This window comes from Impatiens glandulifera, chromosome 5 (assembly GCF_907164915.1).
Source record: "Impatiens glandulifera chromosome 5, dImpGla2.1, whole genome shotgun sequence".
In the NCBI taxonomy this organism is placed as follows: Eukaryota; Viridiplantae; Streptophyta; class Magnoliopsida; order Ericales; family Balsaminaceae; genus Impatiens; species Impatiens glandulifera.
The window spans coordinates 47,450,772-47,522,860 of NC_061866.1; the positions used below are offsets into that span (position 1 = coordinate 47,450,772).

General features: G+C 33.3%; 2 protein-coding genes and 1 non-coding gene across 5 annotated transcripts in view; 2 read left to right on the forward strand and 1 right to left on the reverse strand.

Moving 5' to 3' along the window:
• The first annotated feature begins 6,683 nt into the window (after positions 1-6,683).
• On the forward strand, positions 6,684-38,187 carry LOC124938756 (probable LRR receptor-like serine/threonine-protein kinase At1g56130). 3 transcript variants are annotated; one of them, XM_047479258.1, is made up of 24 exons: positions 6,684-6,983; positions 8,047-8,242; positions 8,556-8,627; positions 25,903-25,974; positions 26,076-26,147; positions 26,640-26,711; positions 27,514-27,585; positions 27,688-27,759; positions 27,924-27,995; positions 28,075-28,146; positions 28,218-28,289; positions 28,397-28,468; positions 28,551-28,616; positions 30,396-30,461; positions 30,575-30,619; positions 31,240-31,304; positions 31,805-32,181; positions 32,320-32,515; positions 32,584-32,748; positions 32,873-32,991; positions 33,152-33,362; positions 33,466-33,697; positions 33,773-33,923; positions 37,706-38,182. In XM_047479258.1, exons 1-24 carry the CDS (start codon positions 6,854-6,856, stop codon positions 38,090-38,092), a joined length of 3,126 nt encoding a protein of 1,041 aa, XP_047335214.1. In that variant the 5' UTR covers positions 6,684-6,853; the 3' UTR covers positions 38,093-38,182. The 3 variants fall into 3 exon arrangements, with proteins under 3 accessions (XP_047335214.1, XP_047335213.1, XP_047335215.1); XM_047479257.1 differs by lacking the exons at positions 25,903-25,974; positions 26,076-26,147; positions 26,640-26,711; ... (16 more) ...; positions 33,773-33,923; positions 37,706-38,182 and adding exons at positions 8,801-8,872; positions 8,974-9,045; positions 9,544-9,615; ... (16 more) ...; positions 16,100-16,250; positions 16,323-16,969 and having other exon boundaries at positions 6,689-6,983; XM_047479259.1 differs by lacking the exons at positions 6,684-6,983; positions 8,047-8,242; positions 8,556-8,627 and adding exons at positions 23,282-23,524; positions 25,215-25,410; positions 25,710-25,781 and having other exon boundaries at positions 37,706-38,187.
• Positions 13,923-13,996, reverse strand: TRNAR-UCG. The gene has a single exon. It is a non-coding gene; the product is annotated as a tRNA-Arg (tRNA).
• Positions 38,188-67,886: 29,699 nt separating the features above from the next.
• LOC124939539 (probable LRR receptor-like serine/threonine-protein kinase At1g56140) overlaps positions 67,887-72,089 on the forward strand; it is a 14,492-nt gene continuing 10,289 nt past the window's right edge. Inside the window, exons 1-2 of the mRNA XM_047480004.1 lie at positions 67,887-67,989; positions 72,076-72,089. The exon at positions 72,076-72,089 is cut by the window's right edge and continues 182 nt beyond it. Of these exons, the coding sequence (XP_047335960.1) occupies positions 67,887-67,989; positions 72,076-72,089 (117 nt within the window). The remainder of the gene's footprint in view (positions 67,990-72,075) is intronic.

The following is a 72,089-nucleotide window of genomic DNA, read 5'->3' on the forward strand; positions in this document are numbered from 1 at the left end:
TTGTAAAAGAATTGTGTGACAATTTCTTGATTAGAAAATCATTGATTTAAATCATATAAGTGTGTGATTTAAAAAATGGTACCAACACGAATGTGGGGGCAAATATTTTTATTGATTATAACACAAAAATAATTGTTTATATTATGATAAATAAAAAGATAATTTATTGTTATAGAAATATGTTCTCTATAAAAGATAAAGTTGCGCAACTTTACAAAAAGAAAGAAAATAACAAGAAAATGTCTTGTTTATATTTGCTGAGTTGGTGTTCAAATCGATATTTTAGATTTGAGGATTTTGAAATCAAGAAACGTGTCATATTTTGACATTATTTTCATAAAACTTTGAAGAATCAATGTCTTCAAAAGGATTTTATGAAATAAATGAAAAAGAAAGTTTATAAAGTCATGATATGACTTATAACAAATTTTATAATAATGATATGAAAATTTGATCATACTTTTATTAAAAAGTGGATGTGACAATTATATATATCATGAAGACAATGAAAATTATTTCATTACGTGTCTTTTGTACGATATTTTTATCGTTGAAAATTACGATAAAAATGATTAAATCCATTAAGGATTTGAATTGTACTACACGAAATATCATGTTGTTATCAAATGATATATTTATATTATTAAATGAAAGACTTTACGTCTTAAAGTGAATATGTTTACACTTAGAAGTGCAATCTACGTATGGAAATCTTCTAAGAAACTTATGATGGATAGATTAAACGTTATAATCTATATTTTTGACTTATGTCGAAAAATAAAATATTTTTATGTAAAATATATAATTGTTTACACGAAGGCAGAATAGTTCAAAGACATTTTGTCTACTAGTTAGCCAAGTAAATATTATTTTCATAAAAAAATTAAATGATAAGCATGTACGAATGACTATGCTTCTTATTAGAAGATGTTCCAAGGTTAGCTAAGAATGTACCAACATAAATTTCTAATTATTGTGATAGTAATTGAAAATTGGACAAGCTTAGAGTCAGTGACAAGTCTAGACATACACGTCTTAGACATAATATCATTAGACTATACTCTCTAATTGAGTTATCAAATTTGACTATGTAAGTCAAAGATAACATTGTGGATCCACTAATCATATTATTGAATAGAGAGATAGTTTGAAGTCTTTTGAGACATTAGCCTACTATAAGTTGGTATGAAGGAAAACCCAACTTATGCAGACTGGAGATCCCAAGAACTAGGTTCAATGGGACAACCTAATTGTACTGACTTGGAAAGTTATTGTTGAGGATTAATCCTATAATGAAACAATATATATTTTGACGAGGATAAGCATATCGCTTTTAATGATTCTTTGTGAACAAAGAGATCACCTATGTGGGGGAGAAGTGGGGCCGCTTTGAAAGAATTGCACGACTCAATTCTAGACCCTCTCACAGAACCAGGCGCGTGTTCCATGGCCAAAATGGACACATCCATGAGAGTTTGACATGTATCATGGAGAATTCTATGTGAAAGTGTGTAATCGTTTACACAAAAGGCAGAATAGTTCAAGGACATCAAGTCTACTAATCAACTAGTAAAGTTATATGCTTTCACAAGGGAAGGTTCAAAGGGTTACATCTACCTATCCTATGTAGAATTCAACTGTTGAACCTTCACCGGGTTAATCTTTCAATTTCCATTAATGTGGGGGATTGTTGGAATTTTTAAACTAGTTCTATAAATTTCATTAATGAATGGAAATTAGAATATGGATAATAAAATCAAATCAAATTCACATGAAATTCAAACGTGAATTAAAGGGTGAAATTTGATCCAAATGTATTATTTAAATCAATTAATTTAAATTAATTGATCTAAAATGCCTTGATGACCAATTAACAAAATGTTGTTAATTTGTAGTGTAACTTACATGAGTTTGTTATTATTATTATTATTATTTGTTATGATAATTTATATTATTATTAACAAATTGGAAAACCATGTAATGTTAGTATTGAATTGTAAATGGCTTAATTGTTTTGGCAAACAATTACTCTATAATGAAGAGAAAAACGTTAAGGTAATGAAGAGACAAACAATGTCAACCGTTAGATCAAATGATGATTTTATTTAGTGGTTTAACTTTCAACAATATGAGACCTCTCATTTCTAATCAAAAACTAACTTCATCATTTCATTTTTTCTCACTCTAGAATTCCAAAAGCCATCTTCTTAGTTTTTGAGTGTTCTTCGAGTTCTTCGCTCGATATTTTCCGTTGAAACCCGGTGATAGTTCAGGTACGCTGATCAAGTTCGACGAGTAGTGATTTCAGTGCAGAATCACTACTGGATTCGTTGTATCCTGGGAAACAGCCATCTACGATAAACTCCAGCACAAACGGGAGACGATGGAACTGTTTTAAGGAAAATGTGTCTAACACATGCCTCGAATCAACATTTTATCTGGTGATTTCGTTCTTGTAATATTGTATTTATTTAATTTATTTGTAACATCATTTTATATATATTTTCTGTTATTTCAAGACAAGAATAACTAACAAATTTATCTCTTTTTAAAGATGAAATAAAAACTTTTGATTATGTTCATTTTTCACATATTACCTTCTATATATATATAACATGACTTCTTTTAAAAGATAATTTAGTAACCTAGTTAAATAAATGCATACGATGAATTAAACAAGAGAAATCACATTAATAATTATTAACATGAGAAAAAATAGTAACAAATATAATAGTGACATTAGTTTCTTTCTGACGTAAAAAGAAATCTAAAAAAGTCGTTATATTCACAATCACGTACTAAGAAAAATAATTGCCATTTAATATTTTTTTGACTTTTAATCAGTTTGTCCCTATATTCACCTTCTGTCAATTTTATTTATAAATGTTTTTAATTTTTCTTTTTATATATGAAATTTAGATTTGATGTGATTTAAATTCACTTTTAAAATATGATTTCATAGAAATTTAATACAAAGGATGGTTTGTAATATTCTATTTCTTATCCTTTGTATAAATTTAGTATAATTATTAGTTTATCTTTAAGAGCATTATGATTATGCCCCCTTTTTTTTTATATTTAAGTCCAAATTGAGCCTGGACCACAATATTGAAGACCAACTTGTCATCCTTGATTTATTTAGTACGGAATACTTTTTAAGAATATATATATATATATATATATATATATATATATATATATATATATATATATATATATATATATATATTTGAATTTTGGGTTTAATTTGCGACTAAAATTCCAACCTTCCAACTTTTTAATTAGAATATTTTTAATAAAAATTGAATATAAAATATTTAGTTTATAAATTAAGACTTACCTCATATAGATTTAGTCATACATATTTAGATAGATCCTAATTGCAGTTTAATTAGAATTCACATAATATTTATTATATGGTTGTGATCATTAGGCTAGAGTAGTTAAGAAGCCATATTATATTAATATAGTATAAACTACAAACATGTTAAATTAATTATGTTATTCCAAAAATATAAAAAAAGATGTTTCATAAGAAATTATTATAAATTATAATACATCAACGAGTTTAAATAATGAAGCAAACTAATAATGTATTTAAAATAATTATATGTATATATATATTTAAATAATTAATTTAACTAAGATGATTTAAGGGACAAAAATGATTCCTAAGAAAATAAAATAAAATGTCTTAAATAATAAATAAATATTTTAAAATAAAATTAAAAAAACTGATATATATTATGTATATTTAGCTGGAAAATAAAGAAATAAAGGGTTTGATTCGGCGTTTATAGTCGCGTATGAGCTTATGCGTAACAAGCTACTATAGTGACTTTGCGTAATAAGTTTACACAAAAAATTATAATCAAACACACTTTTGCATAAACTGAATTTTCTCTATATCTCCCTTATCAGCGTTTAAGATTATAGTCTCAGCGTTTTTCATTCTCATCATTTTTATTTTTTATTCATTTTCTTTCCTTTATTTCATTCATTTCTAATTATTTTATTAATTATTTCTCATTTATTCCATATATTTATAATATTATTATATATTTATATAAATTTATTATAATAAAAAAAACATAAATTTAAATATATTTTTATTTACTATTTATAATATATGTATCTTAATATATAAAATAATTAAGTAAAAATATAAATATAGTGTGAATTTTTTATTATTTATAATTATAGTTTTAAAAATTAAACTAGTCTTAATTATTTAAAAACATCGATTACAATTAAAATGAATTATAATACAAATAAGGTGAGAGAATTTGAAAATAAATTGACAATTAAAAGATTGAGTCAGACTTCAGATGAAAAGTGTGGAAACGCTGGAAAATATATATATAATAATAATAATAAAAATAAATTACTTTCTTTATTCATATAATTTATTTTAAAATATATTATTTTTTAATTTAAGTCATTTATTAATATTTAAAATTATATATTAATAAAAAAATTTATAAAAATTAATATATTAATATAATTTATTTTGAAATATATACTATTTTTTAATTTAAATTATTTATTAGTATTTAAAATTAAATTAATAAATATATATAACATTATATATTATAATATTAATTATTAAATAATATTATAAATATAAAAAATAAATAAATTGGACGTATGAAATTAGATCATATCAAACGTATATAAAAATAACTTTAAATAACTTTAATAAACTGACATTAATAAACTAAGAATAAGTTGAATCAAACTAACCCAAAAATAATTAATGGTATTTGCAAAAAGGTAAAGTCAACATAAAAAAAATAATAAACTAACATGAAACAAGTTGTGACAATAATTCAAACTTTTTTGATTTATGTGGAATAAATATCATTAATGAGACACAAACTGATCAATAGGACCACATGAAATGACTATATATGGAGTTTTGTGAGAGATGTACAATTATTGTGACAATGTTTGATGAAAATGCATATGTTTGGAGCCAAATTTATTTTCCTCTCCAACCACACATACATCCCACTATAATTATCTGATTGACAACCATTTATCAATCTCATAATCTCAAATTGGTCTAGTTTGAAAATACCTTGGGTTATAAATTTTTTAATATCTCACTAAAATATTGATTTAAATTAAATAATATTTTGAAATTGATCTTAATTATAAATATTAACAATTTTAATAACATTATTTCATTCAAACTCAACTTAGTTCCAAATATTTCATTGTAAATCCAATTTTACAAAACCCAACCCAAGTCGTCCCCTCTTCTAGTCTAACGGCAACAAGAGGTGGATATCCTCCAAGTTTTGTGCTTTATTAAGTGTGTCAGCGGAACTCAGCGTTCTAAAAAAAAAAAAAGTCTCTTCAACTAAAAAATAGTCTTCAGATGGTCCACTCCTATACGAGTGTGTGACATTATATATAGGATAAAAAGATATGTCTGCAATTATGTTTTGGATTTTCTTGCAATAATACCGATGATGAATTGATTGTGAATGTGATAATATTAAAATGGATATTTATAATCATAAATATGGGGTTGGACGAATGGAGAAAATTGAGGATCCGTATTAATTACGGCAATAAATGCATTTTACAGCTGTTTATAACTCAATTTCAAATTATTTTAAAAAATTAATAATCTTTCGCATTTCAAATAAATCCAATTTTTTTTTTTTTAATTTGAAAAACTTATCATTCGCTTTTATGATTTATAATACTATTTTTTTGAAAATTAATTATCTGTGTACTGTTTTGATTTCAAATCATGTACCAATGAGTTATGAGACAAAATAATTAAAATATTGATTTTATTATATTAAATATATTTCTGAAATTAATTAATAAGATTGTCTTTTATTACTAATTTTAATATTTAAATAACACTGAAATAAATAAAATATCTTAATATTATTGTAGATTATGTGGATATTAATTTATTAAATTCATTTTCTAATTGAAATCAAGCTGAGTAGTGATAAGGGAGGAAATTTGGGAGATGAAATGAAGAAAAAATGATGTGTTACCGTAATAGAAAAATAATAAAGGATAAAGAAAGAAAAAATTTATTATTTTTTCATAAATAAGATTGATTACGTTATTTCCTCTCAAACTTGAAAAACTAAAAAAAATTATATGTTACTCTTTAAATTTTATTTTCGTTTTTTGTGTAACTATTTAAAATAATATAATTTGTAAATTTAAGTTGGTAATATAATTATTGCAGTTTATGTTCTACTTATATTTCAAATGAAATTATGCAATATAAAAAATCAAGTAAACCCTAAAACTAATTAAAAGGGCAAGAAGTGTAATCATATTTTGTGCACTCAAATGGATCTGGTCATGGTCATGATAAAGCCACCAAGACTTGGCCTTTGGTAAAAGTCTTCGTCCCTTTCCTCATTCACATATATATAGTTTTTCTATTTTAAAATTTACACTCATTAATTAATTAATTATTATTAAAATTAGACTATTAATATGATATTATAACAGTTTATTTAATAATATAATTTATTTCCATTCATTTATTCACTCATGGGCATAAAAAACTCAGGGTCCCACCACAAGGACTGCCACTTGAGACTTTTTATTTATTTTTATTCATTTCGTAAAATAAATTCCACTGTAGTCTTGTTCGGTAGGCTTCATATATATATATATATATATATATATATATATATATATAAAAAGGATGAAGAGCGGATCTTAAATTAGTCAATGAGCGAAAAGTCATCATTCCTCCTCTGAGCTGAAAAGGAAACAGAGCTTACGGCGGTGGCGGCCGATAAGAGGACGTCGGAGTAGCTGATCGATCGATCTAGACTTCTAGTAGTGTTAAAAGTAAGAATTGATGGCGAGATCTTCGATAATTCATGATCCGTTGCGGCTCCTGTTCTTCTTCTTCTTGTTCTTCGTTTTCGTCTTCGGAATTGCTCGAGCTCAGAGTCAAACGTCAAACGCTACTACAGATCCTGCTGAAGGTGATTATTTCTCTCTCTCTCTCTCTAAATAGTTTTGATTCTAATCTTCCAGTTCGATAATTTCGAAAGAGTATGATGGCGTAACCGTCAGATCGATTGCATACTTTTTTTAATTTATAGCTTATTTGTTTAAAATCAAAATAAATCATATTTATCTGGTATTTATTATTTTTATTTTATTAATAAAAAAATAAAATTTAATAGAGAATCCAATTGTAAAATTTGGGACTATTTGTTTTGGGAAATTTGATGGATGACCTTAATGATTGCCTCACCGGTGGGTTGTCAGGCTTTTGTGCAAATGGTCCTTTTCTATTTTACGGACGAAAATATCCTCGTAACCTCATAATCATGCGTTGTTGCGTTTTCTATTTTACGGACGAAAATATCCTCGTAACCTCGTAATGATGCGTTGTTGCGTCACGTGACAAAACCCTGTGTGACGACTGACGAGTATGTCGTCGCGTGAAACGGGATATTTTGTTTGGATAATAGCGAGGGGTCATTTGCACAATTTTTATTAGGCACTAGTCATCTACTTAATTAAGACAATTATTAGGTCATTTCATAAATTATTAGTTCATCATTGTGTTGATCATAACTAATTTCTAAATTATATAAAATTCTTAATAATTTTAAATACAGTTAACTTATTATTTACTTAATATTTATAAATAAATAAAAATTGTTTATTAATTTAAATCCATTCAATTCTCTAAATTATTTCTAATTTCAATTAAGAGTTTTGAGTTTTATTTATATGGTAGTTAATAATTGATTTCGAGAAAACTAAAAAAATTATTTACATCATGTTATTGGTTGAAAGAAAAAGTTAGACTACTGTCATTCTAACATTTTTCCCTATTTAAATTTATTCCCAATAGTTCTCAAAATAAAATTTGAACGACTAATTTGATTGAGCATATAAGCTCATTTTATTATTCGAGTTATTTACAAAATTAATAAAAAAAATTATATATAATAAAATAAAATTTTGATTGAAAAAAGTAAATTAGAAACTGATTAACTTACAAATTAAATTTGTGATTTTTTCTTTTTTCAGTTGCTGCCTTGAACACCATATTCCAACAATGGGGAGTATCATTTCCAGGCACTTCTGGTCCATGGAACGTAAGCGGAAACCCATGCACTGGAGCTGCCATCGATTCAGTCTCCCTCGACGGCAATGGGGCGTACAATCCAGGCATCAAATGCGACTGTTCCTTCAACAACAACTCTATTTGTCATATTACTCGAATGTTAGTTCCTCCTCCACTTTACTTCGCGCCATTTTGCTCTATCTTTTGATGATCGTATTGGCAATCGTTACTCTATTTCAGTTCAATTGTGATTCTACAGTTTAGTACTGGATCTGTAAGACTGCTAGCTAATTGGATGTTTGTCACTTTGTTTTCAAATAATCCTTTAATTTTGTTTTTCTTAAACTAGCTACACAATAAGCATCGGGAGGAGATTCTAATCCTTTTCAATTCCTATTTTTCATAATCTTAAGCACTTTTGTTCTTGTTATTTTATTTTTCTAAGAAGCTTTACTCTAATTGTCAATCACAGAAGAGTATATGCAGTAGATGCTGCAGGACCAATTCCAGATGCGTTATGGACTCTTACTTTCCTCACCAACTTGTAAGTCTTTTCATTGTTGAACTAATTTTTTAGTAGAGTTGAGTAGGTTGAGATACTCACAATTGATTTAAACTTGTAGACCAGCAGAATCCATTTTATTATTATTATTATTTTGGTTTGATTGGATTTGCAAAATGATCCATAATGCTGAAATACATTTTTATCTGTGGCAGGGACATTGGGCAGAATATACTCTCAGGTCCTATTTCCCCAGCTATTGGAAATCTGACTCGAATGCAGTACATGTAAGATGCATTTTTCGGTTTTATCTCCCTTACTTGATGAATAGTTTTTATCCTAATACACTTCTTTTCTGTGTTTGACGATTCCATAAATCTTTTCTCAGGTCCCTTGGTATTAATGCATTGTCTGGGGAGTTACCAGAGGAACTAGGATTGCTTACAGATTTAAGATCATTGTATGTTTTTTTTTCCGTCTATTTCCAGAGTGATATTAGACAATTTTTCTTCTCTTAAAGCAAGGGACCATAAAGAGATTATACTAATGTAGAACTACCGATACTGTAACCTATAAAAAGGGATGATAGAAATATTCCATTTTCTTAATCTGTTATAGAGTTGGCCGGATACAATGCATATGTTCTCTTAAAGAGATTATACCAAGGAACGTGATGATGGAAATATTCCATTTTCTTAATTACTGTTATACAGTTTGCCGGATACCATGCATATGGACTCTTATATAACACTTGGCTATCCATATATATCTCTGTTATCCAACTTATCTAGTGTGAATCATCAAATACTTAATTTCTTTCAATCACACAACAAATTAAGCCCTTTTGTATTCCACTGTCTTATTTCTTCGTTACTCTGTTTTTTACTTTTGAGAAAGTTCTAATCTAAGTATATATGATGCATTTAATAATTTACAGTTGTCTTCCCTGATCATTCAGGTCTTTTTCTTCAAATAACTTCTCTGGTCCATTGCCATCTACAATTGGTAACTTACGGAAATTAGAACAATTGTAAGTGTTACATATCAATGTTATTTTCTTTCTTTATTTGTTAGGGCAGTCATCTTTTATTGGAACACTTCTGATTCTAGTTGGAGGTAGATGTACTTGGTGAATTGTATAACACATGGTATCCTAGAACAAATGTGTTTTAAACTGGAAAATTTTCATGCCTATCACCTTATGTACATCTTTCATGCTGATGATATTATTACTCATGTCCTAACACATGATTGCACTAAGCAATATTGAGCACATATATCTCCTGTTAGAGACAGTTTTTATCTCTACCCTAACCAATTTAGTTACTTTTTTTGAAATAATGATTATTTCATAAATGTCGTTGAGGAAACGACAAATAGGAAAGACAACAAGAAAACATAACAGAAAAAGTAGGTAAAGGAAAAAGTTGAATGGGTGACAAAATCCACCCAAAGAAAAAGAAGCAGGAGACAAAAGATAAAGTGAAAAAAGAGATCTACTCATATCTATAGGATTTTAAGCTCGTCAAGAATATCCATAATATGTCTCCTGCATACAAAACCAAAGTTCCCTTGTTAACCTCAACCATAGTGCTGAAGATTGACAAACTAATGTCTAGGTCACTTAATTTGTATGTACTAATATCCCTTTAGAAAAAAAGGGAGAGCTACTTTGCATTCCAGTTGCTCTCTGGATATTTTCTACCTGTTGTCCATTTTGTTGTTGATCCTTCTTTGTAAAAAGTGGACTGTTTTCTTCATTATAAGAACACATGTCGTTGATGAACATCGCACACCTTGACAGGTATATGGATAGTTGTGGAGCTAGTGGTCCTATACCTGCAAGTTTTGCTGCTCTACAGAATCTGCATACTGTGTAAGAGCTCTCAAGACCATTTGTTTATTTATTTTTTCCTTTATGGGATTCTATAACACAAACCACCTGAAATTCTTACTGAGTAACATTTGGCCCTTGCAGGTGGGCATCAGATAATAACTTCACAGGCAACATACCTGATTTCATTGGGGGTTGGACTAAGTTAACAGAATTGTAAGCATACCAAGTTTTCTCTTCTATGCATTGAAATAATGGTGTTCTATCTCTTTATCTCATTCTTGAACTTCAACATCTACTGCTATCTTCTATAGTTCAGATGTGGCTGAACGTTTGCCATTATAAATGATGGTACTCAGTCAAAGATAATTATTTTGCAGGAGGTTTCAGGGGAATTCTTTCCAGGGTCCAATTCCATCAACATTTTCCAACTTAACCTTGATGGAGAGCTTGTAAGTTTTTACAGCTATGCGTGCCTTTCATTTTGTAATAAAGTATTTATCTTCTAAAGAATATCTTTACTATTTGCAGACGAATAAGTGACTTATCCACGGGGAGCTCACAACTAACTTTTATCCAGAACATGACTTCTCTGAAAACCTTGTAAGGAACTGTAGCTTATTAAATTGTCGAAGTTTCATTTCCTTCTCTAATATAGAGGTGTATCTTTGCAGAATTCTGAGAAACAACAATATTTCAGGATCTATACCAAGCTTTATGGGAGGATTTTTAAGTTTGTCAACTCTGTAAGATGTCTTCTTATCTTTTAAATACTGTTAAGACCATTCTTTTTCTCATTATTTTCTAGCACATATTCCCATCTCTAACATGGATACTTGTCTCAATTTTGCAGCGATCTGAGTTTCAATAACTTAACCGGAGGGATTCCAGCGGCAGTGTTCAATTTGAGCTCTCTCTCCTTCTTGTAATAATCCTCACTTTGATCGTTTTTATTTTAGTCCAACTTTGCTTTCAATGCGATGAAGCCTCTAACAACTTTTTGGTTAGGTATCTTGGGAATAACAAACTGATTGGTTCTGTCCCTTCACAAAAAAGCCAATCTCTCCTCAATGTGTAAGTACATCTTCAATGATCTTGTACTTGGATCATGTAATTTTTTTTTCAATCAGTTAAGTTCTATCAGTTCAAAAATTCTTTTGCCACCACTCTTAAGACGTTTTATTTTATTTCAAAGATGGCAGTAACTTGTTGATATTTTGCATCATATATACAAATTTATGCTAGTAATTTGTCAGTGCCACTTTTTTTTTTGAGTTTAACATGTAGTCACTACTACTTGAAATGAGCCACTGGTAATTTCCTCAGAATTGTAAAAATTGTGTTAGTCTTGTGCGTCATACTTCTTGTTTCTTTTAGAAACAAATCCACTTCCAAAATCATAAAGTTATGATGTCTAATAGGATTAGGCTTGATTTTTGTTATATTAGGCATATAGCGTGATCACTTGTTACCAACAATACAATCATTTTGTATTAATATGTTGTTGTCTTTCAAATAATTTCCATGATATATCATAACTGAATGAGAATAAAATTCCTTGTTAATATTCTCATAATAGGTCACACCTATATATACAATTATAAAATTTGTTTTTCAATTTTTCTCAATCAAGATTAATTAGGATTTGTTAAATCTCTCATTGTTCATTCTAATATATATAGGAATTAAAATCAGGTATACAAATTAAGTCTAGGTTCTCCAAACCAAGGGCCGAGCTTAGCTTGGTTAAGGCACACCAAAATAGTGCCTTGTTTAGAATACGAGGTGCTTGTTGCCTTGATGGAACATAGTTGAGCATGATGGATTTGTTTTCAATTTTCTCACTCTTAAGATGTCTATCAATCTGAACATGTATAGTTTGATTGTGGTGAACATGATTTTTGGGCAATTGTGATTGCCCACTGATTGTCACTTACAATCTGGGTAGGATCTATGGCTCCAAACTTTAGTTTGTGTAGCACCCTTTTTAAATAATTTTTTTTCATAAATATCTAAAATCAACTGCTGAACTACTTTGTGGTAGCAAATATTTGCCTTTTTCCATGTCATAAAATTTCCCCATGGAAGTCGATCTTCTGACACAAGGAAAACCTGTCCTATCAACATTTGTTTCCCAATCTTTACCTCTTCCTACACTTTCATGTTTACCTTAAAAAATAGTGATAAATATGGAGTGAAAGTATTGGACTTTAATTAAAGGTATTCAGAATGCATTGAAGAAAGTGCTAGTTACATGTTAAGATATATTTTTCTGTTTTTATTGGCTTTGGAAAGATTTCTCACATTTCTATTGCATGCAGAGATCTGTCTTACAATGAACTATCAGGGTCATTTCCTACTTGGATAAGTGACAACAATCTGCAGATGTATGTATAGTTAAATAAGTACTTTCTTTTAATTTTATCTAACAAGTCTGATGTTCCATTATCTTGTGCATATTTCCCAGTAATTTAGTTGCCAATAACTTCACTATTGGAAGCTCGGACAACAGGTAATTCTCTATGCCTCACGCTCTATATATTTGTGTTCACACAGTGTGTTACTATCTTCCTTTTTCACTTTTTGAATGAAGAGCCTGTTCCTTGATAATTTTGCATACACTTGATTTGACTCATTTGCAGTAAAGTTGAATGACAGCTTAATTGAATATATTGGAAGAGAAAGGAGATTTCCATAAATTGGTTTGATTAACTGTTACAAAGGAACCTACAAATTATAGGCAATAGAGGAAGAACTAAATGAATGATAAAATACCTTCCTAGAAGTATTAATAAACCTTTCTTTTAGGGAAGACACAACTCCATCCACTTGGAGTTAATGTCTCTTGGAAAGGCAAAGGTGTTATTTGGAATGAGACTAATTTGATATTTACACATGATGGTCACACCTTTTCTTTCAGATGCTTTCTCATTAAATATTCTTTCCATAAATTTATGTTTGATCATCCTTTGACTTATTGCATTTATACAATTCTACACTGGTTGATTTTGGAAAATATAGATTCTATCGGAATATGATCTTGGATGTTCAAACATTTGATGCTGCATGCTTTCTTAAACAATATGGAATGAACAGTTGTTTGTTTCAGTGGTTTGCCTTCAGGTCTAAATTGTCTTCAGAAGAACTTTCCTTGTGGTCGCAATTCACCTACATGTAAGTTCAATGTACGATCTATGTGTTAATCTATACATGAGAATTCAACATCTTTGCATGTTGAAGTTGGAAGTGATTGGATTAGAAAAGTCTATATATGATTCTACCATGATTTGATGAACTTATCCTTTCATATAATTTGTTGAAGGCTCGATTATCTCAACGGTAGAGCGCAAGGTCACGGGTTTCAGCCTTGCTTACCATTAAAAAAAATGTTTTATATAATTTGTTGTGGATCCTGATTTGGTTTGCTGTCACAAAAGACATGTATAGAGAAAGACAGACATCTAGTTAAAATATTTTTTTGTTTTGAAAATGGTCAAAAATAACGACCACAGTGGGAGTCGAACCCACGACCTTCTGATCCGAAGTCAGACGCGCTAATCCACTGCGCTATGCGGTCTTGTTTGTTCCAATTTATCTATTAAAACAAGCAATACTTGGTTCTGAGAGAGAGCAATTATGAGTTGAGTATCATAGTCTTCTTTCTTGCTCATGAACAGATTCCAGCTTTGCAATCAAGTGTGGTGGTCCTCCAATTACCTCTTCTACTGGTATTCAATTTGAGAGGGAAAATGAGACTCTTGGACCAGCCACATATTTTACTACCAGCACAAGCCGGTGGGCTGTGAGTAATGCCGGGCGCTTTGCAGAGAACAATAACCCACTATTTACAGCAGGCTCTACGTCTCAGTTCAATAGTTTAGACTCAGAGTTGTTCCAAACAGCCAGAAAATCTCCTGGATCTCTCAGATACTACGGATTAGGTCTCGAGAATGGAAACTATACTGTCAGCCTCCAGTTTGCAGAAATAGAAATATCTAATGAGCAGTCTAGGTGGCAAAGTCTTGGAAGGCGTGTTTTTGATATATATATCCAGGTAACTTATTAAATGATTTTAGGCCTTATGTGTGAATATTTCATGCTTTGATTTTGTTTTTCAAATAATGCAATTGTGGATACAAGAGGTATCATGGCAATGCAACTCATTTATATAGCCTTAGAGGGACTGCTTTCAAGAATTCCCTAATGTAGTGTTCACGTAATTTTTTCAGGGACAACTAGAACTTAAGGATTTTGATATAGTGAAAGCGGCAGGTGGGGCAACTCGAGCCCATGAAAGAAAATTTACTGCTAATGTGTTTGAAAACTATCTTGAGATCCATCTGTTTTGGGCTGGTAAAGGGACCTGTTGTATACCCGCACAAGGTACATACGGTCCCTTGATCTCAGCAATCAGTGCCACCCCAGGTATTCTTTTGATACAGATCTTTTAAATTATCGAGATGCAATACATGACTTCTTAAACATTTCTACAGACTTTGTTCCCACTGTAAGTAACAAGCCTCCAAGCTCTAAGAAGAACAATACAGGCTTGATTGCGGGAGTTGTTGTTTCTGTTGGAGTTGTAATCTTGGCATCTTTGTTTGCTATATATTTCTATATTCAAAGGAAAAAAAGATTACAGAACATTGATGATGAAGGTACAGTGTTGTTAACCTGATTACCTAACTTGCCTCTGTTCTTTTAGCTTCTTTCTGGTCAGTGAGGAGAAAAAATGAAATCTTCAAGAAGTTTTACTCACTTGTTCTTTGTGTATATTTGCAGAGTTCTTGGGAATGGAGACGAAACCGTTCATGTTCAGTTACAGTGAGCTGAGAGCTGCAACAGGTGATTTTTCTTCTACGAACAAGCTTGGGGAGGGTGGCTTTGGACCGGTTTTCAAGGTAATCTACCATGTAATTGAAGAAACACAAAATAAAACTAAAATGAACCATAAAAATAAAACATACCCTATTACCCTTACCTTTTATGCGATAATGACCAAGATGCATAAAACAATTAATGCAATTCTTTTGTTTATTAATTTGTTCTTTCGTCTCAACAGGGATCACTCAGTGATGGACGGGTAGTTGCTGTTAAGCAATTGTCTGTTGCATCCCACCAAGGAAAAAGTCAGTTTGTAGCAGAGATAGCTACAATATCTGCAGTGCAGCACCGTAATCTTGTCAAACTGTATGGTTGCTGTCTTGAAGGAGAAAAAAGACTGCTTGTTTATGAGTTTCTAGAAAACAAGAGTCTCGACCAAGCACTATTTGGTACACATAAGTTAACTTAAGAGTTCTTCCTGCTTTAGAATCGCAAATTTAAATAATACAGGGAATGTGAACATGAATGTGCTTGGCCATGCCCGTGCAGGTGAAAAGGCTGGTTTCATTCTTGATTGGCCCACTCGTTTTGATATATGCTTGGGCGTAGCTAGGGGATTAACTTACCTTCATGAGGAATCTCGGCTACGAATTGTGCATAGAGATGTGAAGGCCAGTAATATTTTGCTCGACTCCAATCTTATTCCCAAGATATCTGACTTTGGTTTGGCTAAACTGTACGATGATAAGAAGACCCATATAAGCACCCGTGTTGCAGGGACTATGTAAGACCTCTTTCAGTTAAGCTGCTCCCTGAAGTCTAAAATTAAACACTTAATCTTTTCCTGGTTTTGCAGTGGGTATCTCGCACCAGAGTATGCTATGCGTGGGCACCTTACAGAGAAAGCTGATGTGTTTGGTTTTGGTGTGGTGGCCTTGGAGATTGTCGCTGGAAGACCAAACTCTGACACAAGTTTGGATACAGACAAGATGTACCTTCTAGAATGGGTATGTCTCATCATTTTCAAATTTTGAATTATCTCCAACATATTTGAATTTCTTTTTGTTCTATAAATGCAGGCTTGGAATCTGCATGAAAACAATGCGGAAGTTGAGCTGGTAGATGAAAAGATGTCAGATTTCAACGAAGAAGAAGTAAAGCGATTAATTGGGGTGGCTCTACTCTGCACTCAGACTTCTCCAACAATGAGACCACCCATGTCTCGTGTAGTGGCAATGCTTTCTGGAGACATAGAAGTTGGTTCAGCAAGCTCACGGCCTGGCTATCTGACTGACTGGAAGTTCAGTGACACTACCACTTTCATGAGCAATGATTCCGACTTGAAAACTGGCAATAATAGTCACTACACCGCCACCTCATCAAGCGCAGACTTCGGAACTTCTATAGAAAGGTCCCCAATTGGCCATCAATCTTCCCTTGACAGCATCATTGGCGAGGGAAGATAGATATTACGCTAATTTTAAAATTATCATGTTTATGTATGTTTGTGTTGCCTTATTATTATTGTGTTTGTGTTGCCTTATTATTATTGTGTTTCTTCTAGTTAGAATTTGTGTTAAAGCTTTGTTGTGATAATAATCTATATGTGGAATGAGGATATTTCAAGTACAGACACAATGAAAAATAGTATTGCTTACATTTTTGTTTAAAGTGAACTTATTATTGAGACAATGTTTGATAGACATGACAATATTGAATTTTATGTACGGAATTAATTAAGTTTCAATGTTAAAAAACTGAATAAATCTATTTTTTTTTCAAATTAATTGGATTATAATTTGAAGTTGGACTTTTCAAATTTGAAAATGGTAGCTTCATTGCTAAAATATTAGTTTAGTTTTAAGTAGTTATTTAATTCAAAGAATTCATTTATTCAAAGTTTGTTTTCTTTCAAACAATTGAATTATTTAAAAGAAAACAACTTAAATCAAATAAACTATTTAAGAACTGACTTTTCTTAATTTTCATTTGCCTTAATATTGTTTGCTTGTTAAGGAATTTAAATGAAGGGCCATGATGAATTTTGCAGGAGGATAAGACTTTATTTAAATGAAGGGCCCTGATGTATGTAGAAAATGATAGGACTGGATTTTCATTGACTTTTCTTAATTAATAAAATTAATATATGACCTAATTGCCTTACTTTTTAAACAATAACAACCCACGTCAATTACAATATTACATTTTTTTAAATACATATTAATATTTTTACACCATATAAGCAAATAGGTTAGGACTTGTTTTTGATGTTTTTCAAAACAATATTATTTATCTCCTCATTAATAAAATATTAAACTACATTTTATTAATTTTTATAAAATTTAATACAAATAATTTTAAATTATTAATTTTTAATCATTAAATAATTCAAATCAAACAAACTCCAAAACTTTGTTCATAACTAATTTTAAATAAATCAAACTTTCTTATTCGGGTTAAGTTACACAAATTAATCAAATATCTATTTTAAATAAATTAAACTTTTTTTTTCAGATCTAATCTCCGACATCGTCATGATAATGACATTACATTATGAATAATCATTAACGACTTACTTTCGATGTTAAAAATTTTCCGATTTTTTTTCCAACCAGATAATCCACCAGAAAATTATAATGATAGAGACCCATCTTCTAAGTCTCGCATTTTTAGTCGCCTCAATCAATGTCTCTCAATAGTCACTAACAGTTTTCGGCATAACCCATTGTATTTCAGTCAAATTCCACAAAAGACTCCATATACTTGCAATAACGTGACAATGTAAAAGTAAATGTGAAGTTGTCTCAACCTCTTTGTAGCATATACAACAATTACTCACAATAATTATGCATACATCTATCGTCAGTGGGATTCCACCGTGAATAAAACTAAAAAAAAAAAGATATTGGTAGGCATCTTAGGCAGTTAGACTCCCATAAATTTTTCCAACAAAGATCAATCTGACTAACTTTATTGAACAAAATGTAACAATGTCCCACATAAAAGTTATTCAAATCACGCCACTGCATATAATCCCGAAAAAATGGGTTTAACCCCTCATTTCTAACCATGAACAAAAGTCTATCATTGAACATGTTTTTCTCACTATTCAATCTTCTTCTATATCTGATACAGTTAGCAAAAGCACTAGACTGAATGTCAAACATATCTTTGACCGATGAATCTCGACAAATAAAAATATAAGCAAGCTCGGGGAAAACCTTTGTCAAACATTTACCACCACACCAATTGTCGTCCCAAAAACTAATTGAACTTCCATCACCCACAATAAAAATCGAATGTTCCTAATAAACCTTCCACATGACATAAATACCACACCAAATGTTGCAACCCACGGGTCTATAAGAATTTTTGGTGAACCAACCAAACTTATCATGACCATATTTACATTTAATCAATTTAGCCAAAATAATATCTTGCTCAAATGCAAATCTACTACACCATTTGGATAATAAGACTTTATTAAAAGAAACAAGATCGCAAATTCTCAAACCTCCTACTCTTTTATTAATTTAACCTTATCTCAACTCACTAAATGAGAAAATAAGGAATTAGACGATCCCTTAAAATTTACACATAATTCTCTCCATCTTCACGACCACAGATTTTGGAAGACAAATAAAGACATAATATAAGTTGATATTGAAAAATGAACGCTCTTGATAAGAACTAAACGACCTCCCTTAAAAATCATCTTACTTTTCCATATGAGAAACTTCATCTCCATCTTACTAATGATCGGGTCCAAAAAAGCTTTGGAGCTAGGTTTAGCCCATAGAGGGAACCTGAGATACGTAAACGGAAAAGTTCCAATTTTAAATCATAGAATACATGTCAATCTAATCTTTCTCCTAGACGAAACTGAATTACAGAAGAAGATACTAGACTTACCGAAATTAACACGTAGTCTCGGACACACTTCAAATAACCAAAAAATATCACGAAGGTGCTTGATATTTCTCTTATTAGCCTGAATCATTCAAAGAGTGTTATATACAAATAATAAATGAGACATAGAGAACATAAATCGTCTCGCACTGTACTCCACCTCACAAAACAAACCTAAATTCTCAGCAAACGATATCATTCTAGAGAGGTCTTCCATGACAATAACAAATAAGAAAGGGGAAAGAGGGTCCCTTTGTCTTAAACCCCTTGAACTTTCAAAGAAACCATGAGAACTCCCATTTACGAAAACAGATAATTTCGCAGTTAATACGCAAAATATAATCCATCCAATCCATTTATCCTCATGCCCATAATATAAAAAATGACTCCTAATTAAAATGATCATTTGCTTTCTCGATATTGAGTTTGACAAAAAACACATTTATCGCCTCTAGAGTTAGCCAAATCAATACACTCATTGACGATTAGTGCCGTATCAAAAATTTGACGGCTTTTGATAAAAGCCATCTGTTTGTCATAGATAATTGTACCTAAAATTCTACGCATTTTGTTTGCCAAACATTTCGAGATAATTTTATAAAATGATGTAACCAAACTGATGGGTCATAAATTATTCACGTCGATAGTACTGACTGCCTTACGAATTAGGACAATGTATAATTCCAACTTTTTCAAAAGATGAATATATGTAAAAGTGATTCATAACTGTCATAACATCAGCCTTAAGGAACTCCCAAGCCTTTAAAAAAAATATCACCGTCGCTTCCACAATTCATTATTGCCGCCTCCATCTTCTCGATAAAGCAAGGAGCTTCCAACATACACTTCTCATTTGCATTTATAGATGCACAACTGATGTTATTTAGCTTTGATCTAACCCTAAATAGTTTTGAAACAAATATTTGTAAAATTGAAAAAATACTATAAGATATAGTTGGTCAATGGATATCGAGTTAATAACGTTATTTCTCGCTTGTATTTTAGAAATGCCATGAAAACACTTGGTGTTCTTATCACATTCCCGCAACCAAATCTCTCTACTACGTTGTCTCACCCAAATTTCCTCCTCTTTACATAGTTCAATCAACTCGCTCACTAGATGAATTAGTGTAGAAATTTGCGTAATGGAGATCACGAACTTTCTACGCACCATCAATTAATAAAATTTCACGACTTAGAACCTCAATCTTGGAGCAAAATAATGCACGATCTCCCACAAACCAACTTTTTAGCATCTTTCATAGATTTTTAAACTTAATAAATAGTCTAGAGGATGGGGTGCTAAACATGACCTCCCTCACCCACCCTTCCACATTCGAGATAAAACCATCTCTAGTCAACCACTTATTCTTGAATTTGAAAGGTCGACTAGTTGAAACCACCTTTCAGTTGCTTCTCCATTTTTCTTCATTCGTGAAATTCATTCATCACGTGTGAGCAATATGTGCTCCTCCTCTTGGTCTCTATAGCCATGAAGTCTCTCCTCTTGGACTTTGAGACGACCGACGATCTCCTCGATGGTCATATTCTTGAGGTCACCGCCAAATTGCTTGATTGCGGTAACGATCTGCATGTATGTTTATGGTACGACTCTAAGGAATTTCTTGACGACGGAGATCTCTTCCACCTCCTCTCCCAACGAGCGGATACTAGTCACGATGGATGTCAATTTAATGGAGAAATCATCCACTGATTTCCCATTCTTCATGAGAATCGCCTCAAAGTGTGTCTTCAAGGTTTGCACTTTTGCCTCATTAACTCTCCACTCCAACCTGCATTATTTTTAGCGTCTCCCACGCTATATTGACAGAATCCTTCTTGGCCACCATGAGAAGGACATCCTTAGGGAGCGCATGATAGATGGCGACAAGAGTCATTCTATCATTCTGTCCGTCGACCTCGTCGAGCATCACGACTTCCCACACTCCTTGTGCTTGTAAGTTTATCCAGCATCTTCAATGCCCACACCGAGTAATTACTCTTCGTGATTAATAGACATGAGAGCGTCACATTCCCTTCTCTCCCAATCTTTATTGCCGCCGCATCTCTGGTTGATCTTGTCGACGACATGTTCTTCAGATAGGATATGCATTAGATGCTAGAGGAGTAATCCCAAATGAGTTATGGATTCTTATCTTCCTCAACAAGTAAATTTAGTTGAGTTGAGCAATGTCCTTAAGTTGAGATACCCACAGTAGATTTAAACTCGTAGACTAGTATAATCTTTTTTTTATTATTATTTTTGTTTGGATTTGCAAAATGATGCATAATGCTGACAAAAATTACTCTAAGTCCTCTTTCCCCATCTATTGGCATTTGACAATCTGACTCGTTTTGCGCAGTACTGGTAAGGTACATTTTTGTGTTTTTATTTTCCTTACATTATGAATAGTTTATCATAGTATACTTCTTTTCTTTTTTAAGGTTCCATAAATCTCTTCTCAGGTCTCTTGGTGTGAATGCATTGTCTAGGGAGATACCAAATGAACTAGGAAATCTCAATGATTTAAGATCCCTGTATGTTTTTCGCATCTCCTTTTTCCAGAGTGATATTAGACCCTAAAACCTTTCTTAAGAGAATATATTAATGTAGAACTACATATACTCGCACCTATAAAAAAACTGAGTCAGATAATGGAAACATTCCAGTTTCTTAATTACTGTTGTATAGTATATTTGACTGGATATCATGCATATGGTCTCTAACCTGTTTATAAAGCTGAATAGATGAGAATCTAAATGAGTCAAGTTTTAATAGTGAAGTGACTTGTTCTGTTTTTCCTTCCCTTCCCTTCCCTTCGTGTAATTTTTTTTTTGGAAAACAGCTTAGTGTTATTTTATTACAAAACCAAAAAGTGGGAGAATAATTCGAGAGTTAAAATCAAACCTAAACAAGCTAGTTTTGACAAAGAAATAAACAACAAACCGAAATTACAAATAACAAAGAAATTTAGAACAAACAAAAATGCCTATTTTGAATCTGATTTTGCTAGTGACTATTTCATAAGAGATATTTCATCTTTGGTTTAAGCTCTAATTTTCTTTATTTGTCTAAATTCCTCTACAAATATGAATTAGTGCATTCCCGTCTGTAATTAAATATTTTTAGACTTTCTCTAGTCATTTGCGCATTATACTATAAATTCTTGTATTTCCTTCTCTCCATATATTGTAGATCAGTGCTTCATAAAAGCATTTCAACAAAATTTGTGTAGAAGTTGTCTCTCTTCCCTTTTATTATTATCATTTTTTTTTTTATCTCATTCCATGTTCTTAGAAGTTAGAGATATTTATATTTTTTGCAATATTAGACCAAAATATAGATACAAATGAGCATTTCTCAAATAAATGATTTATATTTTTCTCATTTCCAATACAGATTAAACAATTATCATAAGGTATATTCATATATTTTCGAATTCTATCACGTGTCGTCAGTCTCTTTCTATAAATCAGCAAAATAATGAATTGGTGTCGAAGAATTATCTTTAAGATCATACCACTTTATGCAGAGACTCCCCAACGACCCCCATCTGGTAATTGATCGTGTACAAAATTATGCCCACCTGATAATTGATCGTCAGATCGTGTACAAAATTATAGAGAAATATATAAATGTAAAAGGTTAAAGAAAGAAAATTAAAAAAATTAATTTGAGAAAAAAAATTATACATATAAAGTTATAAAGAAAACATGTTCACCATACACAATTTGTTTTGAGACATTTCTTTTTTAACTAAATTCATATGATTCATATGGTAAAATTCCAATTTAGTCTTTTTTTGGTTAGGCCTCCTATATATATTTATATATTTTGTATCATTAATATTAATTTTTTTTTTTTTTTTTTTAAGATGGAAAGCTAGTGTAAAAAGAGAAATTACTTATTTTATTAATTAAAAAACTAAAATAGGTATATTTTCATATTATTATATTTTTATTTTATTATACATTAATACATTTGTAACTCTTTTTAAAAAAAAAAAAAATAGAATTTTCGCTCACTTAAAATCACAACTATTCATTGTCTTTTAAATAAGACCACATATATATATATATATATATAAAAAGATGAAAAGCAGCAAATATTAAATTAGTCAATGAGGAAAAGTCACAATTCCTCCTCTGAGCTGAAAAGGAGCATCGAGCTCACGACGGCGGCCAATAAAGGACGTCGGAGTAGCTAATACATACATTTGATCTATCTAGTAGTGTTAAAAGTAAGAATTGATGGCGAGATCTCCAATAATTCATAATCCATTTCGCCTCTTGCTCTTCTTCTTCTTATTATTCTTCGGAATTGCTCGAGCTCAGAATCGAACTTCAAAAGCTACTACAGATCCTTCTGAAGGTAATTATTTCTCTCTCTCTCTAAATAGTTTTGATTCTAATCATCCAGTTCAATTATCTCGAAAAAGTATGACGGTGGAATCGTCAGATTTATTGCATAATTTTCTAATTCACGTTTAGGAGTTTATTAAAAAGTATTCGGATACATAAGAATAAATTGATATTTAAGTCGGATCGTGGATTGACTCGCTCATAAATATTTTTACCGTAATATTTTTTTCACAGTTTTATATATTATTACTCATGTATTTGCAAAGACATAGAGTAGTTTGTTTAAAATCAAAATAAATCATATTTATAAAATATTTTATTTTTATTTTAACAATAAAAAATTAAAATTTAATAGTGGATCCAATTGTCATGGAGTATTTGGGGGATATAACTAATTTTCATTAAATTATACCAATTAGCATTTAGCCACGATTAATAATATAAAAAATCGTGAAAAAAAATTACGGATAACATTTTTAATTTTATTTTTAATCGTTTTAAGTTTATGGGTGGGTCAACCCACAATCCGACCCAAGTATCCATTTACTCAACATCATTATATATATATATATATATATATTAGTTAGTTAAAAAATTGAATTTATATTAATGTTAAAACGTTCAGCGTTCATCAAATTTAGTGTAGAATTTAAAAATATAAAGTCTTTGTAGCCTAGTTGGTAAAATGTTGTACTTGTTTTTGTTAGGTTGCAAGTTCGAAACATACCTCTTAACATTTTTTTATTTTATTTTTAACCGTTTTAAATTTAAAGGCGGGTCAACCTACAATCCGACCCAAGTATCCAAATAACCACAGCTCTCGACTCGACAATCCGGACACTTTAAAATCAAGAATCATTTTATATATATATATATATATATATATATATATATATATATATATATATATATATATATATATATATAGATTAGTTAGTTAAAAAGTTGAACTTATATTAATATTAAAACGTCCCGCGTTTATCAAATTTGGTGTTGAATTTAAAATATAAAGTCTTTGTAACCTAGTTGGTTAAAGAGTTGTATTTGTTTTGTTAGGTTGCAAGTTCGAAACATACATCTAGCATTTTTAATTTTATTTTTAATCGTTTTAAATTTAAAGACGGGTCAACCCACAATCCGACCCAAGTATCCAAATTAACCACAACTCTCGACCCGACAATCCAGACACTTTAAAAATTAAGTATCATTATATATATATATATATTAGATTTTGTTTTAGAGATGGTAATGCAGTTAATTTATTATTTATAAATAATTAATTTATCATTCAATTTTCTAAATAATTCTTAGTTTCAATTAAAGTTTTGATCTATTTGGTAATTAATAATTAATTTAATTATATTATTTTTTTTATTTATTTATTAATGTTACATCAGAGAAAGAATCACTTTGACAATATATTATTAATTAAAAAAAAATTTATAAAGAGTAAAGAGAAATTTTTATTCGTATCAAAGTAGTAAGTCATTTCCAACTTATTCCTTTTTCAAAATTTCTGACCGAGTCATTCTTCAAAATAAAATTTGTAAAATTATATTGGTCGAGCAAATAAACTAATGTATTACTTGAGTTTTCAATGTGATTATTTAAAAAATAATATATAAATAGAAAAAAAAAAGAAAAGTAAATTAGAAATTGATTAATTTACAAATTTTAAATTTAGGATTTTCTTTTTTCAGTTGCTGTCTTGAACACCATATTCCAACAATGGGGAATATCATTTCCGTCGACGGGCGGTCAATGGAACGTAATCGGAGACCCATGCACTGGAGTTGCCACCGATTCAAGCTCCCTCTTCAATAATCCATCGTACAATCCAGGCATCAAATGCGACTGTACCTTCAACAACAACGCTACTTGTCATATTACTCAATTGTTAGTTCCCCCTCCACTTTTCTTCGCGCCATTTTGCTCTATCTTTTGATGATCGTATTGGCAATCGTTACTCTATTTCAGTTCAATTGTGATTCTCTAAGACTTCTAGCTAGCTAATTGTATGTTTGTCACTTTGTCTTCAAATAATCCTTTAATTTTGTTTTACTTAAACTAGTTACACAATAAGCATCTGCAGAAGATTCTAATCCTTTTTCAATTCTTATTTTTCATAATCTTAAGCACTTTTGTTGTTGTTATTTTATTTTTCTAAGAATCTTTATTCTAAATGTCAATCACAGAAGAGTAAATGCAGTAAATGCTGCAGGAACAATCCCAGATGCGTTATGGACTCTTACTTTCCTCACTTTCTTGTAAGTCTTTTCATTGTTGAACTAATTTTTTTTAGCAGAATCCATTTTATTATTATTATTTTGGTTTGATTGGATTTGCAAAATGATCCATAATGCTGAAATACATTTTTATCTGTGGCAGGGACATTGCGCAGAATATACTCTCAGGTCCTATTTCCCCAGCTATTGGAAATCTGACTCGAATGCAGTACATGTAAGATGCATTTTTCGGTTTTATCTCCCTTACATGATGAATAGTTTTTATCCTAATACACTTCTTTTCTGTGTTTGACGGTTCCATAAATCTTTTCTCAGGTCACTTGGTATTAATGCATTTACTGGGGAGATACCAAAGGAACTAGGATTGCTTACAGATTTAAGATTATTGTATGTTTTTTTTCCGTCTATTTCCAAAGTGATATTGGACAGATTTTCTTCTCTTAAAGTATTATACTAATGTAGAACTACCGATACTGTAACCTATAAAAAGGCCAAGGAGCGATATGATAGAAATATTCCATTTTCTTAATCTGTTATAGAGTTGGCCGGATACCATGCATATGTTCTCTTAAAGAGATTATACCAAGGAACGTGATGATGGAAATATTCCATTTTCTTAATTACTGTTATACAGTTTGCCGGATACCATGCATATGGTCTCATATAGAGCACATGGCTATCCATATATATCTCTGTTATCCAACTTATCTAGTGTGGATCATCAAATACTTTAATTTCTTTCAATCACACAACAAATTAAGCAGTTTGTATTCCACTGTCTTATTTCTTCTTTACTCTGTTTTTTACTTTTGAGGAAGTTCTAATCTAAGTATATATGATGCATTTAATAATTTACAATTGTCTTCCCTGATCATTCAGGTATTTTTCTTCAAATAAATTCTCTGGTCCATTGCCATCTACAATTGGTAACTTACAGAAATTAGAACAATTGTAAGTGTTACATATCAATGTTATTTTCTTTCTTTATTTGTTAGGGTAGTCATATTTTATTGGAACACTTCTGATTCTAGTTGGAGGTAGATGTACTTGGTGAATTGTATAACACATGGTATCCTAGAACAAATGTGTTTTAAACTGGAAAATTTTCATGCCTATCACCTTATGTACATCTTTCATGCTGATGATATTATTACTCATGTCCTAACACATGATTGCACTAAGCAATATTGAGCACATATATCTCCTGTTAGAGACAGTTTTTATCTCTACCCTAACCAATTTAGTTACTTTTTTTGAAATAATGATTATTTCATAAATGTCATTCCGGAAACGACAAATAGGAAAGACAACAAGAAAACATAACAGAAAAAGTAGGTAAAGGAAAAAGTTGAATGGGTGACAAAATCCACCCAAAGAAAAAGAAGCAGGAGACAAAAGATAAGGTGAAAAAAGAGATCTACTCATATCTATAGGATTTTAAGCTCATCAAGAATATCCATAATATGTCTCCTGCATACAAAACTAAAGTTCCCTTGTTAACCTCAACCATAGTGCTGAAGATTGAACTTTTCAGTTTTTTCTGGGAAGATTGACAAACTAATGTCTAGGTCACTTAATTTGTATGTACTAATATCCCTTTAGAAAAAAAGGGAGAGCTACTTTGCATTCCAGTTGCTCTCTGGATATTTTCTACCTGTTGTCCATTTTGTTGTTGATCCTTCTTTGTAAAAAGTGCACTGTTTTCTTCATTATAAGAACACATGTCGTTGATGAACATCGCACACCTTGACAGGTATATGGATAGTTGTGGAGCTAGTGGTCCTATACCTGCAAGTTTTGCTGCTCTACAGAATCTGCATACTGTGTAAGAGCTCTCAAGACCATTTGTTTATTTATTTTTTCCTTTATGGGATTCTATAACACAAACCACCTGAAATTCTTACTGAGTAACATTTGGCCCTTGCAGGTGGGCATCAGATAATAACTTCACAGGCAACATACCTGATTTCATTGGGGGTTGGACTAAGTTAACAGAATTGTAAGCATACCAAGTTTTCTCTTCTATGCATTGAAATAATGGTGTTCTATCTCTTTATCTCATTCTTGAACTTCAACATCTACTGCTATCTTCTATAGTTCAGATGTGGCTGAACGTTTGCCATTATAAATGATGGTACTCAGTCAAAGATAATTATTTTGCAGGAGGTTTCAGGGGAATTCTTTCCAGGGTCCAATTCCATCAACATTTTCCAAATTAACCTTGATGGAGAGCTTGTGAGTTTTTACAGCTATGTGTGCCTTTCATTTTGTAATAAAGTATTTATCTTCTAAAGAATATCTTTACTATTTGCAGACGAATAAGTGACTTATCCACGGGGAGCTCACAACTAACTTTTATCCAGAACATGACTTCTCTGAAAACCTTGTAAGGAACTGTAGCTTATTAAATTGTCGAAGTTTCATTTCCTTCTCTAATATAGAGGTGTATCTTTGCAGAATTCTGAGAAACAACAATATTTCAGGATCTATACCAAGCTTTATGGGAGGGTTTTTAAGTTTGTCAACTCTGTAAGATGTCTTCTTATCTTTTAAATACTGTTAAGACCATTCTTTTTCTCATAATTTTCTAGCACATATTCCCATCTCTAACATGGATACCTGTCTCAATTTTGCAGCGATCTGAGTTTCAATAACTTAACCGGAGGGATTCCAGAAGCAGTGTTCAACTTGAGCTCTCTCTCCTTCTTGTAATAATCCTCACTTGATCGTTTTTATTTTAGTCCAACGTTGCTTTCAATGCGATGAAGCCTCTAACAACTTTTTGGTTAGGTATCTTGGGAATAACAAACTGATTGGTTCTGTCCCTTCACAAAAAAGCCAATCTCTCCTCAATGTGTAAGTACATCTTCAATGAACTTGTACTTGGATCATGTAATATTTTTTTCCATCAGTTAAAGTTCTATCAGTTCAAAAATTCTTTTGCCACCACTCTTAATATGTTTTATTTTATTTCAAAGATGGCAGTAACTTGTTGATATTTTGGCATCATATATACAAATTTATGCTAGTAATTTGTCAGTGCCACTTTTTCTTTTGAGTTTAACATTTAGTCACTACTACTTGAAATGAGCCAATGGTAATTTCCTCAGAATTGTAAAAATAGTGTTAGTCTTGTGTGTCATACTTCTTGTTTCTTTTAGAAACAAACCCACTTCTAAAATCATAAAGTTATGATGTCTAATAGGATTAGGCTTGATTTTTGTTATATAGGCATATAGGGTGATCACTTGTTACCAACAATACAATCATTTTGTATTAATATGTTGTTGTCTTTCAAATAATTTCCATGATATATGTCACACCTATATATACAATTGTTGTTAGGATTTATATCTCTCAATTCGACTAGCTTGAAATAATCTGTAAAAATGCAAGTAAGAACACAAGAAGACACAGATTTATAGTGGTTCACTCAAATTGAACTACGTCCACTTCAGCCACCACCAGATTTCATTATTAAGAAGAAAAAAGAATACAGAGTTTTTGCCTCACACTTTATCTCTCTAGAATTCTGTATTTTCACTTGTAAACCCTTAATAATCACATATTTATAGGGTAAACATTCAGGTAATAAACCTAACTAACTCTTGGTCAGGCCAAAACCAAATACAAACCCAATAAACTCTAATTAACAATGTATAGTTTATTATAAGTGTAGGCTTCATAACTCAACAATCTCCCACTTGGAGACTAACTTCATCATCTCTCCTTCGGTAGTGGTTTTTCATCCGGTGTCTTAACGAAGAAGACCAACTGAAGTTGCACACAAATTAAGTTTCTCATTTGTCACAGTTTTCGTCAACATATCAGCTGGATTCTCATTTCTGAGAATCTTATCAAAATCTAATACTACATCTTCTAAAGCTGACTGGATGAAATGATAACGAACATGTATATGCTTCGTTCTTCCATGATAAACATGATTATTTGTCAAATGAATGGCACTCTGACTGTCGCATCGCAAAACAGTTCCTCGTAGTCTTGACCCAATTCTAGCAAAAAGGATTGTAACTACGTCATCTACTTAGCAGCCTCTGTCACAGCAACATACTCTGCTTCACAACTAGAAAGAGCAACAATCTTCTGCAATTTTTAGGAATAAAATCAGGTATACAAATTAAGCCTATATTCTCCAAACCAAGGGCCGAGCTTAGCTTGGTTAAGGCACACCAAAATAGTGTCTTGTTTAGAATACGAGGTGCTTGTTGCCTTGATGGAACGTAGTTGAGCATGATGAATTTGTTTTCAATTTTCTCACTCATAAGATGTTTATCAATCTGAACATGTATAGTTTGATTGTGGTGAACATGATTTTGGGGCAATTGTGATTGCCCACTGATTGTCACTTACAATCTGGGTAGGATCTAGGCTCCAAACTTTAGTTTGTTTAGCACCCTTTTTAAAACCTGTCCGATCAACATTTGTTTCCCAATCTTTACTTCTTCCTACACTTTCATGTTTACCTTAAAAAATAGTGATAAATATGGAGTGAAAGTATTGGACTTTAATTAAAGGTATTCAGAATGCATTGAAGAAATGTTAGTTACGTGTTAATATACATTTTTCTGGGTTTATTGGCTATGGAAAGATTTCTCACATTTCTATTGCATGCAGAGATCTGTCTTACAATGAACTATCAGGGTCATTTCCTACTTGGATAAGTGACAACAATCTGCAGATGTATGTATAATTAAATATTGTCACTACTTTCTTGTAATTTTATCTAACAAGTCTGATATTTGATATAAGTACTTTCTAATCTGATGTTGCATTATCTTGTGTACATTTACCAGTAATTTAGTTGCCAATAACTTCACTATTGGAAGCTCGGACAACATGTAATTCTCTATGCCTCATGCTCTAGATATTTGTGTTCACACAGTGTGTTACTATCTTCCTTTTTCACTTTTTGAATGAAGAGCCTGTTCCTTGATAATTTTGCATACACTTGATTTGACTCATTTGCAGTAAAGTTGAATGACAGCTTAATTGAATATATTGGAAGAGAAAGGGGATTTCTTCATAAATTGGTTTGATTAACTGTTCCAAAGAAGCTACAAATTATAGGCAATAGAGGAAGAACTAAATGAATGATAAAATACCTTTCTAGAAGTATTAATAAACCTTTCTTTTAGGGAAGACACAACTCCATCCACGTGGAGTTAATGTCTCTTGGAAAGGCAAAGGTGTTATTTGGAATGAGACTAATTTGATATTTACACATGATGGTCACACCTTTTCTTTCAGATGCTTTCTCATTAAATATTCTTTCCATAAATTTAATGTTTGATCATCCTTTGACTTATTGCAATTATACAATTCTACACTGTGGTTGATTTTGGAAAATATAGATGAAGTTCTATCGGAATAAGATCTTGGATGTTCAAACATTTGATGCTGCATGCTTTCTTAAACAATATGGAATGTTGTAATTGACATGAACAGTTGTTTGTTTCAGTGGTTTGCCTTCAGGTCTAAATTGTCTTCAGAAGAACTTTCCTTGTGGTCGCAATTCACCTACATGTAAGTTCAATGTACGATCTATGTGTTAATCTATACATGAGAATTCAACATCTTTGCATGTTGAAGTTGGAAGTGATTGGATTAGAAAAGCCTATATATGATTCTACCATGATTTGATGAACTTATCCTTTCATATAATTTGTTGAAGGCTCGATTATCTCAACGGTAGAGTGCAAGGTCAAGGGTTTCAGCCTTGCTTACCATTTACAAAAATGTTTTATATAATTTGTTGTGGATCCTGATTTGGTTTGCTGTCACAAAAGACATGTATAGAGAAAGAGAGACATCTAGTTAAAATTTTATTTTTGAAAATGGTAAAAAATATAGACCAGAGTGGGAGTCAAACCCACGACCTCTGATCCGAAGCCAGACGCACTAATCCACTGCGCTATGCGGTGTTGTTTGTTCCAATTTATCTATTAAAACAAGCAATACTTGGTTCTGAGAGAGAGAGCAATTATGAGTTGAGTATCATAGTCTTCTTTCTTGCTCATGAACAGATTCCAGCTTTGCAATTAAGTGTGGTGGTCCTCCAATTACCTCTTCTACTGGTATTCAATTTGAGAGGGAAAATGAGAATCTTGGACCAGCCACATATTTTACTACCAGCACAAGCCGGTGGGCTGTGAGTAATGCCGGGCGCTTTGCAGAGAACAATAACCCACTAGTTACAGCAGGCTCTACGTCTCAGTTCAATAGTTTAGACTCCGAGTTGTTCCAAACAGCCAGAAAATCTCCTGGATCTCTCAGATACTACGGATTAGGTCTCGAGAATGGAAACTATACTGTCAGCCTCCAGTTTGCAGAAATAGAAATATCTAATGAGCAGTCTAGGTGGCAAAGTCTTGGAAGGCGTGTTTTTGATATATATATCCAGGTAACTTATTAAATGATTTTAGGCATTATGTGTGAATATTTCATGCTTTGATTTTGTTTTTCAAATAATGCAATTGTGGATCCAAGAGGTATCATGGCCAATGGATTCCCTAATGTAGTGTTCACATAACTTTTTCAGGGGCAGCTAGAACTTAAGGATTTTGATATAGTGAAAGCGGCAGGTGGAGCAACTCGAGCCCATGAACGAAAATTTACTGCTAATGTGTTTGAAAACTATCTTGAGATCCATTTTTTTTGGGCTGGTAAAGGGACCTGTTGTATACCCGCACAAGGTACATACGGTCCCTTGATCTCAGCAATCAGTGCCACCCCAGGTATTCTTTTGATACAGATCTTTTAAATTATCGAGATGCCATACATGACTTCTTAAACATTTCTACAGACTTTGTTCCCACTGTAAGTAACAAGCCTAAAAGCTCTAAGAAGAACAATACAGGCTTGATTGCGGGAGTTGTTGTTTCTGTTGGAGTTGTAATCTTGGCATCTTTGTTTGCTTTATATTTCTATATTCAAAGGAAAAAAAGATTACAGAACATTGATGATGAAGGTACAGTGTTGTTAACCTGATTACCTAACTTGCCTGTGTTCTTTTAGCTTTTTTCTAGTCAGTGAGGAGAAAAAATGAAATCTTCAAGAAGTTTTACTCACTTGTACTTTGTGCATATTTGCAGAGTTCCTGGGAATGGAGACGAAACCGTTCATGTTCAGTTACAGTGAGCTGAGAGTTGCAACAGGTGATTTTTCTTCCACGAACAAGCTTGGGGAGGGTGGCTTTGGACCGGTTTTCAAGGTAATCAATCGTGTAATTGAAGAAACACAAAATAAAACTAAAATGAACCATACAAATCAGCATACCCTATTACCCTTACCTTTTATGCTATAATAACCAAGATGCATAAAACAATTAATGCAATTCTTTTGTTTATTAATTTGTTCTTTTGTCTCAACAGGGATCACTCAGTGATGGACGGGTAGTTGCTGTTAAGCAATTGTCCGTTGCATCCCACCAAGGAAAAAGTCAGTTTGTAGCAGAGATAGTTACAATATCTGCAGTGCAGCACCGCAATCTTGTCAAACTGTATGGTTGCTGTCTTGAAGGAGAAAAAAGACTGCTTGTTTATGAGTTTCTAGAAAACAAGAGTCTCGACCAAGCACTATTTGGTACACATAAGTTAACTTAAGTGTTCTTCCTGCTTTAGAATTGCAAATTTAAATAATACAGGGAATGTGAACATGAATGTGCTTGGCCATGCCCATGCAGGAGGAAAGGCTGGTTTCATTCTTGATTGGCCCACTCGTTTTGATATATGCTTGGGCGTAGCTAGGGGATTAACTTACCTTCATGAGGAATCTCGGCTACGAATTGTGCATAGAGATGTGAAGGCCAGTAATATTTTGCTCGACTCCAATCTTAGTCCCAAGATATCTGATTTTGGTTTGGCTAAACTGTACGATGATATGAAGACCCATATAAGCACCCGTGTTGCAGGGACTATGTAAGACCTCTTCAGTTAAGCTGCTCCCTGAAGTCATCTTAAATTAAACACTTTTATCTTTTCCTGGTTTTGCAGTGGGTATCTCGCACCAGAGTATGCTATGCGTGGGCACCTTACAGAGAAAGCTGATGTGTTTGGTTTTGGTGTGGTGGCCTTGGAGATTGTCGCTGGAAGACCAAACTCTGACACAAGTTTGGATACAGATAAGATGTACCTTCTAGAATGGGTATGTCTCATCATTTTCAAATTTTGAATTATATCAAACTGTAGAAAATTTAGAGAGAGGAAATTGTAGAGTATTTTATTACTGTTGTCATTACATAGGAGGTCTAGTGTTTAAATAATAAACATTACATTTACAAGAAAGGAAATCAATTAAACAATAAAATCATTTAGTTGATTTGAGAATCAACGGCCAATTAACAAATCAATTAATCTAATTGATTGATTTGCTATTGACTTTCTCAACCTTCCATTCTCGGTCAATTAGCAACTCAATTAGTCTATTGATTGATTTGCTATTAATTCTACACTCCCCCTCAAGTTGGGTAGTAGATATTGAACGTGCCCAACTTGCCACACAGTTCCTCAAAATTCGGTTTGGGAAGAGCTTTGGTGAGTATGTCAGCCACCTGATTGCGAGATGTAACGTAGAGAGGTGCAATATAGCCTTTATTTACATTTTCTGAAATAAAGTGCCGATCAATTTCAATGTGTTTGGTCCTATCATGATGAACCGGATTCTTTGCAATACTGATTGCAGCTTGATTGTCACACATCATTTGAATAGGTCCATCTGGAGGCAATCCTAACTCTTCAAGGATGCGGCGTATCCAAATTCCTTCACAAATTCCGAGTGCAAGAGAACGATACTCAGCTTCGGCACTACTCCGAGCGACAACAGATTGTTTCTTACTTCTCCATGTGACGAGGTTGCCCCAAACAAATGAACAATATCCAGAGGTGGATTTTCTGTCGTTAATGTCCCCGGCCCAATCGGCATCGGTGAACACACGAATTGACTTGTCGTCGTTACGTGTGAATAGAAGTCCTTTTCCTGGAGAACCTTTTAAGTACCTTAGAATTCTAACAATTGCGTTCATATGATCTTCGGAAGGGCGATTCATGAATTGGCTAACAACGCTCACTGCGAAGCAAATGTCGGGACGAGTGTGAGATAAGTACAGGAGTCGCCCCACGAGTCTCTGGTATCTACCTTTATCGGTTGGAGTATCGTCGTTGTTATTTCCAAGTTTGTGGACCGAGTCCATAGGGGTGTCGGCAGGCTTACATCCAAGCATACCGGTTTCCATTAAAAGGTCTATGGTGTATTTCCTTTGTGTTAAGGAGATCCCCTTCTTTGATCGGGCAAGTTCCATTCCTAGGAAAAATTTGAGGGGTCCGAGATCTTTGGTGTCAAATCGGCTACCTATGAACTCTTTCAAATTTTGAATCTCTTTTTCATCGTCCCCGGTTATTATTATGTCATCAACGTAAACAATGAGGATTGTGATCTTTTTATTCGGAGCAATCTTGACAAACATAGTGTGGTCGGCTTGACATTGAGAGAAGCCATTCTCGATGATGGAGATTGAGAATTTTTCGAACCATGCTCTTGGTGATTGTTTGAGACCATATAGAGATTTATGGAGGCGACACACTTCGTTAGGTGAAGCACTAATACCAGGAGGCACTTTCATGTAAACTTCTTCTTCAAGGTCTCCATTTAGGAATGCGTTTTTTACGTCGAGTTGGTGTAGTTCCCAATCTTTGTTAGCCGCTAAGGATAGAAGTATTCGAATGGTGTTGAGTTTTGCAACCGGCGCAAAAGTTTCGAAATAATCTATCCCATATGATTGGGAAAATCCTTTGGCAACTAGACGAGCTTTGTACCTTTCAATCGATCCGTCTGAGTTATGTTTTGTCTTGAAAATCCATTTACATCCGATGGATTTCTTTCCCTTTGGAAGCTCACAGAGGGACCATGTATGATTTTTTATAAGTGCATCAATTTCTTCATTAACGGCACGTTTCCATTCTGGTTGTTCGAAGGCTTCATGAATGGATGTAGGTATTTTCACGTTGTCGTAGTCGGCAATGCTGGCCCGATATGGCTCCGATAGACATTTGTATGAAACAAATTTTGAGATCGGGTGATTTGTGCATGATCTAACACCTTTCCTGAGAGCAATGGGTAAGTCAATAGTAAAATTATCATGATTAACTGTCGTACCTGAAATTTCTGTTGGACTCAGACCCGAGGAGGATTCATGGACTGGTGCAAGTTGTGTTTTTCGTCGAACGTAGACTTTTAGCTCTTTTTCCGAAGGAGGTGGATGTGAGGTTGGTGAAGAAGTGGTTGTGGGTTCGGGTGCAACTTCAAGAGGTGGATGGGAGGTTGGTGAAGAAGTGGTTGTGGGTTCGGGTGCAACTTCGAGAGATGGATGTGAGGTTGGCGAAGAAGTGGTTGAGGGTTCGGATGTGACTTCAATTGGAGATGATATTTCAGGTATTGTTTCGGGTGCAGGTATAAATGTATTAGTGATAGTGTCTTCGAAAGGACCATCATGTTGAGGATTATTGAGATTCTCCCCCTCAACATGGTGGTAGAAGGGTTGATCTTCAAAAAATGAGACATCCATAGAGTAGAAAGTCTTTTTGGAGCGAGGACAATAGCATTTGTACCCTTTCTGATTTGGTGAGTATCCTAAAAAAATGCATTTCGTGGATCGAGGGTCGAGTTTGTCGCGATTGTGGTTATGAATGTGGACAAAGGAGGTGCATCCAAAAATCTTTGCGGGAGTGTATTTGGATGCGATTTTGGAATCGGGAAAGATTTTTAAGAGAGTTTCAATTGGACTTTGGAATTGGAGAATGCGTGATGGCATACGGTTGATAAGGTAGGCAGCGGTGGATATGGCATCGCCCCAATATATTTTAGGAGCATTTGAGTCGACTAGAAGGGATCGAGTTACCTCGAGCAAATGACGATTTTTTCTCGACTCCATTTTGTTGGGGAGTGTCAACACAAGAGCTTAAATGGATGATGCCTTTTGATTTTAAGAAGTCGCCGAGATTGGAAGAGAAGAATTCGCGTCCGTTATCGGTTTTGAAAGCTTGGATTGTGGCTTTGAATTGATTATGGATTAAGACGAAGAAGTCTTTGAAGATTTGACAAACTTCAGATTTTTCCTTCATGAGAAAAAGCCAAGTGAGACGAGTGTGGTCATCGATAAAAGTTACAAACCATCGTTTACCATTTAAAGAGTTAGTGCGAGAGGGTCCCCACACATCGCTGTGAATTAATGAAAATGGTTTAGAAGGTTTGTATGCAATGTTTGGATAAGAAGATCGAGTGTGTTTTGCAAATTGACAACTTTCACAACGAAAAGAACTAGCGACTTCATTAGTAAATAATTTCGGAAAAAGTTTTGCCAAATATAAAAAACTAGGATGTCCTAGTCTACGATGCCACAACATTATCTCGGCACGTTTATTTGAAAGGGAAGTTGAATAACATGAAACATTTTTCGTAGATAGACTAGGTTGCAGAATGTAGAGCCCTAAACACAACTTAGCATTGCCAATCGTCCTCCCCGATTCCGTATCCTGAAATTCACAGCCATTCGGATAGAATTTAGTAAGACATTTTAAATCATGACAAATTTTTCTAATTGACAATAGATTGCATTCAAGATTTGGAACATATAGAACATTTTTTAAACAAATGGAGAGTATTTTATTACTGTTGTCATTACATAGGAGGTCTAGTGTTTAAATAATAAACATTACATTTACAAGAAAGGAAATCAATTAAACAATAAAATCATTTAGTTGATTTGAGAATCAACGGCCTATTAACAAATCAATTAATCTAATTGATTGATTTGCTATTGACTTTCTCAACCTTCCATTCTCGGTCAATTAGCAACTCAATTAGTCTATTGATTGATTTGCTATTAATTCTACACAAACATATTTGAATTTCTTTTTGTTCTATAAATGCAGGCTTGGAATCTGCATGAAAACAATGCGGAAGTTGAGCTGGTAGATGAAAAGATGTCAGATTTCAACGAAGAAGAAGTAAAGCGATTAATTGGGGTGGCTCTACTCTGCACTCAGACTTCTCCAACAATGAGACCATCCATGTCTCGTGTAGTGGCAATGCTCTCTGGAGACATAGAAGTCGGTTCAGCAAGCTCACGGCCTGGCTATCTGACTGACTGGAAGTTCAGTGACACTACCACTTTCATGAGCAATGATTCCGACTTGAAAACTGGCAATAATAGCCACCGCACTGCCACCTCATCAAGCACAGACTTCGGAACTTCTATAGAAAGGTCCCCTATTGGCCATCAATCTTCCCATGACAGCATCACTGGCGAGGGAAGATAGATATAACGCCAATTTTAAAATTATCATGTTTATGTATGTTTGTGTTGCCTTATTACTATTGTGTTTGTGTTGGCTTATTATTATTATTATTATTATTATTATTATTATTATTATGTTTCTTCTGGCCAGAATTTGGGTTTTAGCTTTATTGTGATAATAATCTATATGTGGAGTGAGGGTAGTATTAAGTAGAGTTGTAATCGAAGCGAATATTACTGTATTCGATTCGTATTCGTGAAACTATTCGAATATTCGTATTCGTATTCGAAATTTTTTCGAATAATTAATGTGATTCGTATTTGATTTGAAATTGATATTCGTATTATTCGATCCGATTCGAGTATTTGATTCGATTTTTTTAAAAACATATTTTATACAATTTATTCGAAAATTTGAAAATTAATATTTTTACATAATATATAACAATATTCAATAAAATTACCTTTCAATATTCAACTCCCAATATTATGCAAACCATTAATTAAAACTTCCACGTAACATAACATAAACAATAGTTATTAAAACAACATTTCATTAAAGTGGTTTGTAAATCAATATTTGAATCCTTCATGGCTTGCAAATCAAGTGATTTGCAACATGACATCGATCGGTTGTTCTTGCTCCTAAATAAAAATAAAAATCAATTAAAAAATTATTTATTTATGAAAACATGAATATAACTCAAATAAATTATAAAATAAATAGAGAACTCACATATGTCATAAGGGGTTTTTTGATCCCATGAATCTAACAGTTGGTCAAGAAATACATGGCCGGAGAAGAAAAGGACTCACCGGAGAAATCATTGGAGTAGTGTCGAGTGGAGAAGACGACGAGCGGAGATGAGAACTACATGGAGGCGGCGACGGCGACCGAAGTAACGTCGACTTGAGAAAAGAAGAGATGAGATGAGATGGAGGCGGTGGTAGGTTTTGAGTGATTAGCAACATAATGACTAAATGTGGGTTTTAAGTTTTCAATATGTACTAGGGTTTTAGAATAAATAATATTTATAAAATTAAAATTAATAAAACGGTATATATATATATAATCGAATATTTAATCGAATATTAGCGAATACCGAATCGAATATCTTGATTTTGTATTCGTATTCGTTTATTAGTCGAATCGAATCGAATATTTTTATTCGAATTCGAATCACAAAATTACGAATACGAATATCAAAATTCGAATACGAATACCGAATCGAATCAAAAGTATTTGATTCATTTACGACCCTAGTATCAAGTACAGACACAATGAAAAATATTATTGTTTACATTTTTCTTTAGAGTGAACTTATTATTGAGACAATATTGAATTTTATGTAAGGAAATAATTTAGTTTCAATGTTAAAAAAACTAAATAAATCATTTTTTTAAAATTAATTGGATTATATTTTGAAGTTGGATTTTTCAAATTTGAAAATGGTACGCTCATACCAAGACGATTGAAGGACGTCCAACATTGAAGGTGGTTCTCAGTATTGTATTGAAGAATTTAAAGTCTATATTGTCAGTACAAAGTCTATATTGTATCGAAGAATTTAAAGTCTATATTGCCAGCATATAGCTTCAACTATTTACAAATTTTTTTATCAAACTCTTTCATCAACTCTTTCAACAGTTTCGGATCAAATTTCACCATAGGATCGACAATGATTGAATTTTTGACCAAATTCGTGAATTATACATACCATATTCTTTTGCTTGTCCTCATTTACCACATCCTCATCCACCAAATCCTAAAAAAAAGACAAAATGCTTGAATTATACATACATCATTCTTCTGTTTGTCCTCATCCACCAAATTCTAAAAAAAGACCAAATGCTTGAATTAGACCAAAATTTTGAATTATACATATCTCATTCTTCTGCTTGTCCTCATCCACCATCACATCCTCATTCACCAAATCCTAAAAAAGACCAATTCCTTGAATTAGAACAAATGCTTAAATTATACAAAATGCTTGAATTATACGTACATCATTCTTCTACTTGTCCTCATCCACCACATCCTCATTCTTCTACTCCACAAGCCCTTCCTAAAAAAAAAGACCAAATGCTTGAATTATACATACCTCAATATTCTCATTCACCAGATCCTCAATCAACACATTCACCTTCTCCAAATCTTCCTCATTCATCTCCTCTTAATCTTCCTCATACTTGTCTTCCTCATTCACATTCTTTTTCTCCACAACACATCCACATACTCCTCATTCAATCTTCTCCTGCTATGTTCCTCCTCTAATGTGGCTGATAATATGTCAAAATGTTCTTGTAGTTTGTTTAACATCTCTTTATGAGATTTATTTCAGTTCTCATTTCAGTTTTTAGTTCATTTAGCTCATTCGTCAGTTGATCCAATCAACATTCATCCTAGGGATCGAGTTGTTGTTATTGGAGTCATTTGAGGGTCATCATTATCATGAGGATCTATTGATGATGGAGTCATTTGAGAGGTATCATCATCTTTTTTACTCGTGGCGCTCTCGACAGAATAAGAGTTGTTGTGGGTAGGGATGTGGGTTCTTCTACTCGTTGAAGGTTTGGCATGAACATAATGAGAGGTGTTGGGGTGAGTAATTTGTCTATTCTTCCTCATGTTAGGTTTGGGAGGAACTACATCTTGAATATTTCCAAATTTCCTCCTCCTGTAATCAAGTTCAAATAAGTAATTATAAAAATCACCTCTCTATATCTTCAAAGTCCTCCCCAGCATATAAAATTTTCTCCTCTTCAGACAATTCCATCTTCTTGACAATATTGCCTTGCAGGGCAGTGTGAAGATCATAAACGATGCTCTTCTTACTGGATTTGTACTGTATTATCCTTTGGCATGGGCAGACAGACTCATGCGCTTGAAACATCGTATTCCTTACAAGTTTGAGGACAAACGTTTTGATAACCTCATAGGTCCACACTTGTAAGGCTAGTGCAAACCCGTATACGGTATAAGAAATATCGACATTCTTGTCTTTGTTCTTCTTCCTCGTGGCTTTCTTCAGATGTAGCGACTTGTAGTGTTCCAAGTCCCTGTTCAAACCCTTCAGGGTTGCTCTAAAGGACAACTATCCCCATGGAAATTGGAGGAAAGTGTCGATGTCTTCGACCGTGCTGAGGAGTTTGATATTTATTATCCTCTTTGGATCAAGGGCGAAGAGATAATGACAATTCAAGTATACCAACCCCAATTTCCATGCATCTTCCTTATCAAAGCAGGACACAAATTTTAAGTGAAGGTATGTCGTTCTAAAAATCATATTACCTTTAAAATATTTGACAATCAAAAGTGGATATTCTTCAACTTCATTGAAATTTTTTTCCACCACAGGGAATCTCCTAAAATTGAGGCCCGTGACCATGGCAAACTCCTTCATCCCAAAACATAGCTCCTCTCCATTCACGAGGAACGTCATCTCCATAGAATTTGAGTTGCTCTTCCTGAGGAGAATCTAATGTATTATCGTTCCTAAGAACCGCAGTGATGGGGCTCCTTTGAATAAAAACCGGAATTGGGTTTGCTCTACCATTTCCATTAGATCCATTACAGCAAACTTGGTGACAATGTTTGAAATATTGATTTTCTATGAGACCTTACCAGCAAACTCAAGAATTATGGTGGACTCCATCTAAAAAAAGTAACAACATTGGAGTAAGCAACTACATAACATTATAATTCTCGTGAATAGCAATTCACAATTATTATAAACCCTAAAACATGCATGCATGCAGAAGAAGAACAATACGCTGATATAATATTCGTGAGTGAAGAACATTAGATAAGCAACATCATATATACACATAAACCCTAAAAGCTAAAGATTATACATCAATATTCATCAATATAAACGGCAAAATAATAAGAACATTACAGATTAAACATAAACCTTAAACTCACCGGAATATATGATCGAAGAGACGGACAACGATGTTGAGAGTTGATCGATGATAATGTTGAACGAAGTTGGAATGGAAAGTCGAGAGTTGTAAATACGAAGTTGGAAGTTGGAGAGTCGTGAATGGAAAGAATTTTTTTAAATGAGGGGCAAAATATGAATATATACGATGAAAGACACGATTTACAACTATCGCATTTTATTGTAAAACGCGTTTATTAACTCACGCGTTTTACAATAAAACACGATAGTTGTAAATCGCATAAATTCATAAACGTGAAATACCACTCACGCCTTTCATCTAAAACGCGTGAGTTCATAAACGCGTTTTAAATGAAAACACGAGAGTGATATTTCGCGTTAATGAGTGGTAAAGTGGGTGCGCAAGGGGCAATACGGACATTTTGCAAGACGAAAATACCCTTTTTGCAAAATTTATCCGACGGGGTCCTTTTTTGGATTTAGACCCTTCATCCAGCCATTTCATCAAATTTTCCGGGAGAGAGGGTAATAAGAGTTATTTTAAAATATAAATGGACTGTTTTAAAAAAAATATTATTGTTAATTAAAAAAAGAAATAAAAAGGGTAGATTATTTGAATTTTTAATTGATTAAATTAATATAATTTTTTTATTTAAAATTTATTAAAATAAAATAAATATATATTAATATTTTAATTGATAAATTGAATAATTAAATGATTAATAAAGCTATATAATATAAGAAAAAAATAAGTTTAGTAATAATAATTTTTTTATTAAGAAAATAATATAATATTTATATGAAATTAATAATAGTTAAAAAAAATCTTATAATCTGAATCACTAAATCATGATCAATAATCTTATTACTTATACTAAACATTGTTTTAATAAGATCAATATTTTGATAAAATATTAGTTTAGTTTTAAGTAATTATTTAATTCAAATAATTCATTTATTCAAAGTTTGTTTTCTTTCAAACAATTGAATTATTTTAAAAAAAAACTTACATCAAACAAGCTATTTAAGAACTCAGGACTTTCCTTTCCGTTTGCCTTAATATTAAGTATTTGTTAAGGAATTTAAATGGAGGGCCCTGATGTATTGTAGAAAATGATAGGACTGGATTTTTATTGACTTTTCTTAATTAATAAAATTAATATATGACCTAATTGGCTTAATTTTAAACAACAACCCACATCAATTACAATATTACATTTTATTTTTTAAAAATATATATTAATATTTTTACACCATATAAACAAATAGGTTAGGACTTGTTTTTGATATTTTTCAAAACAATATTATTTATCTCATCATTAATAAAATATGAAATTAATTTTTATTTATTTTTATAAAATTTAAATATTTTAATAATTTAATCCAAATAGTTTTAAATAATCCAAATCAAACAAACTCTTAGACTTTGTTCCTAATTATTTTTAAATAAATCAAACTTAAGAGTTGTTCGAATTGAGTTACACAAATTAATCAAACTGACATTTATCCGTGCATTTGCATGAGTAATAATATAAAAAATTGTGAAAAAATTTTTATAGTAAAAATACCTATAGCATTTTTTATTTTATTTTTAACCGTTTTAAGTTTATGAGCGGGTCAACCCACAATCCGACCTAAATATCCATTTACTCTCACATATATATCCAAATTAACCACAGCTCTCGACTTGGTAATCCGAACACTTTAAAAATTAAGTATCCTTATATATATATAGATAACTTTTTCACTCCATTACTTAATTTATTAATATAAATATTAAAATATTTTAAATGAAAAAAATCATTCTCTAAAAATCATGATTTTTTTTAAAATAATTTGATGAACTATTTATGAGAAATTTGATGAAATGACCATAAAGATCAGCTTTGTCTTTTTGGACCACGCATAAAATGAATGTGTTGGTGACACTTTTTTTTGGACGAAAATGTTCCCGTTGCGAGACGCAACCGGCTGTCGTGTGATTATTTTTTTTGAAAAAAAAAATCATCTCCCGATTACTGGTTACATCTCGCGATTGAAGACGTCTCGTGACAAGGACAAAATCGTCCCAAAAAAAGAAAAAAGAAAAATTATTCACCAACTCTAGTTAATTTTTATTAAAATGAAAAAGTCAAATAACTTAATCATTAAGATCATTTCATCAAATTTCCCATTTAAATAACCCAATCACCAAAATTTAGAATTAAATAGCCGTACTTACCATGAATTATTCAATTCAATAGCTATACAAAAAGGAAAACCAAATTTTCCTAAGAGGCAATTGATTCAAATTCTTTGTTGGTCTTCGTTTGCAGCTTCTTCTAATTAATCTCTTCAATTTTATACTTAAAACTGATATGCTTACTATCCTCGATGATTATTGAAGATAAAAAGTAGGAATTAATGGCGAGAACTTCGATAATTGACGATAGTATCTGGCATTTGTTATTCTTTATCATATTCAGTGCCTTTGAAATAACTCAGACCGCAGAATTTTTTACGATAAACGCTACTACTGATCTTTGATATATTAAGGCCTTTCGCCCGCGAGGAGGAGTATTTTCGTCTGAAATGGTCATTTTTGTAAAGTTTATCAGGTACAGTAATTTCCTTAAAATATATATATATATATATATATATATATATATAAATATTATGTTAATTTTGTCAAAATTCTCGTAGAATGAGAGTGGTCTTTTTAGAAGATTGAGTGGAGAGTCATTCACGGAGGGAGTGGAGATAAATAAAGAATTAAATTTGGAGAGAGGAAAAACTCCAAAGAAAAAAAGTAAAAATATAAATTATGTAAAAAAGAAAGAATGATGTGTCATATAAATATTAAGATCAGATCTTCTGCTACCGATTGCCGTGTTCCCCTGTGGCGCACCAATCAGATTGCAGCATTATTAATTTAATAATAAATCAATCTGGGCAGGAGACGGAGGGAGGGAGAATCCGGAATCCGGGTTTAGGCCCGGGTTCACACAAGACGCCGTTAACGGAAGCGCCCGTTAACGCCAGGAAATAATATAATATTCAGATAATACCCAGATAAGATATCTTCGCTCTGATCTACACGCCCATTGAAATGACCCTCATGTAAACCCCCCATACCCACCCATGAGAAGACCGTCTGCCGTTCATGAAAATACACTTACACGTCCATGTAAAGACCGAATTCACAGTCATATTATATTTACGTTTATTAAATATTAATTTAATTTATTAAATAACACAGGCAGCGATATAATATTCGCTTCAAGTAATTCAATCTTTTATTTTCTTGGATTTTTTATTTACTTTTTTTATTTAATTTTTTTTTGCCTCGAGACTCGCTGGAGCGAAGATATATTTGCTTCAATTAATTTTAATAAAAACCCCATGTAAATCCCCCCTACCCACACATGTAAAGACCGTTTGACTACCATGTAAAGACACTTACCCGTTTATGTGAAGACGAAAATAACATGGATTTTATATTTCCGTTTATTAAATATTAATTCAATTAATTGAGGATGACATCCAGCGACCGAACAAATCTTCGCCTCAATTACGGGCTCGTTATATTTTCCTATTTTTTGCCTCGAGACTCTCTGGAGCGAAGATATATTTGCTTCAATTAATTTTAATTGAAACCTCATGTAAAACTCCCCTACCCACACATGTAAACCCCGCTTGACTACCATGTAAAGACACTTACACGTTTATGTGAAGACGAAAATTACATGGATTTTATATTTCCGTTTATTAAATATAAATACAATTAATTGAAGATGACATGCTGCAACCGAACAAATCTTCGCCTCAATTACCGGCTAGTTTTTTTTTCCTATTTTTATTTTATTTCATTTTTTTGGCCTCGAGACTCTCTGGAGCGAAGATCTCTTTGCTTCAATTAATTTTAATAAACACCCCATGTAAATCCCCCCTACCCACACATGTAAAGACCGCTTGAATACCATGTAAAGACACTTACCCGTTTATGTGAAGACCAAAATTACCTGGATTTTATATTTCCGTTTTTTAAATATTAATTCAATTAATTGAAGATGACATGCAGCAACCGAACAAATCTTCGCCTCAATTACCGGCTAATTTTTTTTTCCTAATTTTTTTTTATTTCATTTTTTTTGCCTCGAGACTCTCTGGAGCGAAGATATATTTGCTTCAATTAATTCATTACTTTTTTTCTTTATTTCAATTTTTTCGCTGGAAAAGAACATTTGTTCGCCTAGACCATGTTCCATGTAAAATGGATTGAATAGTCGCTTCTCGAGAGAACACTTATTCGCCCCTGGTCCCTGTGTCATGTTACATGGAATGAATAGTCGCTTTTCGAAAGAAGACATGTTCGCCCAGGTTACATGAATATATATACCCCCTAATATGATTATTTTATTATCATTTCCGCCCGATTCATCTCTCTCTCTTCCTGCCTCCTTTTCACGGCGATTCGTAACCGGCTCCCCGTCGACCGAACCTGAATCCACATCTTCACGACTCCTCAATGGTACGTATTCCTGACTAGTAGCTTTTAATATTTAGGATTATGGAACTACTACACTAGATTCTGTTATGTGATGTTGTTGTCTCTTTAATCTTTTGGAAACCCTACTCTCAAAATGTTACCTTGACTGTAAATCAATGTTATTTTCATGCACGTGCAGGCTGCCTCAGCATCCGTCCAAAACTTTGGCAAAGATTGGATTTTATGCCCAAATCAATTAAGAAGTGAAGAGATAGTACTCTTCGTTACATTTCTCCCTTATTTTTCCATATTGTTTAAGTTTTCATCCTGTTTAACTGAAATATTTATGATTGTTCTTAAACAGCACTTGATGCAACAATATGCTAACACATGTGGTGCCACGGTGTCAATGAGGTGGCGAGACGATGTTACCCACGTCATAGCATCCACCGATTCTAATGGTGGATGCGGTCGCACTATCAAAGTATTGAAGGGCATATTGAACGGGAGTTGGGTCCTTACCATTGATTGTGAGACTCTGTTATTCTTAACCCTTTACTGTTAACTCAATATTCATTTTCACATATATGAAACTAAAAACACCTATTGCTTTTATACAGGGATAAAATCATCAATCAGATTCAACTGTTACGTGGACGAGGAACCATACGAGGTGCAGCGAGATAATCATGGGACTGTGGGCGGTCCAAGAGCTGGCAGAATGCGTTATTTGAACAATGTAAGTTTTGTCTTATTCCCTCCTCCATATGATATTCAATTGTCCATCATTACTAATAATGTATTGTATTTTCTTTCAGCTGCCCAAACTCTTCGACAGTTACACCTTCATATTTGCAGGGGAATTCATCCCGGCTTACAAACTTGATCTTATGGGGTTTGTAATTGCTGGAGGAGGTACAACTAAAGAAATGGAGAATCCATTTGTCGAGCCCGAGGACGACAAAACTATAGTTGTATACGACAAGTCTAGGCACGATGTTAATGAACTTGTTTGGGTATTTGAGGCAGAGAATCCTCTGAAGACATATTTGGATGTGTTTGGTGTTCCTCACACAAGCTTGCTAGAATCCATTGCTGCTTGTGATTTGCAGCCTTTGTTTTTGTAATAGACATGTGTTGGTTTAATTTGTTACTTAATATTTGAATATTTTGCATTCTTGAAAATTCAATGTCATATTTGATTTCAGAATTATGTTTTTTGTTCTTCGAATTCTTTTTTTTTTAAACATCAGCCTTATATTTAACTAAATCTTGAAACATTAACAAATACTGTATAAATTGTATAAATTGAAGTATAAATTTGATAAATAATTAATATTTTTTAAAACTACTGTCAAAATAATATTTGTAAAACAATTGTCAAAACAATAATGTGAAGAAATCTTCGCTTACTGATTGATTGATTGATTTATTAATTTACTTTCATAATAATTTTTGTCATTTAATTATTGAAATGAAATAATTTTTTTAACAAGTCACCTCACCGCCACCTAACACCTGCCACCTTTTCATTAAATGCTGCATGCAGCAAGCCATGCTGCTAAGCTAGACAACTTTGTACTCTTCTCTCTCTCTACTGTACGACCATTTCTTCGCCGGAGTTATACTACATTGTCTACCATCGACCTCTCCTTCGCCGGAGACTTCATTATAATATCAATCCGTCTTCCTAAATTATAAAATGGTTTGTTTTTGAATGTCATCTATACCTCCTTTACTTTTCTTCCCAACCTTTTCTATGTTTTTTGAATCATCGACATGAAAAGGTCATGTTCTTTTTGATTATCAGGAAGGAATACGTATCAGCGAGAATGATATGGACGAGAATGATATTATTGATTTAAGGTAACATTTTTTAACTTCTCCAATTTTTGTAGTGCACATGTAAGCGAAGATCTCTTCACTACTACATTATTAGATAATATCTTATGAAGCGAAACTATGTTCGCCTAATATTACATTCTTCATACTGTTGAAGTGAAGCATTCTTCGCTTATATTGTTTTCATTTTCCAATAATCTACAAACCTTTATTTTCCACTTGTTCAAACTGAACAGCGAATCTGCTACTTGTCGTCGTCAATTGAATTTCGATGGAAACGGCCAACCTTTGGAGGACATCGAATCCAACTTAATTCCACTTTTAGGTAGAGAATTTGAGAGTGAAGAAGAAGGCTACGTATTCTACTTAGCATACGCTAAACTAATAGGATTTGGTATAAGGCGCAGTTCAAAACATGTAGACAAGGAGGGTAAAATACTGGATAGAGTTTTTTGTTGTAGTGCACAGGGTGAACGGGGAAAGGACAAACGTGATGTCTATGTGAAACGTAGACGTTCTGTGACTCGGTTCTGTTGTGAAGCGAAATTGAGGATAAAGCGTGCAGACAATGGAAAGTTCCAAGTGGTAAATTTTATTAGTGATCATAGTCATCCTCTTGCAAGTCCAAAGAAAACTCACCTGTATAGATGCCATAGGAATATTTCTGCAGTTGCAGGCTTACATATCGAGATGGCCACTAACGTGGGAATTCCTCCTAAGTCATCACATGCTCTAATGTCTAAACAAATCGGTGGAAGGGAGAATCTAGGTTTTCTTCCTGAGGATTACAAAAATTACCTGCGCACGAAAAGAACCAGAGAGTGTAATTTTGGGGAAACAGGGGGTGTATTAGAGTATTTGCAGAACAAACAATCCAATGATCCTGGTTTTTATAATGCTTTTCAACTTGATGCGGACGATTTGATAACGAATATTTTTTGGTGTGATTCCAACATGCGGTCCGATTATTCATACTTCGGAGACGTGGTCAGTTTTGACACCACATACAAGAAGAATAATGAAGGTCGTCCAGTTGCGCTTTTTGTAGGTGTCAATCATCACAAACAATCAATTCTTTTTGGAGCAGCTCTATTATACGATGAAACTGCGATGACTTTTGATTGGTTGTTTGAGACTTTCACCAAAGCTATGCATGGGAAAAAACCAAAAAACCATTCTTACAGATCAAGACGCGGCCATGGCTAAGGCCTTGGCGTCTCAATGGCCCGAAACAAATCATCGTCTCTGTATTTGGCACATATTTCAAAATGCAGCCATACATCTTAGCTCGGTGTTCCATAATTTCAGAGATTTTTCTAAGGATTTTTCTTCGTGTATATATGATTTTGAAGAAGAGATAGAGTTTGTTGAAGCTTGGAATCAAATGTTGACAAACTACGGGCTTGAAAACAACGATTGGTTGAAACGCATGTTTATCATCAGGCGAAAGTGGGCATTAGTGTATGGACGACAAATGTTTTGTGCTGATATGACGACAACACAGAGAAGTGAGAGTATGAACAGTATGTTGAAAAGGTACTGCTCCTACAAACACAAGTTTTTAGAATTTTTCAAACACTTTGAAAGACTACTTGATGAAAGAAGATATGATGTGTTGAAGGCTGATTTCAAATCAATTACCAGCCAACCAAGTCTTAACTATCCAGTTTTGATCTTAAAGGATGCCTGCAAAGTTTACACCCCAGAGGTCTTTAAGTGCTTTGAACAACAATGGTTTATGTCGCATGATTGTGGTGTTGAAATGTTAGAGGATGTTGACACACACAGAAAATACAAGGTAACACCCCACACTAGGAGATGCTCTCATACAGTTACAGTTCATAAGAATGACGATAAGAATATCGAGTGTAGCTGCTGTAAATTTGAATTTGGAGGGATTTTGTGTGCTCACATCCTAAAGATTTTCACAACGATTGACGTGTTGAAGATTCCTCCGGCGTTGATATTGAAGAGGTGGACAAGAACAGCCAAAGATGGAATATTTGGAACTGATCCAACCGTGGACAGTACTAATGTTGATCCGAGTGAGCTTCATAACATAAGATACAGAGATTTGTGTGGGTTGTCCATGCATTTATTTAACAAGGCAGCCGAAAGAGATGACACTTACAATCATGTCAAAGAAATCATGCTGAGCCAGTGCACGTTTGTGGATAAAAAATTGCAGGAGAGTTTAAATATGCAAACTCCACCAACCGGTTTATCACGTTCGGCCGAGGGTGCCCCTGTGCAAGCAAAAGGAATGAAAACTAAGAAGCCAACAAAGTCGGGTAAGAGAAGGAAAGGTGGACTGGAGAAGAACTCAAGAAAACGAAAATCAACAAGAATAACTAGTGAATCACATATTCCGGTATGAAATTGCTGACTTACCCTTCTTTACTAATAATTGTGTTATTAATATTCATATAATAACATACTTTTAAATAAATTTGATCTTCCTTTCCAGCCATCAAGTGCAATGCCAACGACAACTCCTCAGTTCTCAACTCCTCAACAATGGGACGAAAGTTTCAGCATGGACGCCAATACTCCGTTCACTGTTCTTTTGTCATCTCAACTATCGAATTCCAGTTTCATGTGAAATCTGATATGTATATAGTATTGTATGTACGTTGGATTTGAAACAAAGAATAAGGTCGAATGTATGCATGCGAAGTTTTATGAAATACCAAATGAATGACCACACTAATTCATTTCTAAAAAATTACAAACACCTATATGAATCGAATATTTATTCGCCCCAAGTCAACTAATATTAAGTATCCTTTTAGTTGCAAATTGAGAAAATGAAACATAATACTGAGGCGAAGATGTTTTCGCTTGAACCTAACCATCTTTGTCTGATGAAATTGATCTTTATGTTGAAACTGGTATTTACATGTCGTGGTAAGTGCAGTGACATGACAAGTCATCCCGCTTCTCATGGATGAGATGGTGGCTTTACATTATCAGTAACGTGAGGCGAATATGTATTCGCTTCATCGAAAATATGTATTAGAGGCGAATATTTATTCTCTTCATATTTCTTTCATGAAATTAGAGGCTTCACATACATATTTTATGAAGAGAAGGTGTTTGAAGCGAATATTTATGCGGCTCATGTTTATTTCACTTAATTTATTCATTTAACACATAATTGAACAAGTATTTGAAAATCAAATTTCATAAAAAAAACACTTCATGTAAACACGTTCCTAAGTGTGAGGATGTGAAGTAACAATTTTTTAGAATTGAAATTACACAACATATTCTTTATTGTAACAATAAATCATTACAATTATAGGAATAGTTTAATTACCCCATCTGTCTATGATTACATTATTGTACTCATGTGAACTAAAACTATTTGTAAAATTTAATTACACAATTTGTATACAGTTCCTAAATCATTGACTTATCCATTTACGGCAGGAATTGTAGACCTCGCTCCTGGCCTTGTTGAGCTCCGAGCCAATGACACGCCAACAGTATTCCATCCTCAATGTCCTTATTTGGTTCCTTACATTTCTTTTAACTCCAAAGCCAGTTTTCCACCCCTTCACCTCACCTTCATACGTCTCCATGTGTCTCATGCAATAAATGCCGCAGTCAGTGTAATTCTTTGAATCCTGCCATGGCAATTTCAGACATGTCTTTTCCAAACCGCCATACTTTTTAGCAAGAACGGGGTCTACGTCGTTCATATATTGTTGAATGTAGTCATCCTGATACATCATTACAAACAACATTATGTAATGTATTTTAGTGCTACTAGAATTCCAAAATTGAACTGTTTTAAATTTTAATTGTAGTGTCATACCAAGATTTGTGCATTCTTATATCTTCTTTCAAAGGGCGATTGCATAGGTGACTCGCGGTTATCAATTACTTGAAATTGCCTTTGTATGAAGTTATAGCAAACAAGGTAGAAATGTCTGTCATCAATGATTGGGAAAAACAACTGTGGATAGAATTAGAAAACATTAGATTTGAACTGAGTGGTAAATGATATTATAAGGTATGACAGCCAAAGATGTACTTACGAGGTCCACTTCCCAGAGGTCCATTTTTGAAATTTGGAAAGCACGACCTTCTAGACAGAACCTGTCATTGAATTTTTCTCGCGTAGTTATCCCACCTTCACGAAAAATCTGTTTACAGCAGTCTTTAGTCTCACAAGAATAACATAATTGATAAATAACAGTGCTAGTACAACTTACGGTGAGCACGGTTGTGTAGAAAATCTTCTTGTAACGAGATTTGACATTTTTCCTACAAAGGTTGTGCAAAATGTATGACCAAACATCAATAATCATACTGTCTACCCAGGTTTCATTAGCCATTGTGAGCATGTCCCCGCGCGTCAAGTGTAGACATAGGTGTTCCGCAATAAATAACATTTCACTGCATGGAAACAGCAAAACATTTTTCAAGATGGTGTGCAATTCCTATTTTTTATGAATAATTAAGCATTTGCAGCAAACATTACCTTGGATCAAGTCCTCCAGCAAATACGAAACCCACAAAAATCTTCTGAAAGTTTGTTAGTTTCTTGTCATCCCTAAACATTTTATTGAATTGTGGTGTTTTCAAAGCTGTAGGCAATTCCAATGCTTTAACCCATTCTGTCGTTCGCATGTTTGGACGAGAAGGGCCAGTTTGAAGTGGCGGTAGTACACTGGAGATGCCTTCTTCCGGTTCATTCTTTACTATCTCCAAAGAATAGGCGGTGTGAATTGGCGTTAGTAGACTGGAGATGCCTTCTTCAGGTTCATTCTTCACTGTCTCCAATGACGCGGCGGTTTGAAGTGGCTGTGGTAGACTGGAGATGCATTCTTCAGGTTCCTTTTTAACTAGCGCCAAAGAAGGGGAGTTTTTGTTGGTTTCGGTTTTGATGACATCGGTTAACCAATCAGTTTTCAAATTTCGTGGGGCTTTTCTTTGGACATTTAAGGCCTTTGAAGGTCCTGCTTCCTCATTTTTTTGGATAATTAGGGTAGGAGTCAAGGCTGGGGTGGTTGTAGTGCTGGGGTTCGTGTTGGTTTCTGTTTTGGGAGTAATTGGGTTGGCTTTGGTTTTGGCTTCTGCCATTGGAGGGGTTGTGGTTTTGAGTGGAGGAATGGGGTTGGCTTTGGGCTTGTCTTGTGCCATTAGAGGGGGTGTGGTTTTGAGTGGAGGAATGGGGTTTGCTTTAGGCTTGTCTTGTGCCAATGGAGGGGGTGTGGTTTTGAGTGGAGGAATGGGGTTGGTTTTGGTCTTGGCTTGTGCCATTGGAGGGGGTGTGGTTATGATTGGAGGAATGGGGTTGGCTTTGGCTTGTGCCATTGGAGGGGGTGTGGTTTTGAGTGGAGGAATGGGGTTTGTTTTGGGCTTGGCTTGTGCCATTGGAGGGGGTGTGGTTTTGAGTGGTGGAATGGGGTTTGTTTTGGGCTTGGCTTGTGCCATTGGAGGGGGTGTGGTTTTGAGTGGTGGAATGGGGTTGGCTTTGGCTTGTGCCACTGGAGTGGGTGTGGTTATGATTGGAGGAAGGGGGTTGGCGTTGGCTTGTGCCATTGGAGGGGGTGGGGCTGGGGTTTGGGTAACTGTTTTGAGTGGAAGGGGGTTCTTGTGGGATTGGGGTGTTGGTGTGAGGGTGGGTTGTGTGTGGTCTAGGGTGTTTAGAGGATGGGTGTTGGATTTGGCTTGGTTGTCTGCGTTGATATTTTTTTGGATGTTGGGAGAAAGTGTGCTCTTGTTGGATGGGGCCGTTGGTGGGTGGTTGGCTTTTGTCTTCGTTTCGGTGGAGGGGGTGAATGTGTTCTTGTTCGATGGGGCCGTTGGATTGGTGTTGGCATGGTTGTTGGTAGGAAGGGTGTTGCCTTTCGCTTGGGTGGTGGCTTCCGTGTGGGGGGTTAATGCCACTTCCTCTGGGCTGCTGCTTTTTGTTTTGGTCCAGACTCCGCTGTAAGCCTTCCCTCAGGATTGCATTGGAGTTTAGCACCGTGGCCAAGGGCTCAAACGCAGACTGTACAAGTTCCATGGCGTTTATCTGGTGCATCTCATTCAGATATTTAGCCCCTTGTGCCAATTCTTCGGCAGCGGCAGCAACCTTCCTCAAACATGACGCCAGGTTTTGTGTAATTGGAGCATGCTCAGTTGGATGGTCATCTCCAGTTTGTGGTGGTGTTGGCTGCACATTTTGTTGCATCGGTGGTTGCTCATTCGGCATGGCTATGCGAGCAACCACCCTACCATGTCCAAACCCCCCCTGTGCAGCCTCATAATCAACCCTTTCGTACATCTTCTTCTCGTCCCAGCATCCTAGAATAGGAAAACTCCTTGAGATCTTACTGTTTACCTTGAACTCAACCACACGGTCCAAGTAGCACAACTGATACATTAGCATGAACAAATATATGTTACGTTCATAGTCATCAAAAAATTATGAATGGACAACCTCCAGCAAATAGATTTCTACACTCACCAAAAGAAAGGTTAATGGTCCATGGAAATAGGATGTCTTCTTTGCTTTCCACTTATAAACACTGTCGACTAGCCCGTCTAACGTGAACTTGCACCAGTTGTAGTCTTTGATTTTAGATACATCCTGGAGGGATTTCAGTACTTTGAATCTGAAAATAAAAAAGTAGTGACTCAAGCCATGTAAAATGATATTGAAGTTCTAAATGAGATCACAGAATTAATGCTAGGTTCTTTGGGTTTACCTGCACTGTGGATTTTGGGATGTCCACAAAAAACTGGATACAACAAACACCACGAAGTCCATCTTGAAGTTACTGTCTCCTTCTGTGTTCTGTAGAATTTTGTCAGGCATTTGGTAGGTTGAAGGACCTCCACTGTTCTCGAATCCCCATCTCCTTCTCCACGCCGTGAGATGTTCCTTGTACACCTTGTCGTCCGTGTGATTTCCTAAACACTCTGCCACAACTAATTCACCTCTGGGTATGTTCAATACACATTGAACATCCTCTTCATCAATCTGCATCTCCTCTCCACTGTGTAGGACGATGCTCCTCCTTCTGGGATTGAATAGACTCACAATGCACCGTGAGAATTGAAGTGGGCATTTTGATATGCCAAGTGACAGAAGGGAACCAAATCCGATGTCCTTCACAGCCTGCTTCTGTTCTTCAGATAACCTGTTAATCAGGTGATGAAGGCCCGATGGAGAGGTTCTGCTCTTGAAATCGACATCAGGGTCACGAGTCCTTCTTCTTTTCTTCTGAACCTGCTTCTCACTAAGTGCTTCATTCGCCGCGTTGGCCAGAATATCCAGTGGTGTCGTGGGCGTGCCTGATGCATCGGGTTTTCGTTTCCTTTGTTGAACACTACATTATCATTAGCAAATTGGATTACTTACCTAATCCAAATAGAGTCAAATTTTAACAATTGTAACATTCGCGTAATTACCTTAGTGTGTTCACTTCAGTCGTGGATTCAGTATATGGAACTATTTGCATATCGGAATCCTGATTCTGAGATGTTAAAGTCACATTTAGATTCTAACGACCTAAACTAAGAAAACGAAATAGACACAAGCATGCAACCGTAAATACTTCTTACCATTTTCGCTGGAGCCGAAGATACTAACCGGAAGACAAATTGGTTCGTAGTCGAAATGCCGGAGACGACAGCGCTAGGTCAGATGGTAGAATAACCTGGGTGTCTTACGGCCGAATTCGGGCTTCAGATGTTTTACAGTTTTACTATGCAAAGTGCACTCTTAGTGTGAATGTATTTTCATGAGGCCGTATCGGTTTTCACAAACATGAATAAGGAGTTTCTCATGAACTTCGTACGAGTCGAAGCGATATTCGCTTTTGTAGTGTGAAAGGTAATTATGCATTATGAAAAGTAACATACGACAATAGACGAGGATGTATTCGTGCAGAACTCCGCACTGTACGAATATATCTTCGCTTAGTACATGTCTTTCATGTTTCACATTATTTGAAAAAAAATTCCCACAAAAGAAACAACTATTTGATTCTCAATGCTGAATAAGCGAACAAATCTTCGATCTGCCAATCTAACAGATCGTATCCAATCTAAAGGAATGACGTTTGATTCGATGGTAGCGATTCACTGACCGGCGTCACAAAGTCTGAGACTTTGTGACAGTTGACTTGACATGTGGTAATTTTTTTGGCGCTTCATTGTACTAATTTCCTTTTTAATTGAGCTGTCAATTAAATTCTTTTATAATTTTTTTTGGAATATAAATGACATTGTATATATTTTACTTTGACGCTCATGTAATAAATATAAGGTTTGTTATGTGTGAATAATTTAATATTTCATATAATGTTAATTAGAGTAAATGTAATATTTTAATTTATGACAGTAGTCTTCAGCATTTTTTAATATAAATTTTTGATTCCTATAATGAGTGTAACAAGATAAGATCAAACATCACCTAAACTTTTTAATTAACAATATATAAATTCTGATTGATGTTCCCTATCTAAAATAATGAAGACTGGTCCGATTCGATGTATAATGATTAGTTTAAGATATGATGTAACGTACAAAAATATGTCGGCAATGAATTATATATAAAAATGAAATGTGATCCAGGGGATAGAAATTGAGAAATGGTTTGTAGCGAAGATTTATTCGCGTTAGTGTGTTTGCCACCCACATTCGTTCATAATTTGGTATTCACATACAAGCTTTGTTGTACTTACATCAGGTGTAAAGGGTATTCTCATGTAGGGGTTGTGTGTTTCACATGTAAGTCAACCTAGAATCCATTGAAGCGAGTATTTATTCGCTTCAGATTAGTTTCTCAAAATTTGCAAGTTTCACTGAACACGGATATATGTTCGCTTCTTTTCTTGTATAATTAGATGATTGCATGTGTTTAAAAATAGAAAAATGTTGTGCAATTGGAAACTGTATTAAAATATACTATTTATTACTTTTTGTGATGTGACAACAATACTGCACACTGTTCCGATTAGACATGTCATGACATGCATAATACTTTTACTGAATCCATAGATATGAAATGATTTCTTTATAGGGTTTTATACAAAAACACACCTCTTTTACAATGATGACATCTAATTTCTGCACGATGTGACAAAACAAAGGATTAATGTTAATATTAAAAGAATAAGATTAACAAATATTAAAAATAATTAAACTTAAATTAAAAATAATAGAAGCTTAATAATTAAACTTTAATTAAAACTTAATAAAAAGAATTAATGTTAATATTAAAAGAATAAGATTAAAAAATATTACAAATAAATTTAAATAATTACTATACATATAAAACCAGTTCAACCAAACCAAACACCCTTATAATTTTACTATTGGGATAAATATACTTTTATAATTATATTGAAATAATTATAACAGTGTACTACTGTCTACCAAACACATCCTACGTATTATATTGAATATAATTTTATAATTATTCATGAAAATGTGTTTATTCATGTTGAAATAATTTATTATCTAATATAATGTGAATGACAATATTGAATATTGTATTATTTTTAATATTATTAAGTGTTATTACATTTTCGTGAATGAAATTACTTTTTCATGATGTGACAAAGTGACTACACACTGTTCGGATTTGATATTTCATCACGGGAAATTTACTTTTTCTGAATCAATAGATCTAAATAATTTATGAAGAAAACAGATTTTCTTTTTGCTATAAATGTAGGGATTACATGAACAATCTTCGTCGGCAGCATGAAATATCTATTGAGCGTTTTTGTTGAGAGTGTGTGTTTTTTTCATATAGTTTGTTGGGATGTATCATTTGGGAGATTCTCTGTGATGGAAAACTTGTACAATCAAGATCAAGTGGTGGAAAACATCTTCAGTGTACACGAATGCTTGGTAACTCAAGTAGAAACTACCGATCAAATGAAGATCATTCGTGTACACTGCTGTGGTTGCTTACCTAGGATGTACCATTTGGGAGATTCCCTGGGATGGAAAACATCTCAAGAGATAACTCAACAGGTGTAGGACCCCAGTTATGCGTGAGAGATCCGCTGTGGTTGCTTCAATGGAGATGCCTTGAAGCTGGAGATGCAGATGAATATTGTTAAAATGTACAAATGTTTATGAAAAGGGGAAATGTTTATGAAACTTGTAATGAAAATTTGTACGTCGAATGATAATATTTATTTGTTATTTATATTTTCATGCAAATGTCATTAAACATTAATAAAATAACGAAATTGTTAAAAATAATAAAGTATTATCATATCATTGCCATAATTTTAAATGTAAGTTTTGGTCCGATTCGATGTGTAAAGATTATAAATAAAAATTATATGTGATTAACGGAAAGAAATTGGAAAATGGTTTGTAGCGAAGATTTATTCGCGGCGTGTAATTTCCTCCCACATTCGTTCATCATTTTGGTCTTCACATACAAGCGTTGGTGTACTTACATCAGGTGTAAAGGGTATTCTCATGTAGGGGTTGGGCGTTTCACATGTAAGTCAACCGAGAATTCATTCAAGCGAATATTTATTCGCTTCAAATTAGTTCTGCACACGAATATATGTTCGCTTCTTTTCAAATATAATTAGATGAAGTCATGTGCTTAAAAATTGAAAAAAAAACATAATTTGCAACTTCATTAAAATACAATATTTATTAATTTTTTTGATGTGACAACAATACGGCACACTGTTCCGATTTGATATGTCATTACAGGCTACATACAGTAATCCATAGATATGAAATGATTTCTTTATAGTGTTTTATACGAAAACAATCTTCTTTTCTTTTTTGAATGATGAAAGATATTTTCAATACATTTCCGTTGAATGTGGTCGACCTGAAATATGAAGATCAAGCGAATATTATGTCGTTTCGTAACAATGTTTTGTTTCATATAGAAACTTACAGGCGAATGAATCTTCGTTTTCCAATTCATTACAGTATGACATGAAAGTGTCAACAATAATATGTAACTTCAAAGATTGGATGCGACATCATCTTCGTTTTTAAGGGTTTTACAGGCGAAGATCCAATCGATTGATCAATCGAAGGGGTTTACATGAACGGATCAGTCGTTTTACATTATACTTCGAATTGATCATGACATCCAAATTGCAATCAAAGAATGAATCAAAGCTAACGACAATGAGTCGATTTATATCACTACAGAATAAACGAAATACATAATGTAAAATATAACTTCAGACTATAATCAAACATAACTTCATAATATTGATGAATACACCAAAACATTCCATAATCCGTTTACATAAGTACTGCACAGATTAACCAAAAATATAGATGTTCAACAATAAAAATGAAGCTCTAGTCTGATTCATGAGATGATGACTCGTCTATCGGTCCTGTCAGCGACACGACCTCATGTTCGATGACGGGTGGAATGTATAGCTGAATGGCTTCGTTCACAGCATTGATCCATCGGTTGGGGATGAAAACCGTCAAAGAATTTTCAATTATTGATGCGTACTCTAAGTAAAGATGTTGAGGAGTAAACATGAAGTCCTCCGGAGGATTGTCTCCATTTGAAGGTAGGGGATTCCGTAGGCCAAATTGTCTGTATATGACACTTGTGCAGTAGGAGGTAGTTCCCTGAAGGCCCAACAAAATGATGAATGGAGAACCCCTCATCTCGTACATCATTTCAGCAAACAGATACCACGGAACAATGAACCTAATTGGGTGAATATCCGAAATAAAATTCGGAGGCACGAGTCCATTGACCCTTTGCACTTGTAGATTGGCAAAGGAAGTGTAGGGAACTGAAGGACGGGGCAACCAATGCAACTTGTCTAACAACCAGAGGTATAGAACCAAAGGTGATCCACGGCGAGAATAGTTGTTTTCCTCGGGAACAAATTCGTTAAGACCAAGTAATGTCTCAGCAAGTACCAGGCTAGCCAGGTTTGGGGCGTTTCCCATCAGTGCAGGAACTACCCGCAGGAGCCTTTCCGAAGGCCGGCGTCCTGCAGCCGGACATAAAAAAAAATGAGCCAGAACCACAAGCATGATCAGTTTGCTTTGTGTGTGGTTGATGGTCCTCTCAGCTCCCTGGACACGCCAAATGTACTCGTCTATGTTTGTCATATTCAGAAATCCATGTTGGAGGGTAAACAAGAGAGCATCAAACATTGTACATCCATAGAAGCTGTCGCAAATGTGGACGGCCATATGAGGATCTTGATGGACAGGCAAGATCATGAGTGCATTTGTACCACACCTAAGGATTGAAGCAAAGTCCTCTAGCGTCGGGCATATGTGCATTTCCCCAATAACAAAAGAACGAGAGTCCGTATCCCATCTGCTTTGCATGTGGGCCATCAGTCCGTCGTTAACGTTTATTCGTATTAGAGGAAGAATCTCATCTACATGATAGACACTAAAAGGGACAGGGTCATCGTTGATCAGACTTAAGTATCGCTCCAGCTGTTGCTGCGATAAAACCAGCATGTCTGGGTCCATCTCTACATCCATCTTATGAGTTTTACGCTTAATGACTGAATGAAAGACAACGGTAGATTGAGATTCGGGAAGGAGTGAGAGTGTAATGTGAGAGTGAGAGTGAGAGTGAGGGTATGAGAGTGATGATCTTGATACAGCAGTAGTTGAAGTTAATAAATGAGTTTTCATTCTGGAATTGACATCAATACATACCACAGGTAGGTGCATTACATGTTGCGAGGATATCTTCGTTTATGAATTGGCAAACATATAGCGAAGAAGATATCTTCGTCTCGGATATTAAAAATATGGATAGCCCCAAAATTTAACATAAGAAGATATCATCGTTTCGGATATTACAAATATGGATTGAGCCAAAAAATGAAAATAAGAAGATATCTTCGTTTACGAATTTCTAAATTTTCAGTGAAGAAGATATCTTCGGCTCGGATATTAAAAATATGGATTGAACCAACAAATAACATAAGAAGATATCTTCGTTTAGGATTTTGAAAATGTTTAGTGGCGAGGATATCTTCGTTCATGAATTTAAAAACATATAGTGAAGAAGATATCTTCGTCTCGTAGTTTCGAAATATCGACTGTACCCCAAAATAAATTAAGAAGATATATTCGTCTAGGAATTTGAAAACATATATTGAAGAAGATATCTTCGTCTCGTAGTTTCGAAATATCGATTGTACCCCAAAATAAATTAAGAAGATATATTCGTTTAGGAATTTCTAAATATATAGTGAAGAAGATATCTTCGTTTAGTAATTTGTGAACATATATTGAAGAAGATATCTTCGTCTCTGATTATCAAATGAAGGATTGCACCGAAAAGGAACATAAGAAGATATTCGTTTAGAAATTTGAAAATGAATAGTTAAGAAGAGGGCCACAAGAAGACATAACAAGATAATTCTGTTTCAAGAGGTGGTCATCATGTCAATATTACGGTTGCAAGTTTATCAGTTTGATCATGTTAAGAATATATCTTCGTTTAAGAATATTCAAAGATACAGTTAAGAAAATAACATCGTCTAGGATTTCACAAATATGGGTACAAGAATACATATCAAACATCAATACATTATAAGCAATTCATTATAACTCCATACATTAAGATCTGAACTGCCTTCCATACATTAAGATCTGAATTGCATTATAAGTACATCCATACATTAAAAATAGGTCAATTGACCTGTGTGAACATAAGATTTACTGTACAAGTATAATTCCGTGTAACACATACAAAACCCTAATATCTTGATCTAATTGCAGTCTTTAACTTGAACCTATTGACATTGTGGTCAGACATAAGAATTCTGTATAAATATTTTATCCTCAATGTACTCAAAGCTTCGTCGGCCTTCAAAAGAACAAGAGAAAGTATAAGAACATTTAAAATTGATAAATGTCATAGAATAACATATAAAAAACACTCACATTTTTTTCGTTGATGTCACATGACCAACCCTTCATCTTTCCTCTATATGTTTCCATATGTCTCATTAAATATACACCGCAGTCGGTCTTGTTTGTTTGGTCTTGCCAAGGCAGCTTTGGGGCCGTTATCCTGTACATCTTAACCTTTTCTGCAAATCTTTGTATGCCTTGCCTTTCCAAGAAAGTCGAAAAACTATCGATTTGATTCCTCAACTGGACATACTTCTCCAAAATTTTCATTCTATGCGGACGACCGGAGTTGTCTAGGACATTTATTTGGGAGTCTTTAATATTCACACATACAAGAAAGAAATGTCCAGAAGTGACGACAGGTAGGAATATCTGCAAAAAGAACATAACATTTGTTATTTTATGGCAGTCTCGTTACTTGGAATTGAGGGATATGTACATACCAGGTCAGCGAAGATGATGTCTTCTTTTGTGACATGGTAGTTTCTCATGTCTTCTTCAAGGGATTCACAAAATAAGGTCCTATCATACTGCAGACTAACCTGCAAAATAAGGGGGGAGACTCAAAGTCATGAACATTGAAGGATACATAGAACAAAACAAGAGAAGCACTTACATGTGAAATTGTTGAAAAACATATTATTCGTGGCTCATGCCTTGGCAACCTACGGCATTTGAAGTGCACAATTATGGACCAAGCGTCCACAACTTCGCTCGCAATTTCACGACCCATTTTCAACGTTTGAAAGAGCTTACGGGTGATATTACCCGGTGCACCTACGTACAGAACGTCCCTGCAAAATACATTCATTTACAAGACCATAACTAACTAATTTCATATTTGAAATTCCGAAAAGCATGAGAGGTAACTTACATTTCAGGCAGGTCTTCATCGAACACAAAATCGGCTAATCTCTGTTCCTTGATGGTTATGTTGTGGTCCAACATATCTGCAACTTGTTGCATGTAGGGGGATCGAAGGTGCACAGGAATTTTCGTGATCTTCCTCTTAGGATATTCTCTAATGTTGATGCATCCCCCCCCATCACCTTCATCTTCGTCTTCAGAAGATTCAACGGCATCAGAAGCCTCAACCTTTTCCTTGCCTTTAACCTGATCATTTGGTGCAACAGATTTGGGTTCCGCAACATGTTCATTCCCTTCACCCTGAGCATTTGGTTCAACATGCTGCGCTTTGGGTTCCTCAACCGGTTCCTTCCCTTCACCCTGATCATCGTCTTCAAGAGTGGGTGTCTGCACTGGGGGTACCTCATCCGGTTCCTTGACTTCGCCATCATGATCAGTTGGTTCAACACGGGGTGAGGCATCTTTGTTGGGAAGAACTGCATCCTCAGGTTCGTCCGGTTGAAAAGGGGGTGACTTTCTTTGAATGGGCTGAAATGCAGCCTGTACATCTTCCAGTTCAACAAGGAGTGATTCTTCGTCAATGTCATGACCGACATCCTCAACATCTTTCGGTTGAACAGGGAGTGACTGATCTTCATTGTGCAGAACTGCATCATCGAGATCATTCGGTTCCACGTGATCCGAACAATTTTCTTGATGGGGCATAACTGCATCCTCAGGTTCGTCCGGTTGAAAAGGGGGTGACTTGGCTTGAATGGGCTGAAATGCAGCCTGTACAACTTCCTGTTCAACAAGGAGTGATTCATCGTCAATGTCATGACCTACATCCTCAACATCTTTCGTTTCAAGAGGGAGTGACTGATCTTCATTGTGCAGAACTGCATCATCGAGATCATTCGGTTCCACCTGATCTGAACGATTTTCTTGATGGGGCATAACTGCATCCTCTAAATCATTCTGTTCAACCCGTGTTGTTTGATTGTCTGCATGGTCCTCCAATGCAGTCTCACATGTGTAATCAACCCGGGGACTAATGACTTTCAAGCCCGCACACGGTAAAGTGTCCACAAGTGCCTCCCTTGTAGGATCTTCCACACCTACATGAACCGGACCATCGATCACCACCTTCAAGTGTTTCATGAACCCTTCAGACTCTCTGAGGTTCAGGAAACCGGCCTCAAAAAAGGGCTTCGGATCGATGTTGCGTTTCTCCAACTCCCCGGATAGGTAATTCAGCTGTTGGGCTGTATCTTTAAAAGTTTGCAGGATTTTGGCGGTCAGCAACTGTACATTATGAAAAACAGACTTCATTAATCTTGAAAACAGGCTAATAATGAACAATGGGAGTCAATTTATTGTTTCCACATACCTCATTATCGTCTTCTTTTAATTCAACCGAGTCAACTGGATTCTCGGGTTGTCTAACTGCTAGGCGCGCCCTTGCCCTGCCAAGCCCAAAACCACCGGCACGACCTTCTAAGTTGGTAAACTCCAACACGCTGACGTCATCCCAACAGGAGATGATTGGAAATTTTCTTTCGTAGGGGATACGTTCACCTTCCACAAAAACACCATCTAGGTAGCAAATCTGGAGTAAAGGAGTGGGAGACATGTTAGAAAATATTACATATCTATAAATCATATATAAGAGAGACAACAATACTTACCGATAAAAGGGTTATAGGTCCATCGAAATATGGATTTTTATTTTTACTTGCTTTTTCTTTCCAACTTCTTACACTGTCAATCAATCGTTGAAGTGTAAAGTGGCACCAGTTCAGTTCCTTTATGTTATCAACCTCCATTAAGGATTTGAGAATTTTGAACCTGAAATGAAAAAAATACATTTGTCAGTATTCAAAAATACAATTAGATATATAAGAGGTTTGAATACATGTTTACCTGGCTCGTGAATTTTGAACAGGACATAAAAAACTAGAGACAACAAAGACAACGAAGTCTATTTTGAAATCGTTGTCTGCACTTGTGTTACTTAATATCTTGGGGATCATAGAAAGTGTTTCGGGAGCTTTGGAGTCTTCCCCGGTCCATCTGGTCTTCCAATCCCTCAAGAAATTAAAATAAGCAGGGTCCTTAGTCTTGTCCAACCCAACGGACTCGACTACGTTCATTGAGCCTCTAGGGAGGTTCATCACGAGCTGTACGAGATCTTCATCGATACGGATCTCATCACCGTTGGCCAATACCAGAGAACTCTTATCCGGGTCAAAAGATTGGATTACATGTTTGGAAAAATGAGCAAGGCACTTGGAGACGCCCATTGTAAGAAGAGAACCAAACCCGATTTCCTTAACGGCTTCCCTCTGTTCTACGCTCAATTGAGGAATGAGTTGAGCGAGGCCATGAGGTGATGATCTGGTTAGAAATGTCACTGGACGTTTCTTGCGGGTTTTGGTTTTTTGGGGAGAGGGGGGAAACTCTTCATCGAATGGGGTAGTAGACGGAGAAATATTAGTGGTTTCTGGGGGTGGTTCTGGTAACTCTTCATCGACTGTTGGATTGGAGGTAGGAATAACATTTGGTTTTTTTTTAGGGGGAAAAGGTGGTGGTAAAATATCATCAGTACCTGCAGCAACATCAGTAGCTTCGACAGCAACTGTGGAAACTGATTCAGCAGTCGATGAAGACTTAGTATTCGTCTTCGGATTTCTCTTCCTCTTCCTTTCATATGTAAAGTTATTAAACCTCGAAGTCATTATTTTGGGTGGGATAGCATAAATCAGTATTCAACGAAATAAATTGAATAAACATGTGTAAAATTAGTATAAACACAATAAGATGAACATACCTCTCTGGTTTAGTGCTGGGATTGACGTTGGATGCCGGAGTGGGTGCAGTTTCGTTTTCGGTTATGCTCCTACAAACTTGCAAGACGACCTCTCGGGAGTCGATGGGATGATCCACTTCCATGTTGTTGCCTTGGTTACCCGACATGTTCAGAAGAAATCCTTCTAGTATAAACGAAATATCTAGGGTTTCGACGTTCAGTGTTTGGATTATCGCCGGGAGATAGAGAGAGAAGAATATGAACAGTTGCTTATGAAAATGAAATTGAGGGATAGTCGGCTTGTAGCGGGAAATTGAAATTATATCAACTAGTCATGGAAGCGAATAAATATTCGTTCGATATCGTAAATTCATAAAAAAATGATAAAAATAACTGTAAAATAAAAACTATTCATAGAAGCGAAGATTTATTCGTGGAATGTAAGTGCACGGGTAAGTGAATTTACATGACAGGCAAGTTGGCTTCTCATGTGAGGGGAGGTTGTTTTACATGAACGTCAGGCTAAAATTATTTGAAAATAAGAAATCTTCGCTTTCAATCTTCTACTCGAAAAAAAAAATTCAAGCGAATATTTGGTCGTTTACTGATTTCCAATTTAATTTAATTACATTAACATTTATTAATAAACGGAAAAAAAGAAAAAAAATATAGCCAAGGAATGGAAGCGAAGATTTGTTCGGTTGCTGCATGTCATCTTCAATTAATTGAATTAATATTTAATAAACGGAAATATAAATTCCATGTCATTCTGGTCTTTACATAAACGGGTAAGTGTCTTTACATGGTAGGCAAGAGGTCTTTACATGGGAGGGTAGGGGGGTTTTACATGAGGTTTTCATTAACATTAATTGAAGCAAATATATCTTCGCTCCAGAGAGCCTCGAGGCAAAAAAAATGAAATAAAAATAAAATGGGAAAAGAAAACAAGCCGGTAATTGAGGCGAAGATTTGTTCGGTCGCTGGATGTCATCTTCAATTAATTGAATTAATATTTAATAAACGGAAATATAGAATCCATGTCATTTTGGTCTTCACATAAACGGGTAAATGTCTTTACATGGTAGGCAAGCGGTCTTCACATGGGTGCCTAGGGGGGTTTTACATGAGGTTTTTATTAGAATGAATTGAGGCAAATATATCTTCGCTCCAGAGATTCGCGAGGCAAAAAAAATGAAATAAAAAGAAAAATATAAAATCCTAGAAAATAAAAGATTGAATTACTTGAAGCGAATATTATATCGCTGCCCTGTGTTATTTAATAAATTAAACAAATATTTAAAAAACGTAAATATAATATGACTGTGAATTCGGTCTTTACATGGACGTGTAAGTGTATTTTCATGAACGGCAGACGGTCTTCTCATGGGTGGGTATGGGGGGTTTACATGAGGGTCATTTCAATGGGCGTGTAGATCAGAGCGAAGATATCTTATCTGGGTATTATCTGAATATTATATTATTTCCTGGCGTTAACGGGCGCTTCCGTTAACGGCGTCTTGTGTGAACCCGGGCCTAAACCCGGATTCCGGATTCTCCCTCCCTCCGTCTCCTGCCCAGATTGATTTATTATTAAATTAATAATGCTGCAATCTGATTGGTGCGCCACAGGGGAACACGGCAATCGGTAGCAGAAGATCTGATCTGATAAATATTTGGTCAGTTATTTAAAAGACAATGAATGGTTATGATTGCAAGTGAGCGAAAATTGTATTTTTGTAAAAAGAGTTATAAATGTATTAATGTATAATAAAATAAAAATATAATAATTTGAAAATGAATAATTTCTCTGTTCACTTCACGCTAACTTTCCTTATTAACAAAAATAAAATAAAAAATTATTATTAATAATAAATACAATAAAATATATATAACGTAAACGTAGCATATGAGCTCCAACTTATATTTAAAAAGGATGAAGAGTGGATCTTAAATTAGTCAATGAGCGAAAAGTCTCAATTCCTCCTCTGAGCTGAAAAGGAAACAGAGCTTACGGCGGCGGCGGCGGCGGCGGCCGATAAGAGGACGTCGGAGTAGCTGATTCTAGTAGTGTTAAAAGTAAGAATTGATGGCGAGATCTCCGATAATTCATGATCCGTACCGCCTCTTGCTCTTCTTCTTCTTCTTTGGAATTGCTCGAGCTTCAAACGCTACTACAGATCCCGCTGAAAGTAATTATTTCTCTCTCTCTCTCTCTCTCTAAACAGTTTTCATTTTAATCATCCAGTTCAATTATCTCGAAAGAATATGATGGCGTAACCGTCAGATCGATTGCATCATTTTCTAATTCACATTTACAAGCTTATTTGTTTAAAATCAAATTAAATCTTATTTATCAGGTATTTAATTTTTTATTTTAAAATCAAAAAATATTTAATAAATTTAATAGAGAATCCAATTGTCAAAAAGGAGTATTTGTTGGATTTAAAATTTTGGGCGTGATAAAATTATATAAAATTAAGTTTTTGTTTTTTTTAATTATTTTAAAGGCAATTAATTTATTATTATGTGATATTTATAAATTATAATAAAAAAATTATTTATTAATTTAACTACTAAATTTAGATTAAAGTTTTGAGTTTTGTCAATTAATTCTTTAAAATTCGGTAATTAATACTCTTAACTAATTCGGTAGTTAATAATTCGGTATAACATATTGGATATAAATAATAAGGAGGAATAAAAAAATATAATTTATATATACCATTATTGATTATTGATTATTGTTTGGATAGAAATATAAGAAATTTTATAAGTTTAAAATTTTTTATTTAGTAGATATATAAAATTTAAGTATAAGAATAAAATAATATTTTTAATTTTTTTAATTTTTGTTAATTATTTTTTTAATATTATTTTTAATTAATCTTATTGATATTTTAATAGTATTTTAATTAATTTAAATATTATTAATATTATATAAAATAAATAAGTAATAATATAATTAGGTTATTATTTTAAATTAATAATAATATATAAAAATAAATATTTAGTATTATTTTATAATTTTATTTAAAATATAAATGATAATATATATTTTTTAAATTATTAAACTAACCGAGTTAAGAGATAATAATTATAATTAATATTATTATTATTATTTTTATAGTACTAATTATAAAATAAAGTTATTTTTTTTTGTAAAAATAAATAAAATTTAAAATTATTTAAAATTTTAAATATTAAATATTAAAATTTATAAAATAAGTTTATTTTTAATAAAAAATAATAGAAACTAAAATTAAAAATAATAAAAGCTTAACAATTAAATTTTAATAAAAAATTATAAAAACAAATTAATGTTAATATTAAAAAAATATAATTAAAAAATATTTTAACAGGTGTAAGGTATTACTATTACTAGCTTATACCCCTTTCAAGATATAAGTTATACATTAATTTTATTAGACATATAAAACCAATTCAACCAAATACCTTATAATTTTACTATTAAGATAACTAGCATATATCCCGTGTATTTGCACGAGTAATAATATAAAAAATCGTGAAAAAAATATTACCGTAAATATTTTATGGACGAGTCAACCCACTATCCGACCCAAGTATCCATTTACTCTCACATATATCCAAATTAACCACAGCTCTCGACCTGATAATCCGGACATTTTAAAAATTAGCATCATTATATATATATATATATATATATATATATATATATATATATATATATATATATATATATATATATTAGTTAGTTAAAAAGTTGAACTTATATTATTAAAATGTCATGCGTTTATTAAATTTTGGGTTGAATTTAAAATATAAAGTATTATTAACCTAGTTGGTTAAAATGTTGTACTTGTTTTGTTAGGTTGCAAATTCGAAGCATACCTATATCATTTTTAATTTTATTTTTAACCGTTTTAAATTTATGGGCGGGTCAACCCACAATCCGATCCAAGTATCCATTTACTCTTACATATATCCAAATTAACCACAACTCTCGACCCGGCAATCAGGACACTTTAAAAATTAAGCATCATTATATATATAGATTAGTTAGTTAAAAAATTGAACTTATATTGTTAAAATGTCACGCGTTTATCAAATTTTGGGTTGAATTTAAAATATAAAGTGTTATTAACCTAGTTGGTTAAAAGGTTGTATTTGTTTTGTTAGGTTGCAAGTTCGAACCATACCTATAGTATTTTTAATTTTATTTTTAACCGTTTTAAGTTTATGGGCGGGTTAACCTACAAACCCAAGTATTCATTTACTCTCACATATATTCAAATTAACCACGGCTCTCGACCCGGCAATCCGGACACTTTAAAAATTAAGCATTATTATATATATATAGATTATATTATCTTAAGAGTGTAGTACTCCTTACCAAACACAGCTAATATATATATATAAATAAATAAAATGATATTTAAAGTGAAAAAACCAACACAATAATCTATGTCATCCATCCTCTTTCTTAATAATTATTTTATTTCTCTTAATATATATATATATATATATATATATATATATATATTATATATATATATATAATAATAAAATTATTTAAAGTTATATTTAATGATTAATCACGAACCTTAAAACATTCTAATTTAGATTTAAAAAAAATGCATTATTGACTATAAATATATTTTTATCTTATACTTTTTATTTAATTATTTTATCTCTAATTAATTATATATATAATATTTTTTATAAATAATTTATATATAAATTATATATTTTAATCATTAATTTTATATAAATACAATTTTATCTTTTATTATTTTTTTTCCTTATCATATATATATATATAATATTTTCTTTTTTTAACATAAATAATTTTTTTAGTTAATATAAAAATTAATTAATTGATAATAAATATTAAATACAAAATATATATATATATACACAAAATAATAAAATTATTTTAACAATCTCAAGTGGTCTACCATTTAAAGGGTTCACATTTCATACTTAATACCAGAGTTCGAATCCCAAACATGCAAATTTAGATTTTCAAAAATGCATTCTTGACTATAATATATAATGACACAACTTTAAAACAAATAATACGAGACATTTGAAAGTGTGAGGTCGGAATTAGTGGTTGGTTTGACGAACATTTGAAAGTGTAAGTCACGAGATGAAGATCAGGTGGTGGGTGGTTTGTCGAGTGTGAAGTTGGAATTAGTGGTTCGTTTGACGAACATTTACAAGTTTGAGGTCACGAGATGAAGGTCGGGTAGTGGTTAGTAGTTAGTAGTTGATTTGACGTTGGATAAGAGGTCTATGATCAATTGAGATTAATTGTTGAAATGAGAGTAAAATAGTGGTCAACTAAGATTTGTGAGTGGTTTGTCGAGGGATAAAGATGCATATGAAAAAATGTGAGTCACAAAATTATGGTCATTGAGTGATTTGTCAAGGGTATAAAAAAACATATAAAAAAGTGTGAGTCTTAGATAAAATTAGTTAATTGGGGGTTAAGTGGGAGTGTGAAAGAGATAAAATATATATTAACATTAAGTTTAAGATTAAATTTAATTTTTACAAACTAAAACTAATTTTAAATTAATTAGATTCGAATAATATTAATTTTATTTAAAATATTTATAGATAAATAATATTTTTTATATATATATTCTTATTTGTACAATGGTACGAATTTATACTAGTTAACATAGTGACATTAATATTTTATTTATTTATAAATATCATTTCTGTTAAACAAAATTAATTTTGAACAAAGAAATTTTTATTTATTTATAAATTATTTTTGTTTTAAATAGATTATTAGAAATTAATTTAAATAAAACAATGTTTAAAATATATTTTAATTATGTATATATTAAAAATTTTAATAATATTTATTTCTCCGACTACATCCCAATTCTAACTTCAACTCCATCTATTTTCAAACAGACCCACTAGTAAGTTAAATGACCCATAAGTTAAACGTTTGAATTATATTTAAATTTTAATACAAAATATAATTTGAGACTAATTTGTGTTCATTTTATTACTTAGTTTTAAATAAAATTATTAATTTATTTTCATATATATATCCAAATTAATCACAATTCTCGATATTATAATTCAGACACCTTTAAAAATGAAACATCATTATATATATAAATAGATTAGTTAGTTAAAATGTTGAAATTATATTGTAAAAACGTGTTGTATTTATCAAATTTGGTGTTAAATTTAAAATGTAGAGTGTTATTAACCTAGTTGGTTAAAAAAAATAAAAATAAAATAAAAAGTGAATAAGATTTTCTTTTCAGTTGCTGACTTGAAC

Excerpts from the sequence above, each read along its gene's own strand:
- LOC124938756 (XM_047479257.1), top strand. The coding sequence starts at position 6,854 with ATGGCGAGATCTTCGATAATTCATGATCCGTTGCGGCTCCTGTTCTTC. Across the intron at positions 11,345-11,427 it reads TTGAGCTCTCTCTCCTTCTT|GTATCTTGGGAATAACAAAC; the intron begins GTAATAATCCTC and ends CTTTTTGGTTAG. Across the intron at positions 13,594-14,096 it reads TGGTCGCAATTCACCTACAT|ATTCCAGCTTTGCAATCAAG; the intron begins GTAAGTTCAATG and ends GCTCATGAACAG.